The following is a 61,619-nucleotide window of genomic DNA, read 5'->3' as shown; positions in this document are numbered from 1 at the left end:
TCCGATCACCACAAAGCCAATCTTTCCTGGATCTAACCCCGCCCAAATAGTTTCATTTTTTTCATTTCTTTTTTTTTTTTTTTCTTTGCTTTGGTGCTTGCTAGCTTAGCTTTCCTTTCCCACATTAATTTCTCTTCCGAGTCTTACCCCTGATATTTCCTTTATGATGTCACCTAACCTCAGCATTCCAAGGGCATTTAGGTCCGATCAATAACAAGTTAGGATTTGGAAACCGCGTTACGGATATTCCTCCATTTAATAGTTTTTGGCTGAATCGCTTTTTTATTTTTTTTAAAATTAATTTTCTTTCCTTTTCCTATTTACCGCTTTTCTTTAGACGGTTACGTGGGAGAAATCATGTGCTCGTCCCCTTCCAAAAATCCAAAACCAAACAAGTATTGGGTGTGAGCGAGTTGAATGGATAACGTGCGTTTAGAATAAAAATTCGTATTAATTATAATATTTTTTCTCATAAAAAATATATATAAATTAAAAATAATTCTAAATTATAATTTTAGTTCATTAATCTTATAATTTATTAAAAAATAAGAACAAAACTCTAAAAACTTCAGGGTTATTCTTTTATATTTTTGAGTTAAAGTAACTTGAGTGATGATCTTGAGTTGAGTTTGAGTTATAACTTGAGTTGAAGTTGTAACTTGAGTTTGTGTTTAGATGTGTATATTTGAGTTATGATTTGAATTGAGAATCTTTCTAAGTTTGTGTTTGGGTAGGTCAAAACTTAAATTTATATTTAGATAGTATTTTAATAAAAACTCAATGGTGGTGAAAAATTTTAATATGGTATATAGGTGGAGTTCTATTCATCTTTTCATTGTGAAAGTATAGAAAAAAAATCATCTCAATCAGAATTAAAACGAAAAAGTTAAGGTATTTTTAAGAATAAAAAAAATATTGTTCATCAACTTGAGTTCGAGTTTATGAACTCGAGTTGAAGGTGAAACTTGAACTCGAGTTTAACCTCAAACTCGAGTGAACTAGAGTTTAAACTCGAATTTAAACTCGAGTTCAAACTCAAATTTTACAAAAGACCATGAATTTAAATAAAGTTATAACTCGAGTTTAAACTTTTTTTGAGTTTTGTTGCAAAAGAACTACCCTTTTAATTTAGAAAAGCCAAAAAAAAAAAGAGAAGAAATTAATTGGCACTCGCCTAAAGAGAGCGTCCCAAACACAGCCTTCCCATTAATCGGGGAGATAATGCATTTACACAAAAAGGGACCCCACAGCTTATCCGTACAAAGCTACAAATAAGAAAAACAATTGGAGAGTGAAAGAAACGCGCGAAAGTTTTTTTTTCTCTCTAAAGAAAGAAATTACAAAACAAAAAAGAAAAAAGCTACAGATTTTTGAAATCCCCATATTACCCCTGTACCAGCTGTGGAGGTTCCTCCATAAGTAGAGGCAACATCCTCCAGCAGAACCCCTCATCCCAAATCTCCTCCTCTTCCACTCCTCTGCTCTGGCTCTTTTTCTGCTTTTGTTTGCATTCATTTACTCGCCACGAAGAGAAGAAGAACGGAAAATGGCGGGTCTAACAGTGACATGGATTGCTTCTCTTCTCTCTCTAATGTGGATGGCCGAAGCTAGAATCCCAGGGGTCTACACTGGAGGCTCATGGGAAACTGCTCATGCCACCTTCTATGGCGGCTCCGACGCCTCTGGCACTATGGGTACTTTTATTCACCTACATTCCCCAAAAAAATGCATTATTCTCCTCTTCTTCTTCAAATTATGAACTGGGTTTTGAGTTTTGACTCTCTTCTTTTTCCTTGTTCTGTTTTTTGGGCAATGTGTGACTAGGTGGGGCTTGTGGGTACGGAAATCTGTACAGCCAAGGGTACGGCGTGAGCACGGCGGCGCTGAGCACGGCGCTGTTCAACAATGGGCTGAGCTGCGGTGCCTGTTTCGAGATCAAGTGCGCCAATGATCCCAAGTGGTGCCACTCTGGAAGTCCCTCCATCCTCATCACGGCCACCAACTTTTGCCCCCCAAACTACGCTCTCCCCAACGACAATGGCGGCTGGTGCAACCCCCCTAGGCCCCACTTCGACCTTGCCATGCCGATGTTCCTCAAGATCGCCGAGTACCGCGCCGGCATTGTTCCCGTCGCTTACCGCAGGTCAGCTTACCTCTCTCTGTTTTTTCCTCCTATCCTATGGTGTGACGTTTTTTCAGCACTCGTTATTAAGCACCGTAACTATTAAAAATAAACTTTTCTAGAGTCATTATTCTATAAAACTCAGTATTTATTAGTTTATGGTGATATATTTTCCTAGTATTGTTCCGTTATTAACCAATCGCTATTGTAACAAGGGAGTCACATTTTAATCTTTTAATTGGGAGTAACTTCTAAGAGAGAAAAAATAACTGTGCTTTCACGTGATTTTTCAATAGGATTGATTGTCTATAAATTGTAAAAGTGACCCTCTACTTTCTAGTGCTAACTAAACCTGTCCCTTAAAGGAGCCAGTTTAATTAGTCCATTAACAAAAAAAGGTGATCCTTTAAAGAGCTTTAATTTTGCCCACCCCAGTCTTAATTTGTGGTGGGTCAGGACTCAGATCCATGTTCGTAGGGGTCGGATTTGGTACAAATGAAACATTAATAAATTGTCCAAAATGCCCTTAGCATCATTCCAAATATACTTAGAACAGATTTCAGTAGTTAGTTATAACGGTTTGTTGTTTATGCGTCGTCTAGCTGATTTTGAGCCTTTGGGTCCTTTGAGGTCACTTTCAGGCGTAAACAAATATTAAAAGATTAGAAAACATACTGATCCTAGATTGAACGTAACACATACACAGCCACGGGGCGTTTCTGTAATAGCTGCCAAAATAGTTTGGCCTCACTTTCTTTGTCCCACTGTCACTGTGCGCATGCGCGTTCGCACCACCACTCCTTACAATATTAAAAATCAACCGTACTACGCCAGTAACTAACGATAACAATTTACATATAACTTTTTTTTTAAATATAGAGTTCAAATATTCACCTTCAAATTAAATAAAAAAAAGGTAGTCACTTGGGACTAATATGAGTTTAAACACACTAGATTAATGGTGCGTTTAGTTGGTAGATTCGTATTATAATTCGAATTATAATTTGTGGTTCGTTATAATATTTTTTTTTATAAAAAAATACACGTAAATCGAAAATAATTCTAAATATATAAACCTATATTTAGAAGTTTTAGCACATATAATGTGAATTTCGTGCATATTAAATGTTAAATCTAATTAGAATTACATCAAATTAAATAAAAATTTAATTTTAAAAAGTGATACATATTATTAATAAATTTTTTTATTTCATCATGTTATTATTTATATAAGAATCTCTAATATGTTAACATAATTTTTTTAATAATTAAATCTATATAAAATCAAGTAAAAATTAAAAAATATGAAAAGAAAACCTACTCTATTAATTTAATAGATAAATTTCCATTTGTATACTATACTTTGAAAATTTGGTACCTTTCTTTTCCTTGATTAGCGGTGAACGATGATCTGGACATATCCGTACCTTTTGACTGGTAATCTTAGATTGACTGCTAATCAATCATCAAACCCAAGAAACGCAACACAATCACGATTCTTACTGTACTAGTGAGGCCAACCATAGGCACAGTCACCAAAAAGTCCGAGACGTTTTCAGATTTACGTTTCCCAGGTCAGGCCCAAAAATCACGGGCCAATAGATTATTTCGAAATTGACGAAAGTACCCTGACGTTTGTGGTGTTAATTACGCAGGGTGCCATGCCGGAAGCGCGGTGGAATAAGGTTCACGATAAACGGGTTCCGGTACTTCAACCTGGTGCTGATCTCCAACGTCGCGGGTGCAGGGGATATCGTGAGGACGAGCGTGAAAGGGTCGAAGACTGGCTGGATGCTCATGAGCAGGAACTGGGGTCAAAACTGGCAGTCAAACGCCGTTTTGGTGGGCCAATCACTCTCGTTCAGAGTCACCGGCAGCGACAGACGCACCTCTACATCCTGGAACATTGTTCCAGCCAATTGGCAGTTCGGTCAAACATTCACCGGCAAGAATTTCAGAGTCTGACCATCCATATCATATCCCACTATTTTCAAGATTCCCGCCATAATATTGTTGCGCGATTATTTCCCTTCTTTTTTTTTTTTTAAACCTGTTTATTTAAAAATATATATGTTTTTTTTTTTTTTTTTTTTGGTGCTAAGAAGGTTTTGTTTTGACTGGGTGTTGGAGAATGTGAAAGTGTCACAAGGAGAGAGAGGGAGAGCCTTTTTGGCATTTTGATTGGTGGGGTTTTGGGTGAGGAAGTGTGCAAGTTAGTAGTAGTGGGGGTGTCACTGTACTCTGAAAGAGGAAAGTGAAGAAAATTGTAGGGCAGGCTGAAGCGGCAGCACAGAAAAGAATGTTAGCCCGCAGCCTTTAGTATACTAGTTGAAATTCAGTATATGATATGTCATATAATGATATATATAAGATATATATATATATGTCGGAAAAAAGTGTATTTGTAGTAATTTACCCTATAAAACCATGACTTTGGAAACTCGTATTTGGTTTGTGACCTTGTGGTTTGTTCTTTTGAGCATTAGCCAATGATTACTTGGACAAATCAGGCTTTGTGTTGATTGTTATTTCAATTTATAGTTTTGCATTTCGGTTGTGGACAATGTTTGATGTTGCGTATTTTTGGTTTATCTATATACAATGTTTCGTTGCTGCTCCCAACTTCTCTAGAAAACAATGTACAGGTTCCCAAGGAATTCTTAAGTGAAAACATTTGAATCTTTTCTACTTTCAAGAGCACTTGTTCAATCGAGATTAATATTGAAAGCCCAATGTGCAACATTGTAAAAACATCTTTCTTCATTGTTCTTGTGAGGAACTTCCAAGAATGTTCTTAGATATAGTGAGGTTCAACTCCGCAGCATGACTATGCTTGGGGAAGTATCATACAAAATTTAAGGGTGGTAATTCGTGTTAGTGGATCGTATTCGTGTCAGTCCGTTTATTAATCGTGTCAAAAAATATCAATCTAAATACGACATATTTATTAAACGTGTCAAAAATATCAACTCAAACACGACTCACTTATTAATCGTGTTAATCGTCAACTTGTATAACTCGTTTAAATTAATACATTGAATAAATAACTAATATAATAATGACTTATTTAACACGGTCATGACACACTTAACATGTTTATTGATCAATTTATTTATTTTTTTAAAAAAATAAATAAATTTTACCTACAAATATTAAAATTCACATTATTTGTATTTAAAATATCATATAAACCTTTATATTATATCACATATCATTAAATTACAGATGACGCATAGTTAATTGTATCAATTTGTGTTAGGAGGTCAATCATAACTAAACTAATTTATTAATCGTGTTAATCATGTCAATCTGATTATAACTTAAATCCATTTATAATAAACTTAAACCTATTAATCTCATGTAAATTTTAAATCATGTCATCTCGTTACTTAAATGGTCAGTCAAAATAATTCATACAGAATATCCCTTTAGTAGCCTTCACTTTTTACGAGGAACAGTAAAATAAACTTCTTTTTCCTTCACTTTTTCTTGCTTAATAAAGTATGACTTTTACGAGGAATGTATAGCAAATTTAGCAAGAATACCATTAATTATCCGAACTATCACAATATCTCATTATACTAATACGTGTATAGAAATATCTCATTATACTAATACGTGTATAGAATATACAATTCTGCAAAATTTACCAACCATGATATATTTTATTTGGATGAATCCTTTTTTTTTTTCCCCCTATTTGAGTTAGGTTCTTAAGCAAAAATATCCACGACTTCGCTCATATAGCCAGGACTCAATTGATAGGAAGAGAAACGAGAGTATGAAAAGAATGTAATTCTCAACCGGAGGATCAAAAATGTTTTCAATTAAAATCATTTTCAAAGGTTCCAATAAGTTGTCCAAAAATCCAAATGGAGTCACATCATTGAAATTACCCGAAACAAAGTTGCACATGGGTGGGGTTGGGTTTGTTAGCGCTCCCTCCACATGCGGGCGGTAAGATTTCTACCTTCTTTTTGTTTGTTACTTTTATGGCGACAAATAACTTTGGATTCCTACTAAGACCCTGTTCACTTCACCGATTCGAGTTTAGAATTTGAGTTTTGCTACAGTAAAAAGTTCTCATAAACAGTCACATCTAACTTTTTTGCTACAGTAAAAAGCTCTCACATAAAATCACATCTCAACTCGAATTACAAACTCAAATCAACGAAGTAAACGAGCCCTAAGCAACTACCTGAAAAACAAAACGACTTCGGATGCCTTACAATTGTATATTTTATTTATTTATTTATTTTAGGGGATTATTAATTTATAATCTTCTATAGGTCGTGATCTCTGTATGTGCTAACTGGGGTTAAAAGTTCTAATATGTGGAAAGATCATTAGTTCTAATTTGTGATAACTTTAATGAAGTCTATCAAAAGAAAAACTAACCTGATTTCAGGCATCATTAAAACATAAGTTGTGTTTGGTATACTTTTCGCTTCCAAAATTAGCTTCTGCTTGTAGTAAAAGTAGATTTTAATATTTAATAAATCTCTTTAAAAGTGTTTTTTGAAAAATCTACGGCCAAATCAGAAACAGCTCAAAAGCAACTTTAGCTTTTAGATTGTGTGGAAATCAGTATAGTACAATTAATAAAACTTTCATAATACCCATAATAAAATTTAAAATTTACAATATTCTCAATCTAAAATTCAAACTCGTAATATAATATAATATAATATAATAATACAATAATATAATAGTAATATTGTAACAAATAATATCATAATTATATTAATAAATCTAATATTATTATTTTATTATCTAATATGATATTACAATTATTATTTTATAATAATATTATATATTATATTGTATTGATATAATTAGTGATGGAACTTTAGATGGGCCGCCCGCGACCGCCCGAAAAAATTGAGTTTTTGCCCGAGCCCGACCCGCCCGAGCCCAAATTTCACCTTGAACGGGCCGCTGGCTTGTATTAGCCCGCCCGAGCCCGCCCGAGTAGCCCGAATTTTTTTTAAATTTTTTTTTAATATTATGTTATTTTGTGTTAATATATATATATATATATATATTACAATTTGAAATTTGAAATGAACACACGAACTATATAAAAAAATTATTTCTTTATTAATTTTTAAATTTGTAATTCATGATTGTCTCGTTAAAAACCTTACCAAGAAAAACTCAATTGGGATAAAAACTTGGCAAGGAAAAAAGAGTGCAATCATTTTGTGACGAATTACAAATTTTACAAACTTACAAAGTCATACAATTACAAATACAATATCAAAGGTAAATACATATTTACAAATTACAAATTTACAATTTAATTTGAAGCTGAAGGATTGTCTTCAAAATTAAATGTTAATCGATTAAATTCATCGATCAATTCTTGGCTTGCCAGTGAAATTGTATCTTGTAGACGTTGATCGGCATGATCCCAATCCTTAATGCAAACTAAGGCTTCAACAATATCCCTTTGCAATGCATTCCAGCGTTCCTCAAGTATTCTTCATGTCGTACTGAAGGCTTGTTCGGATGAAATAGTGGAGACTGAGATCGAAAATATATCCATTGCCAATCGAGTTAGGATTGGCCAAGTTAATGCCCGTACCCTCCACCATTGAACTAAGTCAAACGATTCTGTCGTACCGCCGACTACTAAGCCTTCACTGAGGTACGCTATAAGCTCGTTGAAGCTGCCGCTGCCACTACCACTGCCACTGCCGCTTGTTGATGAAGATTCACTCACAGCTTATGTTTGAGTTGTCTTCTTCTTCAACCCGAAAACATTCAAGAATGAATGCGGATTTTCGTCTTGTTGTTGTTGTTCCTGTACTATATGAGGTATTCTAAACCTAATCTCATATTTACTATAGATCGAATATATTTTTTTCTTTATTATTGGATATTGGTCCGAACAATTGATGCCTAAAAATTCACCTAAGTTTTATAAACCACATTCTAAACCTTCTAATTTTAATCTAGGGTCAAAAATAGTACCTAAACCATACAACAAAGGCAACTTATACCAATATTTTTAAAAAAAAATTTTCATAGAATGAATAGAAACTCCTAAGATTGAGTCCTCCCTATATTCGCTAAATAAAATACTAATTCTTAAAAGTTCGCATAAAGCTAAATGTGATGTTAGGTAGTATGTATTACTAAGTTTACCTACCTAAAATTTGATACAAAACTTCGGCAATTTGCCAATCAAATTCGTCTATATGTCATACTCCTAATTTTGTACACATATAGTTTGTTATGACATCCTTATAAGGGATGCATTGTTGAAGCATAATGTAAGTTGAGTTCCATCTTATAGGCATATCTAACGCTAATGCTCTAGGAGGTATATTTAATGCTTGTAAGAACATAAACCAATCTTCTTATCTTTGGTTACTACCTTGAATCCATGTAAGACTATCTCTAATTTTTTTAATGTGATTACCCATTTCTTTTAAATCGGATTTAACTATTAAATTGATTACGTGACATGCACAACGTTGGTAAAAAATTGTACCGTCACCAAATAAACTTAAATCATTTTCAAAGAACTCAATTGCTTTTGTATTGGCACTAGCATTATCTAATATTATAGCCGTTAATTTATCTCTTAGTCTAAATTCATCAATTACATTTAAAATTGTATTATATATTAAATCCGCACTATGTGATCCTAGAACACATTTAAAACCTAATATTCTTTTATATAAATCAAATCTTTTAAAGTAATGTCCGGTTACAACTAAATAATCTTTGTTGGCAATAGCAGACTAAATATCTGCCGTTAACGCAACGCACCTGCTAGTCGAGTGTAAAAGGTTTATTAATGCTTCTTTTTCTTTTCTAAATAATTTTAATAAATCTTTCCTAATAGTAGTTTTTGAAGTGAATTGTGCATTAGAATTATGTACAACCTTAATACATCGTTGCCAATTAGGATGCTCTACAAAACTAAGTGGTTGATCTAAAGCAGCTATCATTCGTGCAACTTCCATACGATCTACTTACGGATCGTATTTCCAAGTGGTTAGACCACCGGTTGGGCGATCAAAAGATAATTGTGTTTGGCGGAGTTCAGATCCGCCGGATTGGCTAAGCTTTTGAAGACACTTTTCGGAGTGTCTTCTCAAGTGTGTGGTGCCGTGAATAGTGTCACCTTGTAATTTAGATAAATAATATTTACACTGAGCTATATGTTTAGTATTACCTTCATTGTGGATCTTATCAATTATGTCGAAGTGATCACAAACTGTCGAGGTGCACTTGCATTTCCTCCTAGAGGTTGCAACACTTGCAGACGCAGTCGCACTGGCACTCGCCGCTTCTCCACGCCCACCACCATTGCGACCACGACCTCCAGTACGTCCACCAAGGCTCGGATTAGTAAATTCATGCGTAACAAATTCATTAGTGGGAAATTGCCCTTCTTCCATGTTGTGTTGGGCATAAATGGGAATACCGCTATAACCAAAAGAATCCATTATAAAAAAATAAGAGCGATTTAAGAGAGAGCTTTAGGATAATGTGATAGTTTTTAAAAAAATTTTAAAAGAGATTTGAGAGATTGAAAGAAGTTGAGAGAGATTGAGAGAAATTAAAAGGGATTGAGAGAGTTTGAGTGAGAAAAATGTGTGGAGTATGGGGGGTATTTAGAGGAAAATTTTTGAGTTAAAAAATTGATTTTTTTAAAAAAAATCAATGTGCAACGGCTAGTTAGGTTCGGCGGGTCGGGTTCGGGCGGCAACGGGAAAAAAAAAGTAGGCGTTGGACGGGTTTTCGGGCATTCGAGCAACTCGGACTTTCGGGCAAAATTTGGGTTTTCGGGTCGTCACAATGGTTGGATTTTTGAACGTTTTCTCGAGCAGTTCAAGCTTCGGGCAGGTCGGGCATGGCCGGGAAAATTAAAAAAAAAACTCCGGCTGACGACGGTAGACGACACCTACATGGCGGCGGGCTCCGACGTGATCTCAAAATTCAGGCTGTCCGAGCCCGAGCCTAAATTTCCACCTTGGACGGGCCGGCATATGGGCCTGCCCGCCCGAGCCCGAAAAAATTCAGGCTTCCGACAACCCGCCGGCCCGAAGTTCCACCACTAAATATAATTATATTAATTATATTAATAATAATATAATATTTAATAGAATTAAATATTAATATAATTATAATTCTAATATTATTATCTATTATAGTAGTGTATTACATATGGTTATACAATATATTAATTATAATATATTTGTTTAATATAATATAATAATAATTATATAATATATTATAAAATAATAGTTTTTTATTTTATTAAATATAATAATAAATATATATTATAATATAATATAATCGTAATTTTTAATTATTCACAACAATTCAACCTCATAATTTACTAAACATTATTATACTGATTTTGAAATTAACACAATTATTATAATTATAATTTACTAAACGCTCAGCTATTTTTTATAATAACTATTTTTTCTTTTAACACAGTCAAAAGTAATTACAATACCAAACTAAGTCATAGTCAACATATTCAAAAAAGCAATGTCATCCCTTTCCGGGAAAGGAACGGAGAAATTAAAATCTAGCTTTCAGCAAGGTAATAAGGGGCCCTCTTTGTCCCAAAGAGCTATGTACACGAAAAACTCAAAACTAAGGTGCAGGGGAAACAAAAGCCCAATCCATCTATCGTCTAGCCCAATCAAACAGCGATCAAAGATTGGTCCTTGAAAGTCAATTGAAGTTGTGCCCCTCTGGTTCATGGATTTGACACATGAAATTTAAACTGAGTTCAAAGTTTTTATAAGACAAGACATTATAGTAAAAAGATTTAGGTGACGTTTGGTTCATAAATTTAAAACCACAGTTTATGATTTTAATTTTTAAAATTTAAATTTTTTATGAGAGAAAAATATTATAACAGAACCAAAATTTATAATTCTAAACCAGGTAGAACCCTTAAAATAAACGTCACCTTAATCTTTGCATGTGACATTGTGACGAAAGAGAGCCTTACCAAAATTCTCAGCGCCTTCTCCAAAATATTGCTAAGATTAATGCACATCTTCTCTTCAGTTTCGACTTCGTTTAAGTGTTTTCCATTTCCTCAATATAAAGTCCAGTCCCTCTTTCAGTCTTGCCCTTCTATCCTCTTTAAAATTCCAGAGTTCTGGTACTATGTACCTACCACTCGGATTATACTGGTTCACTTCCTTCAGAGCTCTTACCACGGCCTCATAAACTTCATCACCGAGATCGTCTTTTAAATTCTTCAACTTCTCATCTTCCTCATCGATTATTTCCTTTACAGCAATCAACCAGTTCGAAAGGTGATTTATAGCTCAATATATATATGTGTGTGTGTGTGTGTGTGTGTGTGTGTAATTCAGTTGTATAAAACTTTTCCTTTTGAACTCATGCATGCAACATACAAAGGCATAGTTTTATCAGGACTAACAAAACAATTTGCAATGAGACAAAAGATTCCAATTCAAAAAACTGATAAATGGATCAGTTTTCCATACCACTGCTTTGCCTTTATCTGTGATAACCTTGAAGGGATGCCAGCTCGGATCCCTAAGATGGGAATCCCACATTGACCATAACTCTCTTGCTTTTACTGATGCTTCTTCATCAGGGAATTTCCTTTTAGCAGCAGCGATGAATGGTTTGCTATGAAGACCTCCCAATCCTTTCACGCCAATTGTAGGGCGGGCACCACGGCGTGACGAGTCCTCCCTCAGTCCCTGGAAAGCATGAAAGTTAGTCCTGTTAGTCCGACATTTGCAGTAAGCTCGTCACCATACTAATTTAAAAAGAAAAGACATCAAAAACAGAATCATTATACTAAGAAATTAAACAATCCACGGACACTTACACATAAGGATATCGTACACAGAGTTCAAAAGTAACATGAAGTGACCGTTTTCGTTTCTCTCACAGTATAGATATCTCACGAAAATGGTTGAACACAAGTAATCAAAATGCCTTCATGAAAAATGTACTAAACCACAATTGCCAGAGGGGCTTTGTACCATCTAGGCGTGTTTCTTTATACTGTAACTCTACAACCATTCGAATGTTGAATCAATCAACAGACACATACATGTGGGGGGGTAAGACAAAACAAAACGAAACGAAACAAGGGGAGAATTAGTTCGTACATTGATTGTCTCCTTACGAGCATCCTGCAGCTCGTCATTGCTTCTACGCTCCTTGATAATGAGTGCTTGGTTAAGTTCTTCTAGAGCTTCCATCTCTTCTTCCTTTTCTTTTAGATTTTCTTTGATTTCATCCATCTCTTTCTTGAGTTTCATATCCTCATCCGCACCCATATGTTTCATTACTTCTAAAGCTCCTCTATACCGCTCTATTGTCAACTCCAAAGCTTGTTTCTTATCAAGTTTCTTTTCCAGGTCAATGATTTTTTTATGGAGTTCTTCCTTTTGTTTCTGTAAAGGTTCATATATATGTAAACCACCAAAGAGGGTTACAAATTAATAATTATACAGAACTTCATAATGGAATATCAACATGTTCCTGAGTACTCCAATATTAGGTACGATGAAGAATGGAAAACACACCTTTTGTTCTTTTGCCAACTGGAACATTTTCTCATCAGCCTTCTTTTCCTCTAAGGTAGCCTTCTCAATCTAAATTACAAAGGGAGAATATTAGCTCGTTTTAAATAAGCTTTCAACATTGGAAAGGAGGCATAAATAAGCTGAAATAATGATACAATAACCAAAAATGAAAATTAGAAAGTCAAAATACCGTTATAAATACTTTCAATAAAGAACGGGAATACAACAAGCAGCTAGTAGGTACTAATTAAGGAAACGTATTTAAAGTCAATTTTTTACTACAGTTAACAGGTGCTAAGCGGCATAAAGTTTCCCGGCACCGTTGCAATTTCTATTTATATTCAGAAAGTGAACTCTGATGCGTACAAAATGACAATTTATGTAAACACATCTTGAAATTCTACCCTTTTATTTTTGATCTTCTGAATTACAATTCCCATCGTCACTACAAGAACTTGTTAATACAAATGTATATCGCTGTAAATGAATGGAAGAAATCCCACATACATACTAGAACTTAATTCGAATTATCTGTTTCTATAATGTCCAAACAGTACTTCAGGTTGATTTATTTTAAGATTAAGGTCAAATTACCAGTTTCTTCTCATAGATGAGTTTTCTTCTCTCACAATCATCATGGAACGTTCTTTTTTTCAATTCTTTCTCCCGTGACTCAAGCTCCTCCCTTTGCCTTTTCAAGTCCTGTCTGAACTTTTCATGCCCCTTGATGAACTTCTCGAAGTGCTCACGTTCATTCTGTTGCATTTTTATTTTTTCTAACAACATAAAATGATATAAACTAAGCCACTGTAAATAACAATGGAAAAGAAGAATTATAATTATAACCTCGTCTACTTTTGTCAACTTGAAATGTGAAAAGATGAGCAACAGGAAGCAACACCTTCATTGTAATCTTGTAGAATTGCATCTCTTTCGCTCACCATTTGTCTGAAGGATAGAACGGTCTCAGTGTACTTGCTCTCCATCTCTTTGAGGCACATGCTCTTCGTTACTAAGGTGTCTGTTAGTTTAGATACAAGCTTTGAATCTTTTCTGTGATCTTCAGCTTGTTTTTCAGAGACAGTTTTTAAATCCCCATGCTTACGAAGATGACCTCCAACAATGTTCGTGGATTTATAGTCATCCTCTCGGGCAATCCATCCATAGACTTTCTCTCCTCGATTCCTGTCCGTCTCATAAGCCCTCTTCCCACAGTTATCCGCATCGAGGCTCCTTTCAAATGCCATCGCATTCTCAAAACCGGCCCAGTTTTTGTCGAACTCAACAATTGCAAATCCTGAATGGCCTAGGTGGTTCCACAGAGGAATAACCTTCACAGGGTTCAAACCTTTCCTAATAAACCCATCTCTAAGTTTTGAGCCACTTTCAGCAACACGTTTCCCGTTTCTCAATTCAGTTCTAATGTTAGCCAGAATTCCCATAGAAGGCCAAACAAATTTCTCTTCATGATCGGGTGTTTCACGTTCAACCTTTCTAGATGGCTCTTTCCGGTCTTTAGTATCATAATAATACTTCTTTATATACCTCTCTAATGCTGAGTGCTTAGCTCTCTCTTTTAATTCCCTTTTATACGAGGCTCTACTGAAATCAGAAGCATGGTAGAGAAGCTCCTTTGATCTGTCATACTTTTTTCTGTCTTCAACGCAGAATGGGCATCTATATCTAGAATCAGAAGTCTTAATCTTGGCGGACCCATCCTTTAGTCTTCTATAGTATTCCATTTCCAATTCTTCCTCTGTGATGCGAGACATTGCGAATCTGTAACCAAAAAAAAAAAACAGAGATTCAGCTTATAGTTTTTTTTTCCTACCTGCTTGGGAACAAGCGTACAAATCCAATAATAATAAAAAATTAAAAAAAAAATACTTGTGGAAGCTCTAGCTCTCAATATTGGAAGGGGGACATGAGGCTACCAGTATGATTTCGTAACAAAAGCTCAGCTTATTTTCTATTTAATTTTTGCTTCTACTCATTGAAATCAAAAAGAAAATAAGAATCAAATTCCAATCAAACTTACCAAGTTAGAGAATACAATAAAGAAATAATACAAAATCGATAACAGAGTGAACATAAAAACTAGCTGTGATCTAAAATGAAACTGTGTAAAACCTAAAAGCTACTCAGTACTCAATTTGGACAAATGAGTAAAGTAATGAACGCAACTTTATTTAGGTCATTGGATGACCAACGTTGTAAAAGACAAAAGGTCAATGCCACAAAAATAATTCACGTACTTTAATCTTTTAGATTAAAGATATAAACAACAAGGTATTTATATTATTTTTTACGATTACGTTCTTAAAGAACGCGTTTTCACTAAGCTTAATCACTAAGATTTTGCTCAAACGACTAGCAACAAATTCATAAACCGAAAAATAAGAGAGAGATAAAGAAAAAAAAGGCATAAAATATGGCGTTTGTAGAACTTTCACTAAGCTCACTTTTCTAAGAATTTCCGAAAACGACTAGCATCAAAGTTCATGAACCAAACAAAAAGGAAAAAAGAAAAAGAAGCCGTAAAATTCTCGTTTATTCCGGTTTTTTTTTTTTCTTTTTTCCTTTTCTCAACATTTTCATTATCTTTTTGCTCACTGAAGAAACAAACAGGACCTAAACTAAAAGAAAAACACATATGATGAGCGCATTAAGCAAATGAAAACAGATTCTGATTAAGCATTTAAAAGAGAGAGAGAGAGAGAAATCGCCATTAATGATATGATAGAACTCTATTCTGCTTTTTTCCACTAACAGATTTCAAAACCACAAAAGAAACACCTCTCCGATCGCTTTTTCTGCAAGAAAATGGATCAGAAACGCAAAGTCAAGCTCACCGCCATTTCATGGAATGCACATTGTAGAACCTTTCGTCTGTTGTTTACCTCGAATTGTTTCTCAGGGCTGGAGAGGAATGGAAACTTGGAGACGTTCTTACTCCTGTTTGGAGAGAGAAAAAATAGGATTCAAAAGTTTAGGGAGAGAGAGAGGGAGCAGAGAATGCGGGTAGTGGAGGAGGAGGAGCTTCTGCGAAACGAAATGGCAGAGTTGCTCTGCTTTCTTTCCCATAACAGACTCGTCCTTCCATTTCTTCCCCGTTCTCTGTCTTTCCTTTAAGGAAATGATTATGTACACTCGCGAATGTAAAACAAAAAACGAACTCGCGATTCAATTGGGCGTGCCTTGGGTCATTTGAAGAGTCGAGAGGGTTCTCGTGTGGAGATCGCGAGTATGGAATTCAGGAAGCGAGTGGTTGAAATTTGTCCGTGGCGGGGAATTTTCACGCGTTCCGTGTCTATGTTGTGGCCCGTAGTACACGTGGACGACCGAGAGTGGATTGTCTGTGATGACAATTGGCATTTATGAACGAGCAGAGGCGAGAGACCTTTTTCGTTGCGGCGATGATTAATTATCCTAAAGATTGGCGACGATCAAGTTAATTTTAGTTTTTTATTTTCCTCTTTTTTTTTACTAGTGTTTTGTTGAGATATTAAGGTGGACCCGTTCATTTCGTTGATTTGAGTTTAGAATTTGAGTTTTACTACAGTAAAAAGCTCTCATAAACAATCACATCTAACTTTTTTACTACAGTAAAAAGCTCTCACATAAAATCACATCTCAACTCGAATTAAAAACTCGAATCAGCGAACTAAACGGGCTCCGCTGATTCGAGTTTTTAATTTGAGTTGAGATGTGACTTTATGTAAGAGCTTTTTACTGTAGTAAAAAAGTTAGATGTGACTGTTTCTGAGAGCTTTTTACTGTAACAAAACTCGAATTCTAAACTCAAATCGGTGAAATGAACGGGGTCTAATAATACTAAATAAATCGTCCTTGGATGGGGATTAAGTAAAAGCGTGAGATTAAGACTAGAATTAGTGTTAAAAGTTTGAACTTTGAACCTTGAATTTTTTTTTTTTTTTCCGGTTGAGGAATAAGGATACACCAAAAAATTTCACAGGAACTAAAATGCGAATCTTTTACGTAAAAATAACAAGCTTTGAATATGTGAATATTGTGTTAAAAGTTCGAACCTTGAATGGTTTATTAACAGGCTTCGGATCTTTTATGTAACCAACTTGTTAATTTTTTAAGAGAAAATTTCATATTGGTACTCATATTTTAGCACTATGTGTTTTTAATTATTATAAATTAATATCTTGACATTTTTAAAAATTATTTTTTAGTATTTTAAGATTAATTTTTAAAATGTAAAATGTCAAAATTACTATTCTCATTAATTAATCAAAAAATTAATAATAAATCATACCCCGCACTAACTCAATTTATGAACAGCCTTACTTGATACGTGATGATTTTTGTCATTCACTGTAATAGAAAGATAAAATTTGTTAACAGAAAAAAATCAAAGAGAACAAATGTTATTTTTAAAAATTTGAAAGATAAAATATTAAAAGTGTGGAGAAATTTTTAAAATTAATCCAAATAATTTTTTTTCAATGGAGGAATGAATGCGCCCGCACTCACGCATTGGTAATTTCGTGCCTAATAATGTCAACATCAACATTTGCTTTGGAATATGTAATTTTATTTTATTTTTTCAGGTCATGTCTTTTGTTTTTCTCTATTAGATTAGAATTGTGTTCTTCTACACTTCATTTTAAAAGGAAAAGAAAGAGTGTAAACTATGAACCAGGACGTGTTTATTTACATTGACCAAACGATGACCATAATGAGAAAGTCCAATAAAATGAACCCAAAAAAAAAAAAAGGCTAAACAATTCTGCTAAAAAAAAAAGGGGAAAGAAAAGCATCAAACGAACAGAATGAAATTAATTATGGTCCAATGACATTATTAGCACAAAAAACTAGTCAAGCCGTAAAGCTGTATTTCATACACATATTTAGGGTCCGTTTAGTTCGCTGATTTGAGTTTTTAATTTAAGTTGATATGTGATTTTATATGAGAGTTTTTTACTGTAGTAAAAAAATTAAATGTAATTATTTGTGAGAATTTTTTACTGTAACAAAATTTAAATTCTAAACTCGAATCAACGAAATAAACGGGACCTTAGTCCTTCTGCCCATAATATGAGTTTCTCCTTCGTTTGCTCTTCCACTGCTTCAACACAAACTCTATTCCCTCTTTTAGAGATGCCTTCCTGTCTTCTTTAAAGTTCCAGAGTTCCATTACCGCGTACCTTTCCTTCGGATTGTACTCATTCAATTCCTCCAGGGCCGTCACTACAGCATTGTAAACTTCGTCACCATACTCATTCTTTAGACTCTTCAATTTTTCATCATCTTCATCAATTATTTCCTGCACAACAATTTTTAGTCCAAGTCAATTTTAGATGTCAGTCCATAGGGGGGGAAAAAAAAAAGAAAAAAGAAAGAAAAGAAAGTTATAATTAAAAATTTGCATTATTCAAACCTTGGTATAATTTGCTTTATGCGGAACAATCTTGAAAGGATGCCATCTTGGGTCCCTAAGATAGGAATCCCAAAGTGAATATGACTCTAGTGCTTTATCTTCAGCTTCTTCATCAGAGAATTTCCTTTTAGTAGCAGTGCGGAATGGCTTACTGTCAAGCTCTCCCAATGTCTTCACACCAATATAAGCGCGGCTGAGATTTTCACTCCATCCCTGCGAGGCATATTATTTGTAAGTCAATTATTCTCAAGTATGTGCTAATTAAGCTCTTTATTGTCGCATTTTGATCATAACAAAATTATATTTAATCAAAAGAAATCAGTTGTTCAATTTTCAGTGTCCCACACAAGGTCTAATCAATTACATAATGATATATCATTTAATTAACTCAAACATTGAAACACAGAGAAGTAAGTTGAAAAACAATTCGAATTTTTTAAATCATGTGTCAAAATATGGTTAGTTAGACAATAATTTGAGTTGTCTAGATACAATATGACGAGAAGAAAAAAAAAGAGGTACGTAACATAAGAAGACAATCGAGTAAAATAGACTTATACGGTACTAGGCATATACCTGAATAAGCGCCATACGACTCTGGTGCAGTTCATCGTTGCTTGTTCGTTCCTTGACAATGAGATCATCGTTAAGTTGTTTCATGGCTTCCAAGTCATCTTCCTTCTCTTCTAATTGTTCTCTAAGTTCATCCATTTGTTTTCTGAGGTCCTCATCATCGTTTTTAGCAGTATCGGCATGGTCGATGTTGTCTAAGGCTTTGTTCATGCGCTCAATCGCCAACTCCAAAGAATCTTTTGCCTCAACTAGATTTTCTAGTTCAGCGACCCTTTTCTGGAGTTTTTCAATTTCTTTCTGCAAACAGCTCGTCAAACACGAGATGTGTAAGAATGTAACATAAATTGACTTTCTAATTGGCTTTCTCACTTACTCATAAAATGTCTTGAAAAGCAAGTCTAAGATTAGTAGCAATTGAAACAAACCTTTTCTTCTTCTGCCAACCGCAGCTTGTTTCCAGCATCCTTCTTTCGGCATAAGGCAATGCTCTCGTTCTATCAAAACAAAACGAACACATTAGCTTACTTCAATTAAGAGCTTTTTTTTTTTTTTTTTTTTTTTTTTAAACATTTCAAAGACGACATAAGATAAAGTGATCGTGTAAAGAGCATTATTGTTGCGTATAAGAAAAAAATAATATCCAACATTCAAGGTTGGGGTATTAGGAAAATGCTTAATTCAGTTTTTTACTTTTTTCAACTTAAAGCATATACTTCATCTAAACTAACCAGGCAAAAGGTTTCCAAATCCACCACTAATTTACATTCTCCCATCAAATATTCAAAAGTGAATATAATTGATAGATATAAAGTGGAGAATACGTATTACAATGTACTAAGTAGGCATGTTTACCATTTAATAGCCATTATACATAAGTACTAACTAAATGAAACCTAAAAGCACTCAGTAGTATTTAAACGGATATACTCAAGCTAATCTATCATAATTAATAAGATGGTTAAAGTTCCATTACCAACTCCTTTTCCCGGATTAGTTTTATTCTCTCGTTTTGAATTTCAGCTTCTTCTTGCTCAAGTTCCTGCTCGCGTAACTTAAGCTTCTTCTCTTGCGCTTCTAAATCCCGTACCAATTTCTCTTGCTCGGAGAAAAGCTTCTCAAACTGGTCAAACACATTCTTTTTCATGTCTCTTGTTTGGGACAACAAATATTCCCAACGATCATCTCCACGATCTGTATAGGAATAAAATAACCAACGCATAGTGGTAATTAAGTAGTGACCAAAAGAGATTAAAAAAAAAAAAAAAAAAAAAGGGGACCAAACTTCAAAAGTAAAAACTATTATATATGTTTGTGTGTGTGTGTGTATATATATACCTTCAATATCGTGATGAGCGTCAAGCATTTCATCCCTCTGAGCCATATTTGCGCTCTCAATGTTGCTCTTATTTCTTCTAGAGTACTTTAGGCGAACTTTTTCAGAAATATATGTTCGTGATAAAGAACAAGTTATAAGCATCAAGTTCAAATAACAAAAGCATATATAGCTTTAATAACCAGATCGACAAAAACCAAAAGTAAAGCGGCCATAATTAGTTACTTTTTCTTTCTTGATCATCTGTATATTTCTTATCATTAAATTTCGTACATATATTTCCATTAAGCAAACCGTGCAAATTCATATACCAACGGATCTCGATACATAAATTCAAGCAAATAGGATATATATATGTATATGTATTTACATATATATATATATATATATATCTATATAGGATATGTATATGTATTTACATATCTATATATATCTATATATAACTAGGGCGTGATGAAAAAGCAGATTACATACCTGGTAATACTGTTATCACTCTGTATACAGATTCTGTTTTGGAAAGCCAAATTGGTCGTTTTCTTACTTAGAGCAACGTTGAGCGAAGAAGATCAATACAAAAAAGTAACCAAATCATTACCTGAAAAAGATAGGGGAGTATTTATAGAAACAGTCAAGGAAGTCAAGTCCAAGTTCATTTGGTTTCCTTTTCATTTGGTTTCATTTTGTCTGAAAAAAAAATAAAAAGGTACGTTTTTTTTTTTTAGAAAAAAATCATTTGGTTTCATTTTGACTGAAAAAAAAAAAAAGGTCAGTTCTTTTTTTTTAGAAAAAAATATTGTATAAAATCATAAATATGATTTAAAATTCAAAATAAATACATAAAAAAAGGTCCTACTCAAAACGCCGTCTGTGGGAATCGAACCCACGACCACGTGGTTAAAAGCCACGCGCTCTACCGGCTGAGCTAAGACGGCTACACGACAAACGCATCGATTAAATTTCGATAAAAATAGATAACTTTGTACCTTCTCTTCCTTTCCCTCTTTCCTTTTTTTTTTCTTTTTTCTTTTTATAAATTTAAATAAGCAAACGTGCAGATTGCAGCGTAGCCTACTTTTCATCTTTAATTACTACTTTATTTTTATAAAAAAAATCTTTATTTTTATTTTGTTTTATTTTTCTGAATTTAACTAACTTGTTTTTTTTTTTTTAAAATTAACAACATATTTAACGATTAAAAATTACTTAATAAATTGCAATGAAGAAATGCCAACGTGGTATTTTGCTAAATGTAAAAGACATTATGGTTGTTTTGGATATATAAATAGAAAAAATAGGGGATGTTTATATTTTTATTCCTTATATTTTGAGTTTATTCAAAAACTATGTCTTTGGTTTTTGTTTTCATCAAATTGATACTTTCAAATTAGACTTATTATATAAATTTATACTTTATCTTGATACAATTTATTTGACATTTAAAAAGACCAAATTATCCTTAAAAAAAGAGAAAATAGAAAATAAAAACTTTCCAATTTTACAAAAATAAAAACAAAAAACACAAGAAAAAATCTAGTTCAATGGTACTTTACATATTTTTTAGGTCAAAACTGTAAGTTTAAATGTCTTTTAATTTTTTTTCATTTATCATTTTGTATTTAAGGGTATTTTAGGTATTTTAAGGTTAAAATTGATGATTAATTGTAAAAAAAAATGTATAAATTTGTGTATTAAATATAATTTAAAAGTATATATTTAATGGTAAATATCCAAAAAAAAAAAAAAATGAGGACAGTGCTTCACAAATAATACAAATTTCTATGCTCACTCAATAAAGCTGGCAGGAACCAATCTCAAGGTCATTTATTTTTTGTTCCTTTTTTTGTTTCATTACTTCTTGCCCTTTTTCTTTTTGTAAGGTTAATATTATCATTCTATACGTTATAGTGGATAGTTCTGTATATAAAAAAAATAGTAGACATTTTAAGCTTAAGGTCTTATAAGTGGACATTTATATATACATATATATCCCTTAATATTAACAAAAACTTGGCCCGTCATCTTTTCCTCCTCTATGTTATAATCAAATTTATATCATTTTGCATAAACGTTTCAATAATTATTTATCTTAATTTTTATTCCTAATTGTCATATCACTTGCTTTTAGTTCGGTAAATACCTCAGTAAAATAATAAAGATATTAAAATGTTGAGCCCCCATTTGGTGTGCTCGTTCAAATTTTGTTGATTTGCCATACGTTTGGTTCATAGATTAGAACCATGTAATTAGAATCATTTTCGATTTACGTATATTTTTTATGAGAGAAAATATTGTAGCGAACCACGAACCATGATTCGAATCAGATGACGAATCCCCCAACCAAACAAAAAACTTTAAACTGTGAGGTTTAAATTATAATTTAAATTGGCGTTTGGATGTATAGTTAAAATTTTAATCTAAACAATGAACAAATTTTGAATTTGTGTTTAGTAGATGTGAAACGTAAAGAGAGTAAAGACATTTTTACTGTTAAAAAATGATTTGAACGGTTAAATTTAAAAAAAAAAAAAATTTTAAATTTAATATTTCAATTAAACTTACTAAATACGAGTTTAAATTATACTTATTATTCGAACTAAGTTAAACTGAGATAACCAATGAAACAAATGGAGTTCAAGTTTTGGAATGCGTAAAAGGGTCATTTTTACAAGTCTAACCAATGAACGAAGTTCAAAATTTTATTGGCGACGTAAAGTGAATCAGCGATATTGCACTTCAGTTCCGGTAGTATAGAGTTAGAAAAGAAGCAACTCTTATAGCACGAAGCACCAAGCAACTAGCTACCAGCTGCTAGTTTTCAACATTTGTGAAAATTCTCATAGCTAGCATGACGAAGCAAGCTTTGAATTAGAGCCTCCTTCATGGATTTGAATTTTTAATTCAAATTAAGATAGTGACATTTTTTAAAAAAAATTTTACTATAGTAAAAAAAGTTAAATGTGACATTTTATGAGAGTTTTTTATTATAAAAATTTAAAATTAAAAACTCAAATTCGTAAAGTGAACGAGGCCTAGATCTACTGTAAGTAACTCCCATAAAACATCCCAATTATCAGCACTTCCTAGTTTATTTTTTTATTTTTTAATTTCAAGAAGAAAATAATGTACAATACTATAAGGCATCACTAGTGTTGTTTAATAAAAGGCGGATTCGGGACTCATAGGTGAAACTTATCTCGGTGTTTAACACAGTGACGTCCTCAAACATTTTTTGAAAATAAAGTCTCGTTCATTTTATCGATTTGAGTTTTAATTTAAAGTTTTTACAGTTAAAAACTCTTAAAAAACGTCACATTTAACTTATTTTATAATAATTAAAAACTCTCAAAAAATATCACATCTCAACTTGAATTGAAAATTTAAATCTAAAAAGCGGATGAGTCCTAATTCTTGTACAGTACTTCATCATTTTTTATTATTATTTTAATAAAGCAATATACACTAGTACTATTCAAAACTTTGTCTTTTACCTCAACTCCTCAAGCACTATATATAAACAGGCTAGGGTTTTCAACTACTTCTTTCCTTCTGCTCTTCTTCACGACTCTTGAGTCTTGAGTTATACTCTCTCCCCAGTAACCAAATTATAACCTCATCATAAACACACGTACTTCTGCTAACATAATAGCCATGTCAGGCGTGTGGATATTCGGCAAAAACGGCGTCGCTCGACTGATCAGCTACCCAACCAGGGAATCCTTCGAGCAAAAAGAGCCACCGTACCCGGGCACCGCCACCGCGCCGGGGGCTCGTCCCCGGGTCCTCGTCTACCTCCCAGCGAATCAGGTTATACGGTCTTACGCCGATCTCGAGCTGCGACTCGGAGAACTCGGCTGGAGCCGGTACCACAACTCAGACAGGCCTGACCTCCTCCAGTTCCACCGCTCAAACGCTTCCGCTCACCTCATTTCCTTGCCCGCCAACTTCGCCAACCTCAAGCCTCTTCATATGTACGATATCGTCGTCAAGAATCGCTCTTTTTTTCAAGTTCGGGAGTTCTCGTCGGAGAAAACAGTGCTAGATTGTGATGTTGATGATGATGATGATGATCACCAATCGTCTTAATTAAGAGAGCTGAAAGAAGGAACTAATTAACTAGGTTAATTGTTGAATTATATCTGTAATGAAAAAAAAAATACACCTTATTAGCTATGGCTTAGCCGTGACTATGGTATTTAACCAAATACGGTCAAACTGCATGTGTCTCTCTTTATTGCATGTACTTAGCGATGTGACGACTATAGGTGTTATTTTGTGTGTTTCTAACGTTGAAACGTTGAAATGTTTGCTGGATTTTAGCATGTACGTCTCTTTATGTATGAATATCCTATATTACTTAAATGCATGCTTGCGTTTCTGCCTCTTCTCACATGCTTTATTCTGCGTGCATGTGAATTAGACTGTTCAGTGGTCATGATATAATAACTGGGTCGTCATTACTACTCACAGATTTGATTAATTCTTTTATTAGTACTTGGAGTTACAAGTGCATGGATTACTCATTGATTTCTATAGGCAATATATTAGCTAGATCATGGACTACTAGATCCGCTGATTATCCTGTATGTTTTTCCTTTAACGAGTAATTTTTCAAAACAGAATGTTACAAGGAGGATTCTATACATTGATATCATACAGCTTTGAATTACTTCTGTAAAGTTAAATCCATTTGCTGATTTTCTTAATATGATATTGTTTTAATAAAATCTAACAAGTCATAATTGTACTTAACGATGTACTTTTTTCATATTAATTTTACTTAACGGACACAGTTCTCCACATTATAATAGTCTTACTTTTCTTCGCTGAGATAGGCTAATTTACATGAAACTTTCGAGAGGAGGAGAGAAATTAACTAAGGTGAGCAACCCTATTATTAGAAGAGACGTTTTCTTGTTATTCTCAAGAGACTTTGGTCTACAATTATGAATAATATATTTTAACGTTTTGTCAGCTTGAGTATGAGTAACGTACAGGTCTCAAAGCTGAAGTTTCATGCAAAAAAGCTGGAGTTATAAGCAGAGATAATATTGCGGCTCTGAAAGCTAAGTCAATAGACTTCTACTAGCCAAGCATGATCCTCCACCACTACAGCTATTCTATCCATGTGTTATGTATACATATCTCTCATTTCATTTGTTTTATAAAGAAAAAAAAAAGTCTCTTATTTCATTGTCAGAATATTATTGGGGCCTATTGATCAATCTTGGTTGTACAACGACTATTTGATCAATCTTGGAGTGGGGGGCCATTCTTTACGAATTAAGAACTCAATGAAAAGTAATTTATGTAAAAAAAAAAAAAAACACACACAAGTTGAATTTAAACTTTTATAAAAAAAATACTGTAGTAGGATGTTTTAATTGTGATTCGTGAAACAAGCGGGCCATAAGAATTTAAGATCATGAGCTTGATGTATTATTAACGTTATCTATATATATATATATATATATATATATATATATATTAGAAAGCAGTTAGCTTATATAACATTAACGGTGAAAATTTATCAACACAATAAAAACAAATCTCTTGTTAACATGAATTTAATGACCTAAAACTTAATAAAAAGCTAAATGAAAGTAAGATTACACAAATTTTATATTAATTCACCCTCAGTTTGATAGCTATGTCCACTGTAGGGATGAGAAAATTTTCACTATTTTCAGAGATGTTACAAGCACTAATGTTCAAGATGAGACTTAGTTATAACCTATAATTACTTATTTATACTCATGGTCACCGCCTCTAATTGTTTCCTTATTTAAATATAAGATATTTTCCTCATCTTTTGGATAGTTTATCAAAAAATAAAAATTACAATCAATCAAAACGGTTTCTATATTTGAATTTTATATTTTTAGATTACAAATAGTAAGTTTCAAAAGAAATCTTTCAGATCTTTATTTATGCGTAGCCTCGACTCTGTAAATGCTTCCCATAGCTTCTTCGCTTATGTCTATGAGTGCGGTCGACCTTATGTTCATTATTTATTCTTCTCAGAATGGTCGACCTCTTTTTTATGTTTGACGCTTCTTTGAAACGATCAACTCCTAACAAAATTATTTGCTTACGTGAAACTTAAAACTGAATTGTCATTAAATATTTAGGCCACGTTTGCTTTGTAAATTTAAATTTTTAATTTGAGTTGAGATATGATATTTTTTAAGAATTTTTAACTATAAAAAAAATTAAATATGACAATTTTTTTAAAAATTTTAACTATAAAAATTAAAAATTTTAATCGATAAAATAAACGAGATTTTAATATTTTTTTTATGATACGTGAGCTCTATTCGGAGTCTAATTTAGGATCCGTTTAGTTCGTTGATTTGAGTTTTTAATTCGAGTTGAGATGTGATTTTATGTGAGAGCTTTTTACTGTAATAAAAAAATTAGATGTGATTATTTATGAGAGTTTTTTATTATAACAAAACTCAAATTCTAAATTCAAATTAACGAAATGAACGTGTCCTTATAATTCAACGTTTTATCTTACAACTCATAAGCTTGGTGGAATTTTGTTTTCCTTTTAAGGGAAGAGAGAGGAAAACCAAGGACAGCGTGGGAGTGGAAAGATTGAACAGAGTACGAAAAAGAGAGGAAGTAGGCATCAATCAATACAACTATAGCTCCGTGATTAGACTAGTCGAACGGCTCATTTGCAGTGTCAGAGTCATTCGCAGTGTTGTACGCATGAATTTATAGTCAAACTTGACCTAACCAAGATACCAGTACTTAGTCCTCCCATGCTCTGCTGAATGCTGAATGCTGAATGCTGAATGCTGATGCCCCCAGTAATAAGTAGTACTGCTGGTTCACATGAGCGCTTAAGCCTTACCTTTCAACTCCATTAATTTAGACCGCTAGCTATTTAATAAGATGATATGTATGACTTATAAGTAAATGTTACTATATAGTAGATGTTGAACTTGACTCGTTTGTTTTATGCGATAAAATTCATGATTTTAATTTTATTATTATATTTTTTTTTATAAAAAATTTAAAATTTAAATGTTAAAATCAAAGAATTACTAATTTAAATGTATAAACCAAACGAACTCGAATTTTAAGTGATTTGGTAAATGAGAAATTCCTGCTCTTTTAAATCACAATTCAGACTTTTTTATTACAATATTTTCTGACAAAAATTTAAAATTCAGCTCAAATTTTTTATTTGAACCCGAGAAACACAATAAATTTAGGCGCCTTAGATATCCGTAGTATATCAACTTATTGTTTTAGCCTTTTGGTCATGAGGCTGATTACTCGCTTTGTTAGATTAATCATTAACATAAACCTTTATATATAACAAGGCCTTAAAAATGTATAATATCTGATCTAATGGTCTATCTTCTCTTTTATTGTTGGAATTCGATTATATCACAACCTCTAAATAGAAAATATTTATCTTAACTTTCATAGCTAGGCTTTTGGCACTTTTTCTTTATGAACTTTCACTGATCAATTGATAATTGTCTTCTCAATTTTAATTGTGAAAAATCACTCCTTGATTTAATAAATATTTCAGAGTAATCCAAATTGATGAATAATGTTAAAATTTGAAGGAAAATGCCCCCATCCACGTGAAATGGCGTGCTTTAAAAAAAATTTCAATATCTTCCTCTAAAAGAGCTCACGTAACTTGTACAACATTTTGTCATAGATTCAGGACACTTTACAAAAAGGGAAAACTTCATTTTGATATTCTGTGTTTTATTGAAATATAAGTTTGATATTTTTATTTTTAATAATTTTATGCTGGTACGTCTACTTTTTATAAAATCTTATTTTTGGTATCTTAAGGCAGTTTTTTAGGACATAAAAAAATAAACTTACCCTTATTATTAAATATAAAAAAAAAGTTTTATAAAAAATCTTAGACCTGCAACCAAATGCCTAAACTTCATTATGTCCCAAATATAATGCAAAAATCTTAGTTGCAGTTTAATATTTTTAAAATGCCTTTTTATATATTTAATAATACGGGTAATTTTGTATTTTCATGTCTAAAAAACTGCCCTAAAATATTAAAAAATATTTTTTAAAAAGTTAAAGTACCGGCATGAAAATATTAAAAATATAGAGTACAAAAATCATATTTCGATATAGTACAGAGTGAATAAGAGAAGTTTACATTTAGGGACAGATTATTTTATACCTCTTCTTTTTCTAGTAGCAGCCCTTAACTGCGAGCACCTGTGTTATTTTAAGTTAAATTGACGAAAAGTAATCCCTATTATCAAATCCATGCTAAATAGCAATATTGGTGTACATAAGAGCACGCATTGCTTACCTAAAAAAAAAAAAAAATCATCATATAATTACTGTGTCAATTACAATTTTAATATTTGAGTGTAAAAAATACTCTCATATACAATATTATTTGTTATTTAAATTTCTCATATGCTATATTTTGTAACAAATTTCTTACTACGTATAGCATATGAGAAATTTCACATTTGATTATTAATTATTGAAATGTTTATTTTTTTCATATAATTAATACAACTTTTACATTTTTTATTTATTTTTAAAATAAAAGTTTACTTTTACAGCTTTCAAATCTTAAAATTATAGAAAAATATATATTTAACTTTTTAAATAGCATTATACATTAGAGTAAAAATAAAAATAATATATTATATCATACTTTTTAATATTAAATATATAATTAATATTAATATTTACATTAAAAATGATTTAAAGTGATAATAATTGCAAGAGTTAAGTATGAAATGGCAAAAAATTTAGATAGATCAATGTGAATCAACCAGTGGCGGAGCCATACAGGGCTAGAGGGGGGACAGCTGCCCTCTAGCCCAAATGGCTCCTTTACAACTCAAGCCTAACAAAAAAAAAATTTTACAAAAGTTTCTCCTAATTTACTCTCCTTAAAATTTTTAATTTGCAATATTTGTATTAATATTTTTAGAAAAGTTTCAGTTATACCCCCAATTTGACTACTTATATATATTTTACATTTAAAATATCAAATAATTCAAAGAATCAACCATAATATTATGTAAATTCACCGTAAAACTTTAGAAGTGTATTAAACTAAATTAAAATTATTGTATTATTGTTTTAATTAAAGTTAATCTACTTCACGCCTTTCTGACTCCACCATTGGAATCAACAACTTTATATATACATATATATATATAAACGATACTTTTATATTATAAATAATATAATTACATTTTAAAGATCCTACAACAAGCAATTCACTATAAAAAGATCACTTTCGATAGATTATTGTGATAGTTAAACGTTTTGTGTTATTTTATGACGGTGTGGGGCGATTTATGTCGCAATTTTGAACATATGTAATAATTCATCAGTACTAATCGTGATAAATAATAATTGGCATAGCTAGATAGTCTAATCTTTTTCACATACCATGGTGCATACCATAATTCTTAAAATACACTCCATCAAAACAGTACGATTTCCCACTTGATAGAAAGAAGAATTTCGTCAGGCAGACTTTACGAGCAATAATTAAGCCACATATTTATATATCGTGACTGTCACGTTCATGCCTGCATAATATATATATATATATATATAAATGTAATTTTGAGTATAAATTATGATGAGGCCACGGACACGGACATATTAATTACGTAACAGGGCTGTATAATTTGGTAATTAAGATGTCCTATATATTACTTCAATACATTCTTTAAATAATTAAAGAGTGTAAAAGCAAAGTTAATGGGCCCGCTTAGTTCGCTAATTTGAGTTTTTAATTTGAGTTAAGATGTGATGTTGTGTGAGAGCTTTTTACTGTAGTAAAAAAGTTAGATGTGACTGTTTCTAAGAGCTTTTTACTGTAGTAAAATTCGAATTCTAAACTCGAATCAGCGAAATGAACGGGGTTAATAAGTTCACGTAAAAAAGAAGGTCAGTAAGTTACACCTAAGTCGTATCAAATTCAGAAATTGTTTCAACAATTATCATCACGGTGACTACTAAGCTCTAGAATATTGGATTGGACTCGTTCAAGAGTTTATAGGCCCGTTCGGTTCACTAATTCGAATTTTTAATTCGAGATGAGATGTGATGTTATGTGAGAGCTTTTTATTGTAGTAAAAAAGTTAGATGTGACTGTTTCTGAGAACTTTTTACTGTAATAAAACTTGAATTCTAAACTCGAATCAGCGAAAAAAACGGAACCTATATGTCTGCGGATATATGGAAGCTATTAGCTACGAAGCTCTTTCTTTTCCTATGTGAAAAATTATTTTTTTATTTGCATAATATGCACCCCTAATTCTAAGGTCATTTTTCACTTTATTTTTATCTTGAAAACTCTCACTTTATCTCTTTAATTTTAAATTAGTCTCACTTAACCTTTTTTGTTAAAATTTATGGTAAAAACAGACTGAAAGATTAAGTGAGGTCATGTGGTTTTTTTCCTATTTGTTTTCAACATAAACTCTAAATTTATTTAAGTGGGGGTAATTCTCCCTTTTAAGCCAATTTTTAAGAAAAATTATAATAGAAGTGATTAAGTTTGACACTACAAGAAAAAGGAGTTTTTGCGACGACAAAAAGTCGTCGCAAAAAAATGAATGTCGTCGCAAATAACATTTTTTGCTATGACAAGTCGTCGTAAATTGTTGTCGTAAATAATTCGTCGCAAATAAATTATTTGCGACGACAATCGTCGCTAATACGTCGTTGCAAATTTCTCGTGATATGATCCATTTTTTGCGACGATATTTCAAATTGTCGTCGCAAATAAGCTTAGTTTTTTGCAACGACAAGTCTAAAAAAGTCGTTGCAAAAACACCAAAATTAATTTTTTTTTATAATTTTTAAACCCCCCCCCCCTGCGCACCAGTGCCCCCCTGCGCACGCGCCAGTGCCTCCCTGCACGCGCGCCCGTGGCCCCAAGCGCGCGTGCCCATGCACGCGCGCGCGCGCGACAGTGAGCGCGCACCAGTGCCACCCCGCGCGCGCGCGGGCAAGTGCCTCCTCAGAAGCACGTTATACTCCATTAATTCACTCCAATCAACCGAAATCAAAATTCAATTTTTTTCATAAAATTGACTCATTAAAAAAAACAGCTAAGGATGAAGTCATCATTTACCTAAGGCCTCAGTCGACGACGCGGCCGGGCTGGAAGGAGGGATCGGCCATGGGAGAGAACTTGGTGAAGATGGAAAGCGAGCCCTCGTTGGCGTGGTCGCGGTAGGGCTGGGTGAGTTGAGCAGTCTTGGCGGGGGTAGGGCGGCGGGAGGGCTGGCGGCTGCTAGAAAAGGAAAGAAGAGAGAAGGGATCGGAAGAGAGAGAGAGAGAGAGAAGAGGGCCGGCGGCGGCAGCGACGGGAAGAGGACGCAGAGAGAGAGAGAGATTTTGCAGGAGAGAGAGAAAATGTCGGGGGAAAATGAAGAAGAATAAGATAGGGTATATTAGATCAGACTTATTTGCAACAACATTATGTCGTCGCAAATAATTTTTAAGTCGTCGCAAATAATCATTTTTCCTGTTTTTAGTTTTTGGTGAAATCTTAAAAAGATTATTTGCGATGACAAAGAGCAAATGTCGTCGCAAATAACATGAAATTATTTGTGACGACAAATGTCGTCGCAAAAATGAATTACCTTGGTGGCAAAAATCCGCGCCATTGAAATTTGCGCTCCAAAATTATTTGCGACGACATTTAAATTATTTGCGACGAAATTTAAGTTATTTACGACGACATAATTATTTTATTTAACGGGGAGTAATTACGACGACATGTCGTCACAAATATTGTATTATTTGTGACGACAAATGTCGTCGTAAAAAAGTGTCGTCGCAAATGGCATTTATTGTTGTAGTGTGACTAATTTAAAATTCAATTGAGATTTTTTAAAATTTAAAAGATAAAACGAGCATGATTTTAAAATTATCAGGCCACAAGTGAAGTTGATCCTAAATTCAAACATTTTATTTTTTAAAGTTGTAAAATACATATTCTGTGATAGCATTTTCGGCTATAAGCAATGCAATTCAAGTAGACGTATAATATAACAAATATTGCATTTTTGTCAATAAAGTTTATAACATTAATTTATATATACGAAACTGTTTCAGCGAACATAAGTTTTTCAGGTGAAATTATACCGTACATTTTCATCCTGTAACTTATATTTCATTAGTTGCAATTCGAATTTGATGAATAACCTCTTAAAGATAAACACTAAGGCGCAATTCCATGCTCTTTTTACGTCATGAATCATCATGGGGTTGGATTGTTGCTTCTAGAGGAGGGAAAAGAGTACATGAAATAAGGTTGCTGTAAATCTTGTTTTCTACTTAAAACAAACTACCATCTTTGTTCATATTGTTTGCTTTGTACAGACAACTCATGTGAATTGTTGATGCTTATTATGAATATGTTTTGTCCGAAATGATTTGCAACAAATCCTTGTGTTTCTTGAATTTGTCTTTCCGCACAATCTAAGTCGCTCTCATGATATATATATATATATATATATATATATTGGAAATAAATATTAACTTGCATATGAGTGTGAATCACAAGCCTCTTTCGAAAATGATTTAAATTACACATTAAGGCGGATATGTGTATATGTGTGTGTGTGTGTAATTGGCCGCTACAAAGTCTCAATTATTCAAATTAATTTATTTAGATGAATACGAGGAATAAGCCTGCCGGCCGCATCACCCGCGTACAACTACATTAATTTATGTTCCTCTAATTTTGTCTTTCCCAATTCCCAAATCAAACATACAGAAACTTTTTTCGAATCTAGAATTATAATTGAAAATCTTTGATTAAATGTTTATGATACAAATATAGTTTCAATAAACATTCCTATTAGTGAATAGGAGTTTATGATAATTCTTACGGGGATATATGGAAGTTGATCTCTCCCTCCTCAGACTTTAAATTCATGACAAAAAAAAAAAACAAGTTTTGTAACTGGATTTTGTTTAAAGAAAAGTCTAGACAACCATGGTTCATGTTAGCTGATATATATATATATATATATATGTATTTATGTGTGAGTATATAAGTACCATAAATATATATATATATATATATGTGTGTTATATGGGAAATTGTGTGCTAACACGTGGGACGGCGATAGCTCCATGTGACTTTATGTTTGTCACAACAAATAGTAGTCGACGTTTGGGCCTTGTTTTCCTTCTGAATGATTAGAAAGGCCAAACGTACGGATAAATCCTTAGACCGTTGACTACTCAAGACCGTCGAGACCTGTATGACTTGTGCATTGGAAGCTCCACAAGAGTCAGTCAAGCGAAGAGCCTAGTTCCCTAGCATAGACGTCAAGGGCAGAGTACAGGTTATGGTTCAAAAGATGTCAGTAGCGCAGGGATTAATTATGAGTCCCCAAAACCGCCTGTAATGGACGGTTGAGGATTACAGGATCTATAAAACCGTAATAGGGGACAAATTGGATGAGTGAATAGTGTAAAAGGTGTTGACAGGCTATGATCTAGGCCCATAGAGTAGTAGGCCACTCGAGTGGATATGCCTACAAAGAATAACCGCCCACGAAGTAATCGTTGGGCTATAAAAGTGGCAGAGTCCCAAAGAATGGGGGGGGGGGGGGATCCTTTTCATGTAATAATAATAGAGAAAAAAGATATACAATACACAATAGCTATAGATTAACAGAGTGAACCACTATATAACTTGAGTGTCTTTTATATTCATTCAGGCATTACTTCCACACTTCTACAATTATCAAGCCATCAAAAGCACTTTAGCAGTATTACACCAAATATATAAACAATTTCGGGCCGGTAACTCAACAGAATACCAAGAGATAATTCGACGTAATCCTGTTGACGAAATTCGACCGTCAACAGTATGTATTAGTGGTTGACCAGCATGTCCTCAAATGATCAACATGGTACATTTTTTATGGCAGAAAATGACAGCTTATCAAAAATACTACTTTATATTTCAAGCAAAAAATAAAAAATAAAAAATACTACTTTATATTTAACTTATTAAAGAATTCAAAGAGTTACGCGGTAACGGACCATGCGGGACCTTACGGTCAATAAGAGGGCCACAAATTCATTTCTTATGTAGAAAACACTTCGAGCTTATTGAGAAGGGGAAGAAACACGTTTCTTTATGCAAAAGAGAAAACTATAGTACCAATTCTAGAAATTGACTTGATCAATTACAACGACGTGGGTAGATATAAGTTTAATGTGACCAAACAAATTGCCCAATCACGGAAAACTGAAAACTCTGCCCCGCTCCTTCCACTTTCTTTTTTTCTTTTTTTCTTTTTTTCTTTTTTCTTCCCTGCTACCTAAAGCACTTCCGCAGTTTCACTTTCTTTTGCCTAAACAGTAAAAGTGGCCCCCAGAATATACCAAATTACTATTCTAACCCGTGTGATCAATAGAAGGGAATATGCTATTGTGTTGAAAAAAAAAAAAAAAAAAAAAAAAGGCTAAAAGGTTTCTTTGCAGTGTAGCCTTTTTTCAGTCAAATTTTGATCAGACTTCCCTGTTTGTAAAGGGAAATTCGGTGAGGTTGCTTTTCTCAATCGATGGAGTATGAAATATAGATTTTTTTTTTGAAAATAAAATATAGATCTTTAAATGGTAAATTAATGACTCTTGCTCATATAAACTAAACCGGAGATAATTGCATTTAATTACAATTTACACCTTTTCTTTTAAGTCTGATCATTATAAATTATATTTATATGAATGCATATTTTAATATAGTGTCATATTTTTTTTTAAGGAAAGTGTCATATTCTTTTTTTTTTTTGAGAAAGAAATATAGTGTCATATTCAAATATAGAAATAATTTAAAATAGAAATAAAAAAATCTGTAGTTAAAATAATTACTACCTTAAAAGATGATTACCATTAAAATTAATAATTAATATGTAATTTTTAATATTCTTAAAATATATTAAAACAAATGATATATTTAACTTCACTATCTAGAATTTGTCATATGGTGTAATTTTGTAAATAAATATATTTTCAAACTTCTTTAGATCAGCCGGGCCAATATTCGGCACCTTACTCTCTGCTCTCCCTCGTGATCCCCTTCTTACACTGTCCAGTGTCCACCTCTGCCCCAAAAAACGACAATCAAATAAACAAACCAAAAAAAAAAAAGAGAGAATCAAAAAACAAAAGAAAAAGAAAGAAAAAAGCAAAACAGTGCTGGAATCTTCTGTTGTGTATTGATTTTTCGCAACAATACGATAAAAACGCCGGCTGCCTGACTACTATTTGATTTTTCAAAAACGTATTTATAAATAGATAAACAAATCGACAAACGTTGTAGTTGTTAGTTGATCCAAAGCTGTTTTAACCAGAACGCCCCTTTGACTCTCTCTCCTCTCTCTCTCTCTCTCTCTGCAATTCGTTGAACTTCTCTTCTCTGTCGCATTATTATTATTATTATTATTATTATTATTATTATTATGAAGTGCTTCCACTTCACGAGCGGCGAGAGGCGGGAGCGTGACGACGAGGACGGCGTCGTTTCGCGGGCGTCGAAGCTGTCGTGGGCCCGGTCGCTGAGTGTGGCCTCCAGCAGCGTTGACAGCACGAGGCGCTCCGAGTTCGACTCGGACTCCAGAGACCTGTCCGACTCGGTCGCCTTCTTCGACTTCCTGAGCCAACGCCGAGCCAATGATCTGAGGGTCTTGACCTTCTCGGAGCTCAAATCGGCCACCAGAGGATTCAGCAGAGCCTTGCTCATCGGCGAGGGAGGCTTCGGCTGCGTCTACCGAGGCCATCTTAGGGTTCCCGGCGCCGACGACCTTGGTTCCAAGATTGACGTCGCTATCAAACAGTTGAATCGCAGCGGATTCCAGGCATGATTCTCTTTTCACTTTTGCTTTGATTTTCTTCTTTCCTTTTTTTTTATTCGTTTGTTTTGATTTCATATGTGAATGATCGTGAAAATGTCGACTGAAGCTCAATCTTCTTTTCATTCATTATAACTGAAACGAAAAATGCGTTTGGCAGTGTTGATGGTCATAATACGAAGTTTTGTGTCAAAAATTTTGTCTCCTAACTGTTCAATCCAGCAACCAAAACATAGAAAAAAAAAGAAAAAAGACAAGACACATTTCTATGTCTTTCCGTTTGTTTTCTTTTGTTGATTGGAGAGATTTGTATAGATACTCGATTTCCAACATGTTTCCGTACAATCCTACAATGAGAACAAGCATATTGTCCCATTGCTTTCCCTCTGCTCTGGTTTGAAGAAGCCGCTTCACTTAAGGTGGTTGTTATGAAAACTTGAGTGCAACCATCTTGAGAAGGACACCACAATCTTTAATGCTTTGGATAGCCCGCGTGAATCCGATATTGAACAACAGTGCCTTCCTATCTTCAAGCTGTTACTGAAGTCTTGGACTCATAAATGCACTTACTAGACGGAAGAGAGGGTGGCTTGAATGGACAGTCACTATACGAAATCAAATAGTAGGGGGTAGTCAGGGGGTTCCGGGAATGTGTCCCCTGAAACCGGGTTCGTGTCTACTTCATTAACCAGTGCTAGAACTGACTAATACAACTTCTTTGCTGACTTTTTATGCCACATTCTTAGGGACCTGGTCAGTGGTAATATAATTAGTATTAAGAATGTTGAAAATTATTGAGGATGATTTGTTTTGCATTGTTTATGTGCTTCACCTGCTGAGCTTGAGCTTTTACGATTCCATTGTCAAATACTTTGGGGCAGTCTAATGAAATAACCATGTTTACATTCTAGTATCCAGGGGCATAAGGAATGGATAAATGAAGTGAACCTTTTGGGTGTTGTCAAGCATCCGAATCTTGTGAAGCTAGTGGGATATTGTGCAGAAGATGATGAAAGAGGGATTCAACGACTTCTGGTGTATGAACTCATGCACAATAAAAGCTTAGAAGACCATCTGTTGGCTCGAATGCCATCTGTTCTCCCATGGCTTACAAGATTACAAATTGCCCAGGACGCAGCCCGTGGCTTGGCGTATCTCCACGAAGAAATGGATTTCCAGGTTATCTCTTCTTTGTTTCATTTACCTGTTATTGTTAGATCGGTATTGATCACAGAAGAATTCAACTCCTAATCTCACTCTTCATAATGAGATAGATACTTCAAATAGTTTGGAGTTCCCGTGTGCATGTTTTACAATGATACTTATGAATCATGATGATTGATGGCACAAGAATTCCTTCTGCTAATTTCATATATTGCGGTCTGTATTTCCTAGAAATTAAGTTACTTCTCAAATCTCAATCTCTTGCTAGCCAATGTGATTTGAAGGATCTTTAATTGGTGCAGCTGATATTTCGCGATTTTAAAACATCGAATATTCTGCTAGACGAGGAATACAATGCAAAACTTTCAGACTTTGGACTGGCAAGACAGGGACCTCCTGAAGGAACAGGTCATGTTTCAACAGCGGTAAGTTTTGTTCTTTTAGATCCAAGAAATATCACTGGTAAAATTTAAATGATGATGTGGGTTAGAGAATCAGAATTCTGCCTTCTCTTAAATCATCTGTCGGCATTATTTTGTGTACGTTTAGAATGCGATAAACATCTGCTTCTGAATTCTTACTTTTGTATTACACATCTTCTGATCATTTTGGTGATATAGAGAATACACTGCTCATAATCAGTAGTCTTTTGTAAGGTTGTAGGCACGGTAGGTTATGCAGCTCCAGAGTATGTTCAGACAGGGAGGTTGACTGCTAAGAGTGATGTTTGGAGCTTTGGTGTGGTTCTTTATGAACTCATTACAGGAAGGCGAGCAGTTGAGAGAAACCTGCCTCGAAGTGAACAGAAGCTTTTGGAATGGGTGAAACCTTATGTTTCGGATCCAAAGAAATTCCACATTATTTTGGACCCACGACTAGAAGGACAGTATTGCATTAGATCGGCTCAAAAACTTGCATCATTAGCCAACAGGTGTTTAGTAAAGCATCCAAAGTCTCGCCCGAAAATGAGTGAGGTGGTTGAGATTCTTGGAAATATTATCACTGAGGCTTCACCCCAGGAAGTTGCAGCTCCTCAACACGTCAATGAAACCGAAGAAACAGAGGAGGAAACCATTGTGGAAACTGAACCTGCCGTGTCCACCAAACAAGGACACAATTGTCTAAAGAAGGTATTTGACATAAGAGAAATTGTCAACTTAAGAAACAAATCCATAGGGAAGTTGGATTGGAGAAACTGGACTCCTGGGTTGGTAAGAACCTCATAACTGGTTACCAGCTAGTGGCACTACCAAGTTGCATGGCCTTTTCTCCTTCGAACCTATCGTTAAACTTGAGAATTGAGTGTAGATACCGTGCTGCTTCTCAAAACTCACTGGGGTTACATATCTTCTCTCTGTTCCTTAGTTGGCTAGATGTTGTAGATATACATCTGTGAGCGACTAAATGGCATATGATGATCTATTGTTTAGTAACTGTAGGCTGCAGATTTTTTCTTATGTGCTTAGAGCAGATACGCAAGGGATTTGTGATTCTACGCAGTGGACAATGTGAAGAGCATCATCATCAAGTTTTGTTGAAGAAATTTTCACATAGTATGAAGGTGATCATCCCATATATTATGCACGCTTTGTTTTTGTTTTTGTTTTTGTACAGTGACGTTATCTAAGCTACCCAATACTTGTTCAAGAATCGAGAGTTTTGATAGGTCAATCGATAGATTTATTGGTTCTCTGACGATTAAATATATACACCTTTTCTCGAATGTGGTGATGTCTTATTTTATTATATTTTATTTTGGCACCCAATGCCTGTGCACTAAAGCTAAATTATGAACTCCAGCTTCCAAATGAAAACTGAAAACCACTTCCTTTATAAAGTGTACTTGATCATGGTGATTGGGGGATATGGTGGGGCTTGTGATCTATTAAAGTAGGGTAGTAGAAATCCAAGATTAATTTTCCTTTATTTTTTCATTATTCCTCTTCTCCTTTCTTTTGCTCTTTCTTTCGAAGGAAATACATGCATATCAAGACATTATTCTGTTTCATAACTACGCGAGTAGATTGGAACCGGATTTAGCTTTCCTTGCCTTGGACGCGCTGGCAGCCCATCATTTCATAGTTACATACCTACATCTCATTTCCTTGACCTAAACAAAAGTTAAATAGATGCTCTTTCGACGTATTGATACTCGCCAGAAATGGCGGTATTGTAGTATAAAGAAAAGTAGACAGAAATTTTCAGTTCTTTGTTGAATATGGATTTTTCCCCCCATATGGACTCGACTAGATAGAATTTAGGTGACAACCTTGTAAACATAATTTTTTAAGAGAAAATTATTGAACTTGTCCTTAAAAGTGCATTGTTTGGATTTTTTTCTTACTTTTGATTAATACCATTTTAAATAATATAATTATTTGATTAAAAAAGATATTAATCAAGAGTAAGGGATATAAGTTTATACTCGTGCATTCTAAGAGTGTTTGGGAGGAGGGAGAGATGGAGGGACGGAGAGGGGTGGAGGGAGAGAGGTGAGGGAATATGACAATTTCATTGTTTGGTTGGATGGATGAGAAGAGATAGAGGAGATATGGATAAAAAGGCTCTAAACTTGGGCTCATTGATAGAGGGATGAAGAGGGGTGGAAGGCGGGTGAATCTCTTGTTTGGTAAGGAGAAGAGGAGAGAGAGGAGAGAGAGGAGAGAGGAGAGGAGAAGAGAGAGACTCTCTAGACCTACAATTTTAGATCATTCCATCAATTTTACCAATCCACCTAAAATTAAAAGAAAATGACTTTTTTACCCTTCATAAATAATTCTTAACAAATGATAAAGTGGATAATATAGTAATTAAATAAAAAAATTATCACATATCCTTTCAACTCTCCTCTTTCCTACCAAATAACATTACTAATCATTTTCATCCTTCACATTCTACATCCCTCCAATCCTTTCGATCCCTCCTAACAAATGAACCCTTGTTTTGTCTCCTTTTCCTCTAAATTCAAGTGCACGTGCTTTTGGGACTAATGTGCAACTAAAAAGGTGCGTTTTAGTTATGGGAGTGTGTGTGTGTGTGTGTTATTTTAAGGGTACTGAACTTTAAAAATGAAATAAAATTAAAAAATAAAAACAAAGCTTTCCATTGATAGTAGTCTGAAATAGTAATAGTAATCAAATAAAAATCACAAATGGCCATCTCTTTTCCATGGTTGATCAGATGGGTGCTGGCTGAGCTGTTCCAAAAGCGAGTCACTTTGCAAGAAACCATTAACAGAAGTGCTGGGGACCCATGACGCAACCAATATTGATATTGGGATTTGGGAGTGTTTAATGTGGCAATCTTCAAACCTCTTTTTGATTGCATACCACTTTACAAATGGGAAAAAGGCATAAAAGTTCCATTAATTCAAATCACAGCGCATGCGTCCACGTGTGCCTCTTATGCACCTCTTAAAGCTTTAGATCTCGTTCATTTCACCTATTCGAATTTTCAGTTTTAAATTTTTACAATAAAAAATTCTTAAAAAATGTCACATCTAACTTTTTCTGTTACAATAAAAAATTTTAAAAAAATGTCACATCTCAATTCGAATCCGCAACGATGCCCTAATGATCTCTTAAGACTCGTGTTACGTTTAAATTTAAGCTCTAATGATCTCTTAACACTCAATTTATTTGTTACGTTTAAATTTAGAATTAAAAATTTTAATTCTGTTCCATGTTTTTTTTAAAAAAAATTAAATTTTAAATGTTAAAATTCACTGATTTCAACGTATAAATTAAACGGATTCTTAACTTTTATTTACAGTTGTACAACATCACCCCTGGCTTTCCGGCAAAAAAAAAAACAAATACGGCTTGTACCATGATTGCCATTGCCCATTAAATTTGACTATACCCCATGATGACAAGGGAATCAATTTTTCCAGCAAACCAAACAACAGTTGCCAAAAAGAAAAAAGAAAAAAAAAAGTCCTCTTTAATATATTGGCACTTACTTTTCCTTTGTTCTTTGGTCTAAACAAGTTCAACATCACAATAAACTAGTGCATAAAAGGGAGGATAGAACCCATCTAAACGAAAAAATAAAGTGGTAAATATGTTACCCCAGGCTGAAAAAAAATAAATAAGGGAACTACAATAGTGAAGACACAAAACAATTGCAAGTTAAATGTTCCAAGCTGCTTCCAGTTACTACAAACAATTTGGCAAAAATCCCCCCAAAAAAAAAAAACAAAAGGTACAACATTGTGAGCATTGCTTATGTTACAACTTACAACTTTACCGGAAATTGTCCACAGGAGGTTGATATTTGATTGCATTAGCCGAGATATGAGAAACTGTACAGTCACAAAACAAAATATAGGTGTGTATGTGGGAGTTCATGAGATGTTTTTGCAAACCAGCTTCTTTTTAACTTTCGTCTCTTGTTTTTTCTTTCACTTGAGAAAGGAAAAAGGCAGGATCTTGTCAAATTCTTAAGATTTTCATTTCTAAACATAAAGTGGGGAAGCAGACGGCCGAGGATAAGAACCCACGCTCCTCCTAGTGAGAGCCTCATCAGCACTTCGTCTGCGAGTCCTTGGCCTGGGGGCATTGCCTGAATTTCTGCGGTTGTTAGGTTCGTTGGAATCCTGGAGCTGCTCCAAGACTGTTACGACCTCTTCCATGTTTGGCCTGAACTTCGGCTCCGTCGATAGACAGCGGAGAGCAAGTGTAGCTGCCTTATAGGCGACATCCATCGAATACTGGCCTTCAAGGCGGTTGTCTAAAATCCGGAAGATCTTGCGTTTATTTGCCATATATGATTTAGCCCACTCCACCAAATTGTGCTCTCCCGATGGCCGGTTCTTGTCAACTGCTCTCCTGCCAGATAACATTTCTAATAACACAACTCCGAAACTGAAGACATCACTCCTTGCAGTAAGGTGACCTTCAGACAGTGAAAGAGATTGTTAGAAAAATTTTATTGCGTTAATCGATTTTAATATGTACTGAAATTATAAGCACTTGATTAGGATAAATAGAAAAGTTAATTATAAGCACTTGATTAGGATAAATAGAAAAGTTGTCACCAGTGGCAAGATATTCTGGTGCTGCATATCCATAAGTCCCCATTACCCTGGTGGACACATGACTTTTGTCACCCGTTGGCCCATCCTTGGCCAACCCAAAATCTGAAAGTTTTGCATTATAGTTCTGCAATCATATCACAAAAAGAGAAGCAAAAAAAAACAAAAAACAAAAAGGTTTTTAAGAACAGCTTGTTTCTCAGTTCAAACTCATTACAACAGAATACGTAAAATAAAACTATATGTTTCATGAAACACATACCGAATCAAGAAGTACATTAGACGTCTTGAAATCGCGGTATATCACTTTAGTCTCGGCACTGTGAAGGAAAGCAAGGCCCTTTGCAGCCCCGAGAGCAACCTTTAGACGAAGACACCAAGAAAGAGGCTGAAAATAAGAACCCCCTGATATAGAAACAGTCTAAAGCGGTCAATTACTATCCAATAATCAGAAATCATTTTTTTTTTCATTAGTAGAGATCAAAGAGATATGGGCAGTGGAACTTACTCCTGAACAAATGATTCTCCAAGCTCCCTCTAGGCATGAATTCATACACCAAGAGCCGGTGCTCATCTTCCAAGCAATAACCAATCAACTTCACGAGATGAGGATGATAAAGCTGCCCCAAGTAATTGACTTCTGCCTGTAAAAAAATAAAAATAAGGAAAAGGTTAAAAGTCAACATTTCATCAACTATCATACTTAAGAAATAGAAAGCTTTGTTTTGTGCATACACTAGCCTTAACTAGAAGTTCCAAAGGACCACAAAATACAACATTGAGCTGGTTCATTTATCTATGCAGAAGATTCGAAAATGAGGAGAAGCTTAACTCACCAACCACTCTTTGTGGCCCTGAAATCCGTCCTGGTTAAGCCTTTTTACTGCAATAACCATGCCTGTCCCAGGCTTTGTAGCAGCAAAAGAATTCTCATCAATCCACCCCTTAAACACCGAACCAAAACCGCCTTCTCCCAAGACACTATCCGGCCGGAAATTCCTTGTGGCCATTCTGAGGTCAGCAAAACAGAAGCTCTTCAAATTGGAGGATTGCAATATCTCGCCCTCACTCCTCGGAGTTGGAGGAACAGAAACTGATGACACCTTACTGCTTGTACTGCTCAGATTCCCATCCGTGCTAACATATTTCGAATTCAGCCCTGCACAGCATAAAATCAAGTATAAAATTCAACATTCAACAGTAGCTCTTTGGCAAATGTTCAAAGGTAGTTTTGCAGTTTGCACTTTAAATAAGATCAAAGGTAAGTTGTCTTGCATTTATCATATGAATGGAAAGGAAATGAGCTTATTAATTATGTAATCAAATAAGCTAAAACAGGGGGACTACTGAAATGTTATTTCCTTTTCCGTGCAATTTATGTCATCATCCACCACAAACAACAAGCAGCATAAGGAAAGGGAAGAAAAGAAAACACTGACCTTTTTTAAAAGATAAATCAAGTTTCACAGAGTATTCCTAAAGAACAAATTTCTCAACAAACTAAACCTACCAACAGGGCTAAACAAATGGTCGAACCAATCAACACTTTTGAATTGAACATCTTTTAATATATTTGGATAAACATCAAACTTAATTTCCCAAATCTCTGAAAGAGAGAGCTTAAACTTTTTTACAGAAATTTTGATTTTCCAAAAGAAGATTTAACTCCCATTAATACAATAAAATATCTAAATTCAGCAAGTGGGTGTTTTAAGTCACGTATGGATACCTTGGCTCTCAGCTTTGATTTGGGCGCTTAAGCAAATCCCCATGGGAAATCCACTCTCAGAACAACAAACCAACTATATTGCCTCACAAAATTTCTTCCTTTCTATAAGATCCACAAACATTGGAGCCTCAGTCAGACCTGACCAACCATGAAATGAACCCAAAAAAAGGCAACCTCTGAGCACAGATCTGAAAGCACAAAAAAAATGTTTTTTTAAAAAGAAAAAAGCTCGGTTCCACCAAAATAATAATAATAATAAAAAGGTAACCTTTACAATTGTTTGCTTTTAACTGCAACATGAGCTCGCAAAAATTCAGAGTTTAATCCAAAAAAAAAGGAAAAAGCTGAAAAATGCCCATGAAGGAGAAAAGAAAAAGAAAGAAGAAGATGAAAACCAACCTCCTCTAAATCCAAAGTGCAGAATCAGATAGATAAGAAAGGAACTTGAGAAGAAAAGGGAGATGGGTTTCCGTTTTTTTAGTGTTTGTCTGGTTGCTAAGAAACTGCAAGAGAACTTTCCCAGAGGAGAGAGAGAGAGAGAGAGCAAGTTGACTGGGAAAAGCTTTTGAGAGAGTGTCTGATAAGTTTGGTTGTATTGGAATGGACAAAGAGGGTTAAGATTGAGAAGCTTATCACAATATGTAGGCCAGAAGTATATATCTATCCAAGGAAGGTGGGAAGAAAGAAATGCAATAAATAGTTGGCTGGTCCTCTGGGTCCCCACCGCCTCTTTAATGTTAAAGCCTCTACGCTTCATTTTAATGCTCTGTTTTTTGTTTGCTCTCTCTCTCTCTCTCTCTCCCTGCCATTTGATTTTGGTTTGGGTTTCGTCTCTGAATTTTGTCCATTCCTCTTCCGACTTCCATCCCAATCCGTCGACATGGCTCGGCTCGGCTCGGCTCTTTTTGCTTTCAGCTGGCTTGCCTCTTTTGAAGCTTCAAAACATTATTTTATTGTTAATTTATACCTCACAGCTCACACATCCTACGTTAACAAGTACGTTGAATGTTGTAGCTCACAGCTCACTCATCCCATTTTAACAAGTACTTTTCATGAGAAAAAAATATAAAACACTAATAATTTTTTTCAAGCAAAAAAAAAAAAAAAAGAGTGCTTTGCTGGTAGGGTAAGATTTTGACCATAGAAAATGATCAAAACCCCGTCAAAATTGCGTGTAATAAATAATTTTTAATATAAATAGATTGTTCAAAATAAAAATTTAGCAGTAGTTTACTTTTTTAAACTCTACAGAAACTTCCAAAAATAATTTTCCTTTTGAATTTGGATTAGGATTTAAATTCTACATTTCGTTGTAAAATTAGGAGTAGAATAACTATTAGGCTATTTATCCAATGACGAAAATTTCCTTTTTGACCAAAAAAGAGTACTTTTCTTTTCTAAATGTGTTGATAATGATAATGGAGAAAGGATAGGCTATGAAAAATTGCATGTTAATAATATAGGATTTTTATTATTTAAATTTTCATTAACTTGTGCTAATTTGTTATACTTTATTAATCTTTAAATTCTAATGTGATTTCATAGTTCATAATTTTGTCGTATTAGTTTTTTTTTATATATTGTGGCAAGGTATGAAAAAAAATAAACATAATTTTAAACCATCAGAGCTTAAAATTTTATTAAATAATCATAGTTTTTAATACAATATTATTGTGATATGATCTAATAAATAAATATTGTATTCTATCAATAAAATATGATATGATTTTTTTTTCATATCCATCGCAAATTTTAATTAAAAATGATATTGTCTTGCGATGACATTTTCTGAAAAATGTATATGATATTTTTTCAAATTATTCATGAAACATGCTAATATTTTAGAGGAAACGAATCTAACTAGTCAAATATCATTACTCTATCCAAATGGACCACATTCCATAGATAGGGGGAAAAAAACCTCAATTATATCAGTGAAAATTATTGGAATATCAATCATTATTTGTGGACATAACAAACGAGTATATATCTCGATTCTCACGTATCATCGGCCAGCTTTGCATCGATGTCTTCCCAGTAAAATATACGAATACGAGTACACATTTTTCAAAGCTTTGAGAATCAAGCAATCATCTTGAGCTCGTGAATTGATTATTAATTAGTAAGGAGAAGATGGTTCACAGAGAATTCAATTGAAACATGCATGGAAAATGTAGCAGTTTTTTAAAAACTAAAATCAAGTATATATATATATATATATATATATAAGTTTACAGCTAGCTCAAGCTCAACTAGGCCAACCAACGTGAAATTGGTGGATTTATTCAATATGGGATGGGTCCTACAATTCCAATATTGGGGTTTTTTTTTTTTTTTTTTTTTTTTTTTTTTTTTTGCTTTCCCTATATGTGTGTGTGGGTTCTACATTCTTCAAGCCCCTTTTTTTTTTCTTTTTTTTTTTTTTCACTGATCGATGCTGCCAAATTTAATCATAAACCTTTAACCTTCATAAATGAAACTTTATATTTCCCTAAAAAATGCATATATATATATATATAGACCATGAATCTCTCTCCGACAACGTGTAGCATTATTGGAGAAGGAGATAGCACATTAGCATCACTAATCAGCTGGAAAGTTTTAAATTAGAAAAACTTGATCGATATTTCAACGTGACTTAAAAAAGGTCTTTGAATATGATGGAAAAGATTAATGGGCGCATTTTATACTTGCAAAGATTACTTTAAGACGTAACATAAATGGAGATAAATTTTATATTATTTTATTACTTATTGTCATTTCTTGAGACAACAGGAATAGAAATGGTTTCAGTATTTTTCGAACAATTAGCAAAAGTAACTGTTAGCAATAATAATAGAAATAAAAACAATATATAATAACTTATTACAAAAACAAAATATAAAAATTGTTACAACGCAAATTCAATCTTCTACCAAACTTGAAAAAACTGAATAGAACGGATGATGTCGAGGTACGTGAATCACACTTTCCTTAAAACAAATTCTTCTCCTCCGGCGAGTGCTTGAGGTAACGTTAGACGTCCGTTTCTCAGGATACAACGACGGTATAATGACGCACTATCATAACCGTCTCAGCAAATTAGAACTGTACATTTCCTCTATCACCAAAAACACGCTACAAAGAATTGCAAGAGAGGAGCTCGAGGAGAAGAGAGAAAACATGGGAGGAGAAGAATGTGTGTGTTGTGTGTTTTTCTTCATGTGGAGAACTCTTTATATAGGCCCTTGATCAAGAATGTTACAAAACATGGATTAATGAGAATTAAACACACATTATTACGGGGCTAATACCATTCAATCTCCTCAGGATGAATCCGGCCACCTTTCTACACCAAAGTTCGGATTTTTTATAAAAAAACCGAAGTCATTAAGCTATCCATCAAGCCTAATTCGGTTTTTTCCTTCATTAAGTCCCATTACTTTGTTATGGTTATTAAGTTCAGTTTTGGCTGGCAAAAAATAAAATAAAATTGCAAAACAAGGCCCGCACGGAATGAGCTTTTCGGTACAGCATTCGCGTTCGCAAGTTGCATGGGCGCACACATTGGGCTCCGCACCCGCCGGGTCCATAATCTGCACCTCCCTGCGCGTGAGAGTGTCTCTCTGGTATACATGCTTACCTAAGCTTCAAAGTGCAATCACTTATAAACACCACCAAGATTTCATTCCTAGCCAATATGAGATTTTGCAATTTCTAAACCAACTTAACCATTTCAAGTAGCATTCTTAAAGCATAAATTTCTCATTCACCCAATATCCATTTTGAGTGTATGAATATCTGATTTCAATCTCATTGCGACGGAAAATGCAAATCCATCGAAATCCGTCCCAAAATCTAATTAGGCCCCATTTTAAAATGGGCTTTTAACATAGCTTATCAATCCATTTTTCCAACACTAATTGTCACGCCCCCAAATCGGGGTTAGTGACGTAGAGGCTTGTTTAGAAACTTAAACCTGTTTAAGAGAGTGATTAGCAAATAACGTTGTAAATATTTTAATTTTTCAAATCCAAAACATCCAGGTATTTCCAAACAAGCCCCCTGCATTCAGGAGAAATTAAATTTCGAGAAGGGTGGTAGAATTTGTTAGAGAGATTGTAATATATCTCTCAATTTTGATATCACAAAAATTGGCTTAAAACACATTCGGGAAGAATGGGCTGGCACAAGCGCGCGCTGCAGCGCGCTTGGGCATTGCAGCCTGCGCAAAACAAACCTCTCGAGTCTGTTTTGCGTAGCCCGAGCGCTGCAGCGTGAATGTCATCCGCTGCAGCGTAAATTGTTAACGGAAAATGTGTTTTCATGTGTTTTAGTGATATGAAAAGGTCTCGAATCATTGCATCTATTTGTGATATATTTTCTCACATATCTGAGCACTTATTAACAATAGAAATAACTATTGATATAAGTGCATCAGCATATAAAAGATAACCTTCAAATTGAAAAGGTATCTTTATGTGAAAGGTTGTAACACTTAAAGAGGATGGATGCATCCTTGTCTTTATTTGATGGACTTCAGAAAATACAAATTGATTATTATTCTGGAACTCAATATTTTTTGCTGGATATTGTGTTCAAGGATTTGTTGTATCTTGGGGGTAATTTGCCATTTAAAACTCATTAGCAAACTTTGAGAAGTGAGGACAAATAAAACCTTAGTATTCCTATATGCCTCAAACCCTCTTTCTGCTTTCTCTATTCTTTTCATCCTCCCAATTCCAAATTTTTCAACAGAATTTCCAACCAAATCAGTTTAAAACCACGTCTCTGGTATCAAGTCAGGAATTTCCACAGGTGTTTAGCATACATGAATATAAACAAAAATAAATGTGAAATCAACCACAGTCTAGTAATATTTAAGTTTACAATCCATAATCTTTTATACATGCCTTGAAATAAAAGATAAGAGGAAATACAACTCTTCGCTTCCCGAGATCAAGTCCACGTCACCGGTAGTAGCTACCTACTCCGCACTACTCCTCGCATCGCCTGGAGGGGTTTAATATATTTGAAAACAAGAAAAGTGAGTGAAAGGCCCAATAGGATATAATTTTATAAAGCATTTAAAATAAAGGTACTCACGGTCTGAAGATATACACCCGGAACCGGTCATCCATTTTTAGAAAAGAAAATACTCACATAGTAGAAAATGTATGTATCATGAAAGTGTGCAGCTCATCATACCACTAAACAAGAAGTGATAAAAATGTCTGTCTAATGAAAAGTGCAGAGTCATAATTTCACTAAACAAGAAGTGGATCCATACGGGTTTCGGGACCTGCCCCCAAGGATGCGATTCCCACATCCCGATCTCTAAGGCCACCATGCGTTATATCATTCCTTAAAATATTTCATTTTAAGAAATGATACTCTTTAAAATCTCATTTCTAAAATCATTGGAAAACTTAATAGCATTCTCATGCTATTTCTTTAAAATCATTTTCTTTAAACATGTTTTATTCTAAAACAGTTTCATTTGCTAAAATCATTTAAAGTAAGGCTAACAAGGATATGGACAAGAATATCCTACCTCTCGGATGTCAAACCTGGAGCTATCTTCACGTAGCCCTAGCTCCGCTTGCCTTTGAGGCTCCAATCCTAATTGTGCTACTAACTTTCCCATCAAAATTAACAATTTAGAGTTTGATCTTTCTCACCAAACATTCTCGTTTAATTAGATGCAATTGTATCATATTAGTGTGCCATAGTTCAAAATCATTGTTCATAAATAATTCTTAATTCAAATCATGATTCTTTGTCAATGGAGATTCATTCCGGATAATCGAATGGAAAACAAGGATTCATATGGCTAATCCACTCATTTTGAGTTCTCAAATGAGGTTAGGTCAATCCCACATCGAATTTCGTGGTCAAAACAAGGGTTTTGGGCTGTTTAGGGTCGGGTTCAGTGGGGACCGGTCGACCGTTGACAGAGGAGGGTAACTCTACCGGTCGGCCGGTGGAGGAGTGATCGGTCAACCTGTGAAAGGGTGACCGATCAACCGGTGGGGAAAAATCCCAGGGTCAGCCATGGCCGATTCGTGAGGAACAAAGTCAAAACCTGCAAATTTTAGGTTCGATTTCGACATATTCTCAAGGGAAATGTATAGATCCAGTTTCAAATCAACAAATGGGGTCCAAAGAATCAAAAACCCCCAATTTTTATTAAGGTTTCATCAAAATGCATTCGAAATCCATTCGAAAACGAAATTTAAACCAAAAATCACCAAACTCGACTAAAACGAGTTCCATAAGGCTAAGTCCGAGAATCTAAAGTAAGTTTCAAAGAGTTTTACCTCGATCCAAGCTTTGATGTTGAAAATCTCTTAAAATCTCCGTTTTTCTTCAAATCCGGTTCAAGAACGTTCTTGAGAGAGAGGGAAAACTTGAAAGAAAGAGAGAGGAAGAGATGGGCGAGAGTGAGAGAGAGAGAGCTCGGTGAAGGAGACAGAGACTAAGAGGGAGTGTGAGTGAGTGAGAGGGTTACGAGAGAGGAGGGAAAAGAAAAAAAAGAAAAGAAAAGAATAAAAGGAAAAGAAAATAATAAGGAAAAACAGATAAAAATAAAAAGAGGTGAAACTGTAATTACTAAAAATAAATTTAAAAATTCATAATTAATTAAGAAAATTAATTTAGACACACTAATAAACTACAATTATCATAATTAAATAAATTTAATTCCGAATGGCGTTACATTAACATCCAAGAAATTGTGTAAAAAATTAAAATAAAATAAACCCTTGATCTTATGGTATTAATTTATTCTCCCTTCTCCCATTTAGTAGTGACACCCGTGATTCATGCACATTTCCTTGTTCTACACAATCAGTATCACTCTCATTTCAAAATCTCTGGAAAGCAAAAAAGACAGCCTTTCCCTTCCCAAACAAAGTGTGAAGTTGTACTGCAAATCCAAAACCAAGTACATGTCCGTGATGCATACCTGCATGCCCCCCTACTTTAAATAACGCACGCGCGGTTACAATTGGTGGGGTTGATACTTTCAAACGAAGAAAAAAAAAACGTAAAAGGAGAAAGAAAAAGGAGGAGGAGGATACATCTAAAATAAAAGAGTTTTTTTTAATATGACCAAAAATGAATTACTCATAGCTTAATATTTTTCAATCATATTCATATAAAAAATTATTAATTGTGTGTACTTTTATAATATAATATGATTTTAATCAAATTAAAATGATTAAAAAATAACCCAATTAATAAGCCAACCTATTAGAGAAAGTCTCTTCAAATAATAAAACAGCGTTAATCGTACGTATTATTTTGAGTTATATTTGATATTATAACAAAAGGCATAAAATACACATCAATAACTCAATTGGTAAGCTTTATATGTCGGATCAGTTATGATCAATCAAGGATGTTATAATTCCTTTCGAGAATTTTAAGATAGAAGAATATATATATATATAAACATTTACCACCACTGTGGTACAGTTTTTAACCGTCTCAAATAATATTTTTAAACAAATAATCAAAATAATAACAAAATAAATAAATATACTTATCTAACAGAAATAATGCAATGGGTAAGATCTGTGTTCTAACAGCACTGACTTTAATACCCAACCAAAATTTTCATATTCCTTAACATGGTTTGGCTTGAAAAAAAAATAAATAAAATAATTTTCAAGCATGTTACGTGCGTCCTGCTCCTGAGGCAAAAACTTTTAAATTTTGGACCCACAAATGACGCACCATTTTCTGCATGCCTTACGTAACGATGATCAATTAATGATCCTTCCCGACTCTCCAAATCTTGTTCGAATCAAATAACAACTGTCAATCTTTAATACTTTTTTCTCATCGCCCATTTATTCATCGTCGTCTTTGAGATTAATTTGTTTTATGTTTTTAAATTTGTAATTTTAATTTTTTTATGGTGTTTTTTTTATAAAAAATTTAAGGCATGTTTTTTTGTCTAAAAAAACTCAAAAAAAGATAACTCAAGTTTCAATTTTATTTAAGTTCACGTTCTTTTAAGTTTCAACTTTATTCAATTTTACTCAATTTTATTCAAATTTTAACTTCAACTCAAGTTATAACTCAAATTCAACTCAAAAATTACACTCAAATTACACTCTAAAAGAACAACTTCTTAAAATTTAAATGTTAAAATTAAAAATTATTAGTTTAAACATATTAACCAAATCTTACAGATTGATTCCATCCTTTTTAATAATTCATTGAACTTGTTTTTTTTACGCAAAATCTCAACAAACCATTAGCCGTGATCAGTGATCACCGGATCATCCGAATCCTATTTTGACTTTCGACTAAAGAAGTCTTCCCAAGTGGGACCCAATCTGGCCATGCACGCATGCATGCCAAGTGTCGTACCGGCAAATTGTACAAAAAAATGCGCCAAAGGCCCGACTCAACAACTCGGCGCGAGCCGGCTATAATTAAGCTGGCTTCTTTCACAGGAGTGGGCCGTACAATCTACGGGCCCACAAACTTCGGAGTCCGTGCCGTCAAGACTCTTTCACTGTTAGCCAGCTTCCAGAAAGTTTTTGGTTATATGAAAAAGGATTTTTTTTAGACCTCTATGAATAGTATCAAATTTTAATTATTAAAATCCGATTAAAATTAAAAGAGATTAAAAAATATGTAAAATTAATATTTTAATAGAGATTTGAGGCTGAAAATAAAAAAAATTATTGGTAGTTCAATTTTTCTAATTCTATTAAAGAAATTCAAAGATGAGTCAAGGCTGAAACTAAAAAAGTATTTTTGATAAAAAAGAGTAATTAAAAAGTGTTTAAATCCTTATTTTAGAGCCTCCACAGGGATTTCGGCCTTGAATTTTCCCAATTAATTGTTGATATGGGCATTGTTACGTGGCCGTAAGTGGGTTATATAATTAATTATTAATTAGTGGGGATTATTAGCAGTTGTATTTTAAGCTAACACTTTGTCCAAATATGGTGCCAATTTTGTCGCAAATATCCGCTTCTCCGTACACCGTCACTCTCTCTTTTGAGCCCCGCTGTTTTCAAGAATGATCTAAAATGTACTTGGGTTACGTGCTAAATATGCTCTACAAAACTAATAACAATAACAGTGGTAGTCCTCAAAAAAAAAAAAGAAAATAAGAGCAATTAAGACTTAGCTAGCTAGAAAAACTCCTTAATGTTAAAAGAGACATTTTTTAGTTCGTTAATGTATTGATAGATTAATTTTTTTATCTATTACATTTATATAAAATCACATAAAAATAAAAAACATGCGTAGATTTAACAGTTAAAAAAATATGACATATCAATACGCTAAGCGTATTAAAAAATATCCAAATGTTAATCATGTTTTTAAGGTTCCATTCTTTTTTTAAAAAAAAAGTGAATAAGTTCCATTACTTTTTGAATCATGATTGCTTATTGCAATTCATTTTATTAATTATTTTAATTACAAATTAAGCTAGTGAGATTTAAGATTCTTCCTTAGAGGTTTATAAAAGGAAAATAAAAAATCAATTAAAATATTGGAGAAATAATTATTATGAATAGTAGTTGTCCACTTCAATTAAAATTACTATGCAAGTCAATTAAAATTATTGTTCATGTCAGAATCTTACTGTGCAAATAATTACCGTAAATAGTAAGTATTGTGCAAATAGTAATCATGAATAATGCTGAAAATTTTTCTATAAATAGAGCTCTAAGGCTCTTTATTTTGTATACTTTTATAAGATTAATGAAAATTTTTTTCTCTCTAAAGTTTTTCTTTTTAGTGTAGCATTTTTTTAGTTTTCATAACACGTTATCAGCACGAACGTTTTATTCCTATTGCGATTGTCTACATTCATTAATTCAAAGAAATGAGGCTCTGATCCAATTACAAACATCTACCTTAAAATCAAGAAAGTAAGTCATAGCCTTAGTCCTACTACAAGTTTCTACCCTTATTAATTCAAGTGAAAGGTATGTAAATATACTTTATTATTTTATATTCATACAAATGAGGGTTATGGCATCAACGTATTATAATTTTTATAATTTTATCGTTATACACCATTTGAAAGGTCTATCGAGTAGTTTGGCGTGGCTATACCACTTGTAGGTAATAATTTCTCATTGTACTTTCTGCATGCATATTGTTATTCTCATCTATTTATTTTCTACATGATTTGAGGTATACAATTGTAATTTTTCTTTCACTTTTAACGGTAATATAACGTATTTTTACACCACTATTAATGACTATAATAGGCTAGTTTTTTTACACTATAAAATGTGATTTTTCTGAACCCATAATATTCACTTCTCATCTTCTTTTTCCCCCTTCTTAATATTTTTATCTTTTACTTATCATCTTCTCTTCAATGTTCTTAATATAATCTTCACGATATGGTGAATATGATGATGATGTTTGTTATTTTAGTAGTCATTTTCTGTATTTCTACTCCTTTTATTATAGATCATTCTCCACACGATTTTCAATTTTTCCTTACAATACTCGTACTTGTAATATTTCTCCTTTCATTTATTACTATTGATTAACATGTAATTTTAATTGTAATCTTTATTGTAATAATAATATTGTGATTCTTATTATATCGATGTTCTATTATAGTTATCACCATGTTGAATCTTGCCAAACTTGAGTTTGTGCACTCGACATCACGAGAAATAATTATGTCTTAAAATAATTATATGTCTTGGATCATAGATGTAGAAATGCACCTAGAGTCAATGGGTCTAACCAATACCATTAAAGAAAATAATAACAAGTTACCACAAGAAAAGACGCAAGCAATGATTTTCCTTCGTAAACATCTTGATGAAGGCTTGAAATGCGAATATCTCACGGTTAAAAATCCACTTATCTTTTAGAAAAGTCTGAAGGAGAGATACAACCACAAAAAAGAAGTCGTACTTCCCGCCACTCGCGACAGGATTTTAAGAAAGTCAACGACTATAACTCTGCCATGTTTAGAATTGTTTCGCAACTGAAATTTTGTAGAGTAAATATCACAGATGGTGAAATGCTAGAGAAAAGCTACTCAACTTTTCATGCATCTCACATTACCATGCAACAAAAATACCGTTTGCGTGATTATAAGAAATTTTATGAGCTAATCTCAGCTTTTCTTATGGCAGAGAAAGACAATGAATTGTTGATTAAAAATCATCAGTCTCGTCCCACTAGTTCAGCAACATTTCTAAAAGTAAATGATGCATTATCTAAAAATTCAGGACAGGGACAAAATCGTGGTCATGGTCAAGGACGTGATAGAAGTGGTTATTACAACCCTTTACAAAATGAAGTGATCCATAAGAAGCGTCATGACAAAAGAAAAGATGATGATGCAAGTTGTTCCAAGAATCCTGAAAATTCCTATTATAGATGCGGTACTAAAGGACATTGGTCTAGAATTTGTTGAACACCAAAACATTTTTGTAAACTTTACAAGGCATCCTTAAAGGAGAAAGAAAACGAAGTAAATTTTAATGAACACCACGATCCTATAAATGACTCAACCCATCTTGATGTCTTAGAGTTAACAGATGACTTTACAGATAAGACTATTAGTGATAACCCATCTTTATGAAGAAGGCCTATACATATTAACTTGAGGGAGAGTTTACGTGGCTGTACTCTTTTTCTCTTATTATGATTTTATTCTATTGGGTTTTACTCATAAGATTTTTAACGAGGCAGCATAAATACGTATAGATAAATGATGTACTCTTTTTCCTTTTACTATGGTTTTTATCCCACTAGATTTTTCCTAGCAAGAGTTTTAATGAGGCATTATGAATGGTGAACATCTAAGAATGAGTGCTATGAATAATAGCTGTCCACCTCAATCAAAGTTACTATATAAGTTAGTTAAAGTTATTGTTATGTCAGAATTTTACTGTGTAAATAATAACAATAAATAGTAAGTACTGTGTAAATAATAACTATAAATAGTACCATAAATTTTTTTCTAAATAGAGTTCTAAAATTTTTTATTTTATATATCTTTACGAAATTAACGAAACTCTATCTAATTTTTCTCGCTAAAATTTGTCTTCTTAATTTTCATAACCAGAATTACTTTATCGTTTGCGTTTTGTTTATTGTTTTGGTCCTTCCATGGTTCTGGCTGTTTGATCAGGTATATAACGAAAATCTGAAAAAAAAAAAAAAAAAAAAAAAAAAAAAATTTAAAAAAAAAAAAAAAAAAAAAAAAAAAAGATCTTTTTTTTTTATTAGGGAAGATGCCTGGATTAGTGGAAAAGCGATTACTTTTTCTTTCATTGCGCCCTTTCTCTCTCCGAGTTTCATGCCTCTCTCAACACCTGTATGATCCATAAATGACTGATATCTGCCAAATGTCTGGGTAGTAAATAGAAATGTAAAACATTGTCCCATTTTTATTTGTCTAAACAAGTTGGGCGCGGCTCATGAGCTATTGTCTAGTGGCAAGGTCATTGTCATTTGGCGTAGTAAGAGCCCCATTGGTCTTGATCAACACTTTATATTAATTAAAAAACAAAGATAATATTTTTTTTCCCTAAAAAAAATAGCTGTGTTTGTATGTACGTATGTTTACAATTATTATAATTGATCTTATAGGTTTCAATCTTTTCATTCGCAATAATGCTTTGTCTCGTTCTATATAATATGGAAACTACATAAACTACCAACATTGTCTATCTTCATCTTCATATGTCGTGTCCGCATGGAAGGAATACGATTCCTGACCATATACATATAATGGACCCAAAAAAAAAAAAGAAGAAAGAGACAGAGGAATACGTGTTTTTTTTTTTTTTTTAGTTATTCTGAACCTTATTATATATTTTGCTTTGATGTCCTGCATCATTCTAATTATAATAACTATATATTATGAAAGAAGAGTCCAAGTAACATCACTAAATTCAACAAAAAAATACCTGTTCACTGAACCCGTATGCCGTGGTTATGTCAATGGATAACGATTACATACATGATTAAAGAATTAACAGGAAAAAAGAAAAAACTTTTAGATGGCTTTATCGTCAACTGCGGGCCTAAATTACCATTTAAAGCATGTTCAAACATTTATACTGAAGAAAAAACAAAAAGAAAACCGTCAAGCATTCTCCAAAATTATCACACTTAGCCATGTGTTAACTTGGAAATATGTTGAATAAAAACTCGTCTATAAATTTTAATTTAAATTAAAATGTGACTTTATATGAAAATTTTATCGTAATAAAAAAATTAAATACGACTGTTTTAAAATTTTTTTTACTCTAACAAAATTCGAATAGATGAAATAAATAAGATTAAGTTTTTAATCTTTCGTGGACTGGAGGTTAAAAAAAAAAAAAAAAAAAAAGAGGAGGAGGGAGAAAGTATCGATCATTTTTTATGTCTGCCCACGTATGGGGGACTGTCGCTGCTCACTACATGATTAATTTAACATTTCCAAGAGAAAGGATGAGAAGATGGTCTCTTTGTCTGTACTACGTGTATTGTGTTGATAATCTTAGTACACCACACCTCTGCAGGTGGCAGCTAAACCGCAAAAGAGTGGCCACCCATACCTTCGAGAAAGTTTCCGCAAAAATATCAGGGAATTTTCGAGAAAAAAATGAACTACTATAGTTATTTATTTTTTAATTATTAGATTTATATAAAAAATTATTTATTATGTTTTAATTAAACGATTAAAAACTTACCTTATAATGAAAGATCTACAGTAAAAAATCTTAAAATATAAATTATAAAAATAAAAAAAAGAGTTTTTTTGATCAGATTAAAAAAAATAAACTTTCGATAATTCTTTACTTTTAACCGTTAAAATTATATTTAAAATTGACTGTTATACATATTTTTTTTAATCTAATGTGATTTTACCCACATCAAATATTCATAAACTAACATTGCTGATAGAATTATCTTACAAGAAAAACTCCCTTAATAAAAAATCATTTTGATACCCAATTTATTTTTTCTTTAAATAACTTTGGTGGTATCTTGATGTTTTAAACACTCTTATCATGCTATCCTAAAACCGTTGTTAAGATCACATAAAAGTGTGGTTTGGACTTCAGTCCGAACTGGGGCTGCAGGTATAAGTTCCAATTACAAGTCCCTACTAAAGTAGTTTTAAAGTTCCACTTAAACATTCCCTCTCGTTCTCTAATAAATTAGCAAGAAAATAACGACGAACTGAATCAAACACTTTCTTGTGCGCATTAAAGCTTGAGAAAAAGCCATGTTATTTCATTCCACAGTAATTATACATCACATTAAGTCATGTTGTGTAGAACTCATCTCTACGAGACTGATAAGAAGAATCAACATCTATGATTTTCACTTTCTGGCGTTAAAATAGAGAAGCTTTCCGTGGTAAGGTAAGGTTTACAAAACCTAACATAAATGTGACCGTTCAAAATAGAACCCTACCACATTAGACTACCATAAACCCCCGACGGGCATACGAACTCGAGCACTACAAGGGTCATGCTGATGCAATCCCGTGGCTAAAAATCTTGATTCAATTAGAAGAGAATTGTCTTTTTGAAAAAAAAAAAAAAAAAAAAAAAAAAGAAGACGATCTATCGAATTATTACGGGCCCGTTTAGTTTGTTGATTTGAGTTGAGATGTGACTTTATGTGAATTTTTTACTGTAGCAAAAAAGTTAAATATGACTCTTTTTACTGTAACAAAACTCGAATTGGTGAAATGAACGAGGTCTACATTTAACAGGGAAAATGGGAAATAGTATATCCAGTACAAAGAGCAAAGCGCAAGTACAAAATTAGAACTCGAGTTTTTTTTTCAAAAGCATTTAAGGAAGATGCCAAAAGGGCATATACAACTATCTAATTTGGCTACACTGACTTGATAATGTCGATAAACTCCGGCTGGGAAAAGAAATTCGCTGTAGAGAATTAGTGAGGGAGACGAATGCAATAAACCAAATAGACAAGGCACAGAGAAAAACAATCACCTTTAGGGAAGCTCCTCCAACCAAGAATCCATCAATATCTAGTTGTTTTGCCAGCTCTCTGCAGTTTGTTCCATTCACCGAACCTAAAATTGAAAGTCGTGTAAACAAAAAGTGTACAAAAACCAGGAATAGATAAATAAATAAATAAGTCACTAAACTAAACTTATTAAGAACATGACATTTTTTATTGATTTACTGAGCACTATGGTGTGAAATGTAAAGTTCTACAGCAAACAGAAGATAAATTACCTCCATAGATGATTCTGGTCGAGGAAGCTACTTCAACACCAGCATTGTCGTGAAGCCATTTCCTCAACTCAGAATGAACCTGTAGAAGAAGAAGAAAAACATCATTATAAGCGCATTAGAGATGCAATATCATCCATCGACGCCAGGAAGGGTGAAATATCAAGTATAAATCATCATGTATACCTACAACATGACAACTTTGTAACCCGTCATTGGCAATATATACAATTCATTGGCCAGAGAAACTGGTCTAGCCAATATTGCCAACTTCTCCTCTGTTTCTCACAGGTAAGAATGCAATATATTGCGACCATTACCAAAAAAATATAAGCAAAATTGAATTCTAAAAAACTAAAAAGGTAGCATATTTGCAGCAATGAGGATCCTTGCCAACAAAACAGAAGTAAGGTTTGATCCTTACTTCTTGAGCCTGAGCAGGGGTTGCGACCTTCCCAGTTCCAATGGCCCAAACTGGCTCGTAAGCCAAAACAATATTATCCCAGTTTAGAACTTTATCTGCAAAAGCAGGAAAAAATAATTCAATCGGTAGACATATAGTGCAGCAATAGAGGAAACAACAAGACAATGTAAAGTTTAGCAACTTTGCAAAACCATAAACAAGAGTAAGAACGTCCAAGACCAAAACAGTTGCAACAAAAAATGCTTCTTGAGACCCGTTGAAGCAAGAAAAAAAAAAGCACCAGCAATTGATTGTGTTTGTGCAGCAACAACAGCCATTGTAGACCCTGATTCTCGTTGTTCTAAAGTCTCTCCAACACAAGCAATAACTTTCAAGCCTCGAGAGAGAGCATATGCAACTTTGTCTCCAACAAACTGAATGTACAAGCATTGGAAGATAGTTGTAAACATCACATTCGACGCCAAGTACTAGCAAAATGACTAAAAATTGTTTATCTACACTCTTACTTGATAGAAACGGAAGACAACTTTGGGGGTGCTCCCCTTCTCACCTCATTTGACTCGTTTAAAAGAAGTCTTCTTTCAGAATGACCAAGAATGACCCAAGGGATGCCCAAATTGACTAGCATCTCAGCACTGCGCAAAACAGATATGCAAATTCAAATTTCCGGGCCAATAACACGGCAATTGAACAAGGTGTTATTTGTTAAGCTTCGGCATGATAAAAAGGCAAAGAAAATGAAAAGGGAAAAAGTTTCCTCGAATCAACACTCAAATTAACTTTAAACTGCTACTTGAAGACTTCTCAATAAGACAATTAAAAATTTAAATACAAAAATATTAAACTTTCATAAATGATAGTTTAAGACTGAAAAATAAAAATTACCTAATTCAAAATTATGTTAGCGGTAGAAAGCTTACACAGAAAACAGAAAAGACATAAGCAAATGAAAACCACAAAAGACAGACCTAATTTCTCCAGTAAAAGCACCACCCTTGCGAACCCAACAGTTCTGAGCAGCAACCTGAAAGTCAGACCGCAGTAAGCTCTTCACCAGAGGAAGAAACACAAATGGTGGACTCACGACAACCTCTGCAGTAAAAGCAAAAATACAACTCTGCATTATTAATTATTACAAAAAGGAAAAAGAAAAAACCCAGAAGTTATATATGTATATATATATGCAATCACAGCAGTAATGTTACATATATAACTTGATAAACGACAATGAACTTATCGATTACTTACCAACAACATCTTCCGGTGGGACTTCAGCCTCATTTAAAAAGGCCACGATCCTTTTCACCTCTTCTATTGTCCCGTTCTGTCACAAAGTTAAACCCAAACCAAAAGTAAGTATAAACATGCGATATATAAATCAGATACTTTTCATGATCATGATTTATGAGTTCAAAACCCAGAAATGTTTTAAAGATCACTATCCTTCGAAACTTCAATACAATTAGAATTTAATATGAAGAAAATAATAGCAGAGAATTAGACAGAAATATGATGATTATTAGAGTGGAATTAGAACTTACACATTTCCAGTTGCCACCGACGAAGAATTTCCTGACCATTTTCTCAGCTAATTAATTCGAGAGAAAATCCAGACGAATCAAAGTAAATGCACGCTTCCAGACTGCCACCGAGTCGCGAACATGTCCGAAATCCGAAGAACTTTGATCACTCAAAACTTGTTTTTCTAGGCCTCAATACCAATCGGCCCACGTAATTTAACGACGTTTCCTCGCCCAGCCCCTTAGGTTTTCAGCCTTGATTCGAGTTTAGAATTTGAGTTTTTTTACAGTAAAAAGCTCTCACAAACAATCACATTTAACTTTTTTACTACAGTAAAAAGCTCTCACATAAAATCACATCTCAACTCGAATTCTAAACTCGAATCAGTGAAGTGAACGAGTAGATCCTAACCTCACCTATTCGAATTTTTCATTTTAATTTTACTACAGTTAAAAATTCTTACAAAAATTCACATTTTTTTAAAGAAGAAAGAGAAAAATAGACCAAGACTTGAGATAAATTAAAATTAATAGGCCAATAATTTATATAAGTTAATAAATAGGCCAAATTACTGTTTTTGTCCATAACTTGTCTGGTTATGAATCATAACTTGACAAATTATTGTCCATAATCCAGTTTTTATCCATAACTTGTCTGGTTATGAACCATAACTTGATAAGTTTATC

General features: G+C 33.5%; 7 protein-coding genes and 1 non-coding gene across 11 annotated transcripts; 3 read left to right on the top strand and 5 right to left on the bottom strand.

Annotated features, from left to right (window-relative positions):
• Positions 1–1,463: 1,463 nt before the first annotated feature.
• On the top strand, positions 1,464–4,744 carry LOC21407957 (expansin-A6). Its single transcript, XM_010108191.2, has 3 exons — positions 1,464–1,694; positions 1,825–2,143; positions 3,778–4,744. The coding sequence occupies exons 1-3, from the start codon at positions 1,547–1,549 to the stop codon at positions 4,085–4,087; spliced, it is 777 nt and encodes a 258-aa protein (XP_010106493.1). The 5' UTR covers positions 1,464–1,546; the 3' UTR covers positions 4,088–4,744.
• A 5,963-nt stretch (positions 4,745–10,707) lies between these two features.
• LOC21407956 (factor of DNA methylation 4) lies at positions 10,708–15,684 on the bottom strand. Its single transcript, XM_010108190.2, has 8 exons — positions 15,579–15,684; positions 13,580–14,457; positions 13,273–13,454; positions 12,679–12,747; positions 12,259–12,546; positions 11,620–11,841; positions 11,112–11,397; positions 10,708–10,848 (listed from the first exon to the last, which is right to left on the bottom strand). Exons 2-7 carry the CDS (start codon positions 14,448–14,450, stop codon positions 11,167–11,169), a joined length of 1,863 nt encoding a protein of 620 aa, XP_010106492.1. The 5' UTR covers positions 14,451–14,457; positions 15,579–15,684; the 3' UTR covers positions 10,708–10,848; positions 11,112–11,166.
• Positions 15,685–17,725: 2,041 nt separating this feature from the next.
• LOC21407953 (factor of DNA methylation 4) lies at positions 17,726–20,042 on the bottom strand. Its single transcript, XM_010108187.1, has 6 exons — positions 19,997–20,042; positions 19,635–19,852; positions 19,087–19,155; positions 18,665–18,958; positions 18,089–18,301; positions 17,726–17,974 (listed from the first exon to the last, which is right to left on the bottom strand). The coding sequence occupies exons 1-6, from the start codon at positions 20,040–20,042 to the stop codon at positions 17,726–17,728; spliced, it is 1,089 nt and encodes a 362-aa protein (XP_010106489.1).
• Positions 20,043–20,853: 811 nt separating this feature from the next.
• TRNAK-UUU lies at positions 20,854–20,926 on the bottom strand. Its single transcript has one exon. It is a non-coding gene; the product is annotated as a tRNA-Lys (tRNA).
• A 2,716-nt stretch (positions 20,927–23,642) lies between these two features.
• Positions 23,643–24,077, top strand: LOC21407952 (flowering-promoting factor 1-like protein 1). The gene has a single exon (XM_010108186.1). The coding sequence runs from the start codon at positions 23,643–23,645 to the stop codon at positions 24,075–24,077; it is 435 nt and encodes a 144-aa protein (XP_010106488.1).
• Positions 24,078–35,081: 11,004 nt separating this feature from the next.
• On the top strand, positions 35,082–38,747 carry LOC21407950 (serine/threonine-protein kinase PCRK1). Its single transcript, XM_024172361.1, has 4 exons — positions 35,082–35,866; positions 36,779–37,039; positions 37,327–37,449; positions 37,681–38,747. Exons 1-4 carry the CDS (start codon positions 35,471–35,473, stop codon positions 38,248–38,250), a joined length of 1,350 nt encoding a protein of 449 aa, XP_024028129.1. The 5' UTR covers positions 35,082–35,470; the 3' UTR covers positions 38,251–38,747.
• A 2,384-nt stretch (positions 38,748–41,131) lies between these two features.
• On the bottom strand, positions 41,132–44,469 carry LOC21407949 (probable serine/threonine-protein kinase PBL9). Of its 4 annotated transcripts, none has more exons than XM_024172362.1 (7): positions 44,188–44,469; positions 43,789–43,976; positions 42,896–43,218; positions 42,568–42,703; positions 42,322–42,464; positions 42,063–42,186; positions 41,132–41,920 (listed from the first exon to the last, which is right to left on the bottom strand). In XM_024172362.1, exons 2-7 carry the CDS (start codon positions 43,829–43,831, stop codon positions 41,481–41,483), a joined length of 1,209 nt encoding a protein of 402 aa, XP_024028130.1. In that variant the 5' UTR covers positions 43,832–43,976; positions 44,188–44,469; the 3' UTR covers positions 41,132–41,480. The 4 variants fall into 4 exon arrangements, with proteins under 4 accessions (XP_024028130.1, XP_010106485.1, XP_024028131.1 ...); XM_010108183.2 differs by having other exon boundaries at positions 43,789–43,926; XM_024172363.1 differs by lacking the exon at positions 44,188–44,469 and adding an exon at positions 44,057–44,159.
• Positions 44,470–58,466: 13,997 nt separating this feature from the next.
• Positions 58,467–61,153, bottom strand: LOC21407946 (triosephosphate isomerase, cytosolic). Its single transcript, XM_024172338.1, has 9 exons — positions 60,954–61,153; positions 60,661–60,736; positions 60,381–60,504; positions 59,963–60,047; positions 59,693–59,825; positions 59,413–59,507; positions 58,992–59,070; positions 58,743–58,825; positions 58,467–58,656 (listed from the first exon to the last, which is right to left on the bottom strand). Exons 1-9 carry the CDS (start codon positions 60,990–60,992, stop codon positions 58,624–58,626), a joined length of 747 nt encoding a protein of 248 aa, XP_024028106.1. The 5' UTR covers positions 60,993–61,153; the 3' UTR covers positions 58,467–58,623.
• Positions 61,154–61,619: the final 466 nt, after the last annotated feature.

The sequence above is a fragment of the Morus notabilis genome, unplaced genomic scaffold (assembly GCF_000414095.1).
Source record: "Morus notabilis unplaced genomic scaffold, ASM41409v2 Scaffold46, whole genome shotgun sequence".
Taxonomy (NCBI): domain Eukaryota; kingdom Viridiplantae; phylum Streptophyta; class Magnoliopsida; order Rosales; family Moraceae; genus Morus; species Morus notabilis.
This window is presented reverse-complemented; position numbering and strand designations above follow the sequence as displayed.

Bases quoted from the DNA above. Each gene is read 5' to 3' on its own strand.
- LOC21407952 (XM_010108186.1), top strand. From the start codon at position 23,643: ATGTCAGGCGTGTGGATATTCGGCAAAAACGGCGTCGCTCGACTGATC.
- LOC21407950 (XM_024172361.1), top strand. From the start codon at position 35,471: ATGAAGTGCTTCCACTTCACGAGCGGCGAGAGGCGGGAGCGTGACGAC. The intron at 35,867-36,778 runs GCATGATTCTCT...TCTAGTATCCAG, and splicing joins TGAATCGCAGCGGATTCCAG to GGGCATAAGGAATGGATAAA. The intron at 37,450-37,680 runs GTAAGTTTTGTT...GTCTTTTGTAAG, and splicing joins CAGGTCATGTTTCAACAGCG to GTTGTAGGCACGGTAGGTTA.
- LOC21407949 (XM_024172362.1), bottom strand. From the start codon at position 43,831: ATGGGGATTTGCTTAAGCGCCCAAATCAAAGCTGAGAGCCAAG. The intron at 43,219-43,788 runs GTATCCATACGT...TATGCTGTGCAG, and splicing joins AATCAAAGCTGAGAGCCAAG to GGCTGAATTCGAAATATGTT. The intron at 42,187-42,321 runs GTATGTGTTTCA...ATATGATTGCAG, and splicing joins CTAATGTACTTCTTGATTCG to AACTATAATGCAAAACTTTC.
- LOC21407946 (XM_024172338.1), bottom strand. From the start codon at position 60,992: ATGGTCAGGAAATTCTTCGTCGGTGGCAACTGGAAATGT. The intron at 59,508-59,692 runs GTGCTTTTTTTT...CTGCTTTTGCAG, and splicing joins ACAAACACAATCAATTGCTG to ATAAAGTTCTAAACTGGGAT. The intron at 59,071-59,412 runs GTAAGGATCAAA...CTTCTTCTACAG, and splicing joins CCCCTGCTCAGGCTCAAGAA to GTTCATTCTGAGTTGAGGAA.
- LOC21407957 (XM_010108191.2), top strand. From the start codon at position 1,547: ATGGCGGGTCTAACAGTGACATGGATTGCTTCTCTTCTCTCTCTAATG. The intron at 1,695-1,824 runs GTACTTTTATTC...ATGTGTGACTAG, and splicing joins CGACGCCTCTGGCACTATGG to GTGGGGCTTGTGGGTACGGA. The intron at 2,144-3,777 runs GTCAGCTTACCT...TTAATTACGCAG, and splicing joins GTTCCCGTCGCTTACCGCAG to GGTGCCATGCCGGAAGCGCG.
- LOC21407956 (XM_010108190.2), bottom strand. From the start codon at position 14,450: ATGTCTCGCATCACAGAGGAAGAATTGGAAATGGAATACTATAGAAGA. The intron at 13,455-13,579 runs GTGTTGCTTCCT...TTATGTTGTTAG, and splicing joins TCTACAAGATTACAATGAAG to AAAAAATAAAAATGCAACAG. The intron at 11,842-12,258 runs GTACGAACTAAT...CATGCTTTCCAG, and splicing joins CTCGTAAGGAGACAATCAAT to GGACTGAGGGAGGACTCGTC.
- LOC21407953 (XM_010108187.1), bottom strand. From the start codon at position 20,042: ATGGCTCAGAGGGATGAAATGCTTGACGCTCATCACGATATTGAAG. The intron at 18,959-19,086 runs GTTTGTTTCAAT...AGCTGTTTGCAG, and splicing joins GGTTGGCAGAAGAAGAAAAG to AAAGAAATTGAAAAACTCCA. The intron at 17,975-18,088 runs GTTTGAATAATG...ATTGTTGTGCAG, and splicing joins ATAAAGCAAATTATACCAAG to GAAATAATTGATGAAGATGA.